General features: G+C 36.4%; 1 long non-coding RNA gene across 1 annotated transcript; it reads left to right on the top strand.

Moving 5' to 3' along the window:
* Nucleotides 1-32,818: 32,818 nt before the first annotated feature.
* Nucleotides 32,819-64,393, top strand: LOC145530203 (uncharacterized). The gene is made up of 4 exons (XR_014071545.1): nt 32,819-33,094; nt 49,568-49,683; nt 62,117-62,224; nt 63,761-64,393. It is a non-coding gene; the product is annotated as an uncharacterized LOC145530203 (long non-coding RNA).
* The last annotated feature ends 7,696 nt before the right edge of the window (nt 64,394-72,089 follow it).

Below are 72,089 nucleotides of genomic sequence, written 5' to 3'. Positions count from 1 at the left end.
TCCCAAAGGTAGTAAACATGTTCTTCATGTAAAAATAAAAACAAAACAAAGCAAACTCCATTCTAAGTCTTACATTATGTAACTAACCCACGTGGTTCAGTGATAAAGAATTTGTCTGCAATGCAGGAGACATGGGTTTGAACGCTGAGTCGGGATCTGTTGGGAAAGGAAATAGCAATCCACTCCAGTACTTTCGCCTGGGAAACCCCATGGACAGAGGAGCCTAGCGTGGCTACATTCCATGGGGTAACAAAAGAGTTGGACATGGCTTAGCAACTAAACAACAATAAACAACAATGTTTTCAAAGACATTTAACTCTCAGTTCTTTAACTTTCAACCTCTTCCCTCCCCTACTCCCATACCGACTCTACATGCAGTTTAGTAATCATAGAGTCCCAGTCTTTCATATATATATGCTCCTCTTTTTCCAACGGTTTGGCCTTCAAAAAATTATTTTAATGCCTATAGTCTTGATTTTCTCATTTATAAATTGTCAAAATAACACTTTCTTAAAATGGAATTCATTGTGCTAAGGCATAAACATATTTAGTTACAGTGTACAAGTTAGATATGGGTTAAGTGCTCAATCCAAGTAACTGTTTTACTATATAATAAGCAATAAAACATAATGATAAATCATAATGATAAAAATAATGATAAATAATAGCAATTAATATCAATGTTCCTATACATACTTTTAGGTAATATTCAATTAAATAAAATTCAAAGTGATTTGAAAACATGTTTTTTTGGTCCCTGTTTCTCCTAATTCTCCCAGGTTTCTCTAGACACTACCCTCAGACAAAAATATTTGCTTTGAAGTTCATTTCGATTGACTATACCCCCTGGATTTGTTAGTGTGGCCTATCAATGTTTTGATTATTCCCTTTCTATTTCTTAAGGCCTTTTCTATGACATTCTCTCTCTTCCCCAAATTCTTTCCAGAATTTCTAACATCTGCAGAATGCACCAGGCTAACCCATCCTTCCCTAGGGTTTTCGGGTAGTGCTGTTTTCAACAGTTCTCTTTCTCTGTAGTGGCATCAACTTTTTTTCCCCACTCAGTTTTTGTCATAAACATTTATTAATACTTAAATATCTTTCATCTTAAAAACTAAACAAATGACAAAACTATTGAGCGCTTCACTGAGAGTTAAATTCTAGGCCACAATGCATTTCTCTTCTAATTTTACAAGTAAAGTTTCTAGAAACAATATTTTATGCTCACCAACTTTACTTTCTCACTCTTTGTATCATCCATCTGGCTTTAACATTTATTTTATTCTGAAATGGCTCTTATATAGGCCAACAGGCCAGATGGTCCTGAAAACATATACTTTGAGCTGGTAATGCTGAGAAAAATCTGAGATCTTTTACATTTTTAAGAGAGGTGTGAAGACTATCAGAATCAGAAACACAATATAGGATCACTTTCTGTTGCACAGACAAGATTCTAGCAAAATCGAACTCTCCAGTGTGTGTCAGTCTCATATATCCAGTGGCCATTCCATTGTTTTTTGTTTGTTTTTGAACATCTGGCTACATGATTGGAAACTCCTTTCCTTTATATTATTTCAATGGAAGACAGGAAGAGACAAAACTGTCATAAAGCATCAGGTAATATCATCAACAACATTATAAATGACCATAAATTCCTGAATTGGATTCTACAGAAGTCATGCTTATATTGCTCCAAATTGCACATCTGTGTAGGTCTGATTTTGATACTGGGACATAGATGTATTTTTTTACTTAACTCTTTTTACATTTATGTTTGGAAATATTTTAAGGATAACTATACAAATATATAGAAATAGAACATTTATACATTTCTAAAGGCAAAATAACTTGGTACTGCATTTATTTAAAGAAATTCTGTCAATAGTTATCAACTGTTCTACAATTTAGCTTCAATTTTAATAGAGTAACATTAATTTGGGGAGGTATTTTCTATAATAGTGAAAATTGAAAACAATATACAAATCCATCAGTAGGTAGTGTGTTAAGTAAATGTACATACATACAATAGCATAATTGTAAGCCCCATTAAACATTCTAGAGCTTCCCAGGTGTCACAGTGGTAAAGAATATGCCTTGCCAATGCAGGAGACTCAAGAGAGGCAAATATGATCTTACTATTACATGGTAGAGGCAGAATACCACCTTAAACCAGACAGATACGAAAATACATTTCTTGTAGATTTTCAACTACAATTTATTTTTAGTTTTCTTCAGAAATTCCCTTCTGTTTTGCCTTTATATTATGCTTATAAAAGTTGCTTCCTTTAACATAGTTGCTTACTTATCCATTAGTATTCTATAATATTTATTGTTTTAATTTTGATGATGAAAACAAAGGAAAGAAGGCCTAATTTTAAGTGTGTAATTAACCTAAAATAATCAGTCTCTTAAAAGTCTATTAATTCATGATGTATATAAACAATTTCTTGCATATTTATCTCTAAGGCACCATATGAATTGACTCAGTGAGACTACTTGTGGTATCTATTGTTGCAATATAAATATCTCCCTAGTGTAGAATTAGGAAGATAAGCTTTAGATAGATTCAGAGTAAGGAAAATTCAATTAAGACACAACCAATTTTTAGTAAATTTTATAAGATAGACTTTTCTTAATATTTTCAAAATATGGCACTATATCCACTTGCTTTGTATTTAACCATTTTAACTCATTAGTTGTGTTGATACTTAACTTTGCCAATGCATTCATAATCATTCTCAACTTTCAGTTAATATTTTGATGCTGATATTTATGATCTAAGTAAAGTGTCAGGAATAAAAGCATATATAATTCTGATATTTCTAAAACTTTGCTGTAGCTAAGATTCTGATAGATACATTGTATCTGTTGTGTTTATTCTTTGTCATAGAAATTCCTCAGAATAGCACCCATAAAAACACTATTACCACAAATTTTAGCCAATCTAATTTTGTTCTAAAATGTCAGTTTTGCAGATTAAAATTGAAAGAATAAGTGAGGATTGAACTAAAGTCAGAGAAGGTTGGATAATATCCATTACTTCTTTTATGTCATGTTTTCTTTGGGATATGTATTATAAGAAGGTAAATTCAATTTCAGAGGTATTCCACACTTTTAAATGTTAAAGAAATCTTAACTTACTCAAATTTAATAATTTTTTTCTAATTTCAATTGCATACAACTGAATGGTACAGTCAATATTATCAATTTTATTTTGTCATTTTAATAATTTAAGAGTGTATCTAAAATATTGGCAGAAATCCAAATTCTAGGTATATGAATAAATTATCAATTTTAAGCAGAAAAATAATTTGAAGAATTGCTGTTGTTGTTCAGCTGCCATGTCTTGTCTGACTCTTCATGATCCCATGGACTGCAGCACACCAGGCTTCCCTGTCCCTCGCCATTTCCCAGAATGTGCCCAAGTTCTTGTCCATTGCACTGGTGATGCCATCCAACCATCTCATCCTCTATCACCTTCTTCTCCTTCTACCTTCAATCTTTCCCAGCATCAGGGTCTTTTCCAATGAGTTGGCTGTTTGCATCAGTTGACCACAGTACTGGAGCTTCAGCTTTAGCATCTCTCCTTTCAATGAGTATTCAGGTTTGATTTTCTTTAAGACCTACTGGTTTGATCTCATTGCTGTCCAAGGGACTCTTAAGAGTCTTCTTCCGCACCACAGTTCAAAACTGTCAATTCTTTGCTGCTCTGCCTTCTTTATGGTCCAGCTCTCACAGCCACACATGACTACCGGAAAGACCATAACTTTGACTATATGGACTTTGTTGGCAAAGTGATGTCTTTGCTTTTTAACATACAGTCTAAGTTTGTCATAGCTTTTCTGCCAAGAAGCAATCATCTTCTAATTTCATGGCTGCAGTTAAGAGAGATTAATCTTTTTTTTTTTTAGCTAAAATACTTAGCCTACTCAATATTCCAGTGACCAAACATGAAAGTGAAGTAATGCAATATTATCAAGTTGCCAAACAATTCCAGATCTTCATTATTTTTACATTTGACCTCCCAGTTTAAAGAGTAGGATAACACTCAATTTTGAGAGAGATGAGAGAACAGATAGATTCATGCAATAGAGCAAGGACTCATTCACATACTCTGCTAATTTAGAATTAAAAGACAAACAACTGTAATGATCCAATACTTTACAATAAAGTTCAGCATCTTCAGTGGGAAGACTTCAAGTCCTGTGTTAACAGCTTGTCTTATTTCTAAAATTAATTCTCTTCAGCTGTATTAACAATAGAGCATGATCAAGTAACATGAAAGCTATGGACAGATCAATAATAAAGGCATCCTAATTTATCTCTTGTTCACCACAAGATTAATAAATTTCGAAAGGGCCAAATGAATGAAGTCTTTAGTGTAAAATTGCTACTACAGAGCACAAAGCAGCTCCTCAGAGTTGCTAAATGAATCAGCAAACCTAACACAGAAATCAGCGCTAGGGGGAAGGGTCATTTGAAAATACTAACACATGTCTTATGCATCTGCTATAAAATGCTATAATACATATGAGGCAGAACTATCTTTTGCATATGAAAAAGAAAAGGGTAGAGAAAAGAGTGAAATGAATGACTCAATGGCCAAAAGGTCTTTTTGCACAAAGAGCCATACTGATTTACTTTCATTTTTCTTTTTCATGTAGTCTTCTGTAGTCTGAGCTATTAAGGGTCAATGCTATATAAAAGGTTTAATGGTGCAAATGATACATGGAAACAATTCAATTAAGTTACATATAGAGAGTATTCTACCAAGCTCTCTATATCCATTGCAGACAAATATATATATGTTTATGAAAGCTATGTAAATAAAACACTTCTGATACATTATGGGCGCGGCCGAGAGGAGCTACTCCAGGCCGGAGATCAGGGGTGGCGGCCGAGTGGGGCTTGGTGATGGACAGGCAGGCCTGGCGTGCTGCGATTCATGGGGTCGCAAAGAGTCGGACACGACTAAGTGACTGAACTGAACTGAACTGATGCATTATGGCTTAGATATGCCCCGAGCATACAAGCATGTTCAGTTGTGTCCAGTTGTTTGTTACCCTATGGACTGTAGCACACCAGGCTCCTCTGTCCATGGAATTTTCCAGGCGAGAATACTGGAGTGGGTTGCCATTTCCTCCTCCAGGGGATCTTCCCGACTCAGAAATCGAACCCAGGTCTCCTGCATTACAGGCGGATTCTTTATCACTGGGCCACCTGGGAAGGCCATGGCTTAGGCATATCTGCTTTAAAAGAAAAATCACTGCAGTTATTAGAGTCCAGGAGAGCTACTTCTGTAGTCCTACCTTTGCCTAAAAAGTTTTCTCATCTTAGGTAAAGAATTCGTGCTATATATTTTTATGGGTATAAATCCTTAATTTTATGTTTCTACCTATATAATCTGGCCAGAGAATAGGAAGGAAAGCAGAACAATGACAACTGGGTGATTGTTTCAGCGTATTCAAGAAAGGACCAAGATCAGATATACAGTTATTTCTCTCTGCAAATATTTGATAATTTAAATCTAATATACATTGTGTGTAATCATATATATGCACATATATACATATATATAAGGAGAGAAATTTATTTTTATTTTAACATGAACATATTTTATTCTGTACAATAAACACTTCTAAAATTATTCTATTTCTTCATTATAAAAGAAATCATACATATGAGCAGAATAGACATTGTTTTTGAGAATTTTAGAATATAGTATTAAATTTAGCCTTGTTTTGTTATTGGAATATTTTCAATGGTAATTCATTTTAATTATTCTAAAGATCAAATTTTCTTATATATAAAATGAGCTTTTATTGAATTTTAGTATTCCAATACTAAATTGGATTTAGAGTGCAAAGACTCTAAAAATGATATATGCTCAAAAATAATTAGATATAAAAAGTAGAATTAGAAACACTTCGTTTAAAAAATAACTACAGATTATCTTTTATTTCTAATTTTGCTTAGCTCCCTTGTAGTTACTAAAATTATTTTTATATAATTTTGGCTTGCCTGGTGGCTCAGATAGTAAAGAATCTGCTCACAATGAAGAATACCCAAGTTTAATCCCTGGGATAGGTAGATCCCCTGGAGAAGGAAATGGCTACACACTACGGTATTCTTGCCTGGAGAATTCCAAGGACAGAGAAGCCTGGCAGGCTACAGTCTTTGCTTATGTAATTGACTGCATTATCTCATCTAGGTAGAATCCCCATATATAATTACCAATATATTATTAGACAAGTGAACATAAAGTAAGTAATAAAAATTGAATTTGTAATTATTTTCTAGAAACACTGAAATATAAATATATTGATATATTGATTTCAACTTAAAAGACACACATGAGAAAAAAAACTTTCAGGAAGATTTACAGAAAACTGGTAATTATTAATATCAGGATATAAGAGGTATTGTTATAGCCACACGTTCCGGGAAACAAGCTCACTCAGAAGGAGGCTGCAGATAGTGAAGTGCAGTTTATTACACCGGAGGGCCCAAGGCAGAGTCTCCTCTTAGCCAAGGACCCCAACCAGCATTTGTGAAAATCTTTTATACCCCATGTGTATGTGTCTGAACCCACCACCCCAATTTTTTGTGACTTACATAAACAAAGGGAAGGTAAATACAATCACAATAACCCCATCATTCATGTGTTATGTGTTCAAACAGTCAATAATCAATAAGCCCGAGGTTACAGAAAAAAATTTATGACCTGTCTGGAGGTAGGGGGATCAGTGTATGTTTTCTCTTAGGTGATGAGTAACCTGGATACAATTTTCAAGATTCTCCTCTCCGGAGGGGGTCTTATCCTTCTATTGTCGTTTCCACAGGCACTAAGCACAGAGTTCAGAGTCCATTAGAGAGGTGGCCGAACATGATCAGCACGAACAGGCCCAAGATGGAGTCCAGGCCCTATGAATTCCTTCTTCAGTATTACTATAACATCTTCTTAAAAACATCACATAGAGGCAAATTCATATTAAAATATATAGAGGTTTGTCTATACTTCAATTGTTCACATAATACACTAGCCACTCTTATCACAGATATATCCAACAGCCATCATAGTGCTATTGAATTTTTAAAATTTTAAAAATTTTTAAAAATTTTTAAAAATGTCAGTGCTAGGCAAACGATCAAATGAGGAAAGACTGACTTTGATACCCTTCTGCTTCTCCTTCTTAACATCACATAATACTAGGAGAATGGGAACAGACATACAGGGGAGATTGCTGGTAAGCAAAGCCAAGTAAGTCTTTGTGACCGAATTGAAAGGACAATTCTGTCAAACAAAAATTCAGTTGAGTCATCTGAAGCAATTCTTTTTTTTTTCCCTCCCACATGGTTTAAACCCTACAATAAGTTCCATCATCCTAGGTCCAACCAAGGGGCCATTTTCTCCCTTCTGTGTATTGTTCTCTGCCCCTAATGCTTTTCTTTGAAACATTTACCAGGAATGCCATTCCCCTGATAGACCATGTTGATGCTGAGATTTTTAGTGCCCAGAAAGTAACAATACACATTTAACTTATTCAAATCATTTTTTGAAAGGCTTCTTCTACCTATTGTTCAAGGTCAGTTGCTCAGTTGTGTCTGACTCTGTGACTCCATGGACTGTAGCCCACCAGGCTGCTCTGCCCATGGAATTTTCCAGGCAGGAATACTGGAATGGGTTGCCATTTCCTACTCCAGGTGATCTTGCTGACTCAGTGTTCAAACTCGCGTCTCCTGTGTCTCCTGTTTTGCAGGCAGATTCTTTACCACTAAGGCCACCCAGGAAGCCCTCTACCTAAACATAGGCCCTGTGATGCATTAGTTTTATTACACAGTTCTTAATGTATGATTAATACCCAATAGAGAAGTCTCAGTATATATTGCTACTTATGTTAATTATATCTAAATTTCTCTTGGATGATGAAGTAAGGTGCCACAGCAGATACTGAAAGGCTGATTGATCTAAATCAGGCAGGTCTGAGGAACTATTCATAAAGAGTAGGATTGAATGTGGTATATCACAAAGCACATAGTCATTTGTTAAAGCCAGCTCTTTTTGAAAAGATAACTGCAGCTTTTCATCATGAAAAGTATTTTCTGAAAAAGTAACTTTTAACTATGGATAAGTAGAAGTGATTATGATGAAAATTAGAAAAAAAATCAGGGATAAAAAGGAAAATAAAATGAACAGAAGATATTCATTCTCCTTTAGTCTGCTGGACAATTTGACCAGCTTGATTAGTTCCTGTATCAAGTTACTGGTCCTTGTCTCATTTTGGGGCACTTTGACTATTTCAGTTTCTCTTCTGGGTTGTCAGGTTGTCCCTTACCCTGTCTCCCTCTCTGTAGCCATTATTTAGAGTCACAGTATATCATTTCAGCTTCAAATCACATTTCTATATAAATATAGATTTTATGTTTGTGACTATACTATGTATTCTCTCTCTATAATACCCTTGCCTTTTTTATTGTTTTTAATATTTAAGACTTGCACAACTCAGTGCTTTGACTCCTCCCCTCTCTACCATAAGAATGACCCATAAGTACTGACTTAACCAGCAAAGTCTTTATAAAAGAAATTCTGGTTTTTCAAAGAAATCTGAATATCAAATATTTCGCTCATAAAAAGTCTGTATAACCAGTTTCTCTTAAGTGCTGTTGTAATAGTAACTCTAGGTCAGCTTTCATGCAAGTTAGCAGCATCTGCTCTTTCTGGTTAGATGTGTGCTTGCCTGTTGCCTCAGTCTCCGCCACTCCCGTTACTTAACATCCTTGGAGGCTCTGGTCATTTTCTTTATTGACTGCTCCCTGGAGGCATTTGATATTATATTCTTGCTATAAGCACAAAAGAACTGTTAAACTGTAAATAGGTGAATGAGCTGATAGTGAATAAGCAAACTTTTGGGTAATTGCAATAGAAATTGGCCAGTTATTCACCAATATCTTTGTTTTGTTTTTTGGTTTTTTTTTATAAATTTATTTATTTTAGTTGGGGGCTAATTACTTTACAATATTGTAATAGTTTTTTGCCATACATTGACATGAATCAGCCATGGGTTTACATGTGTTCCCCTTCCTGGACCCCCCACCCACCTCCCTCCCCATCCCATCCCTCTGGGTCATCCCATTGCCCCGGCCCTGAGCCCTTGTCTCATGCATCGAACATGGAATGGTGTTCTGTTTCACATATGATAATATACATGTTTCAATGCTATTCTCCCAGAACGTCCCACCCTCACCTTCTCCCTCAGAGTCCATAAAATTGTTCTATGCATCTGTGTCTCTTATTCTGTCTTGCATATAGGGTTATCGTTACCATCTTTCTCACCAATATCTTTGATTTCTCTTCTTTGACACATTTCTAGCCTATGTTTCCAAGCCTCTTTGCAGTTAGGTGGGGCCATGTGATTGAGTCCTCACCAGTGATGTTCAAAAGGAAATGACTGAACCCTTTCCAGGCTGTAATTCCCTGGTAGCTCGGTTGGTAAAGAATCTGCCTGCAGTGCAGGCGACCTGGGTTTGATCCCTGGCTTGTGAATATCCCCTGGAGAAGGAAATGGCAACCCACACCAGTATTCTTGCCTGGAAAATTCCATGGACAGAACAGACTGGCAGGCTACAGTCTATGGGGTCGCAAGAGTCGGACATGACTTGGGGACTAACCACCACCACCACCACCTTCCAGGCTTGGCCCCCGATACCCACCTAAAATCTTTCAAGCTCTCCCTTCCCTTATCTGAATGTAAACAACTATGCAGGTAATTCTGAAACCCTAAACATGGCAGTGTTATGAGACAAAAGAGGCTACAGTCTTTGATTGACAGCATGGAACTACTTACTTGCATTTTAATATGACTTAAGAAAAGCTCAAATCTTTATTGTATTAACCCATGGAAATTTGTATAAGATATGGTTAGATTATCCTAATTAATATACTTGCACTTCATGGAAATTCTTATTTGTAACAACTGCTATAGTATTAGACATGAGTTTTTACTTACAATTACTATTTATCACAGATTAATGGCAAGAGCTTTTATTTTTATGGTTTCTTGGAAATCTTATTTTCCCAAATTTCTCTTGTTTCTGTATCTTCAAATCAAGGAGTGGTATTTTGATATGTTATAGTGAAAGTGAAAGTCACTCAGTCATGTCTGACTCTTTCCGACCCCATGGACTATTCAGTCCATGGAATTCTCCAGGCCAGAATACTGGAGTGGGTAGCCTTTCCCTTCTCCAAGGGATCTTCCCAACACAGGGATCGAACCCAGGTCTCCCTCTTTGCAGGTGGATTCTTTACCAGCTGAGCCACAAGGGAAGCCCTTGATATTTTATGACATTCATTAAATTAAACGTACATATATCTATACATATTATTAATAAGTTGACCTTGTAATTTATTATTCAAACAAGGACTCTTTTGAAAGTAAAAAGTTTTGCTAAAAATAACTGAAATTATGCAATGTTTGTAATATTTTGACTAACAAATTTTTTTATTAAACTAGTATTTTTAAATTTCTTCAAATAAATTAAATATTACAGCCCAATGAATAGCTACTGTCTTTTGCCTGTGAATTCTGGAGTGTCTTTCTTTGATTAGTATTTAAATAAGAAAAAGCCATCTTATTAGCTCTTCATTTCAAAAAAACATTAAGTAACTGTACTACTACAATAAAGTTTAAAAGAATTAGATTTTAGTGCTCCATTCAATGAAAATTTTAATTAAAACTTCTGATATTGAATGCACTTCAGCAAAATATGAAGTAGTGCTTTAAAAATACCAAATATCAGATTGTATCCTATAGGTTGATTTGTAAAATCGTTTTTTTAAGGGTCAGGCATTTCTAAAATACAACTGATCCTGGATATTAGAAGAAACAGAGATGACATCATGCAGTTTTATTTTTTTAGTCAGGAGATACAGAACTAAAAATTTGTAATCCAGTTACATTCAATCTTGCACTATTGCTTGTGCCAACACATATGTGTATGTATATATGTGTTTATTTATGTATATATATATGTAAACTTTGACAGGTAAAATTTCCATGTAAATTTCTGGAATATGAAAATTTATTCAAATGTAATTGTAAATTATATCCATGCCTTGAGACCAATTTCAAGTATACTTTTTTCTTATATGTTAAAATTGATTAAAGTTCTTTTTTATCATGATACTGTGCTCCACCAAACTTTGTCTTCAATATTGAGTTTGCAACAGCATTCAGAGTAATGTTTGATGTTTAATTTTTGTCAGAATGAACTTTTAATAGTTTCACTCAGATTTCAGAAACTGGATGAAAAGATGCAACCTACATAGGTACCTAACTAATCAGCTTCTTATTTGAAGTATCTGATGACATTGACATAAAAGTGGAACAATTTCATTATCTATGGTGGTCTCCTGATAATGTAGCACATTCACAATTACTTTATTTTCCATAGTGCATAAGAAAAGCTGACAATGAAAACACAACAAAAAAGGATTAAGAAAGCATTTTTGAGTAAATATTTGTTTTTCACAATGATATGTAAAACCAATTTCTACAGCTTCACTTACTAAATCCTAAACATACTAAGTATGTTTGTATATTTCTTCACACATCAACTAGCTTTATACTAATTCTTCCTCTACAGATTTGACCTCTTAGACCTCCTGTATTCAATCTTGTCACCATTTGTTGTAGTTGTTGTTGTTGTTCAGTTGCCCAGTCATGTCAGACTCTTTGCGACCCCACGGACTGCAACATGCCAGGCCTCCCTGCCCCTCACCGTCTCCTGGAGTTTGCCCAAGTTCATGTTCATTGCATCAGTGATGCTGTCCAGCCATCTCATTCTCTGATGCCCTTTTCTCCTTCTGCTCTCAATCTTTCCCAGCCTCAGGGAATTTTCCAATGAGTCAGCTGATTGCATCAGATGACCAAAATACTGACGCTTCAGCCTCAGCATCAGTCTTTCCAGTGAATATTCAGGGTTGATCTCCCTTAAGATTGATTGGTTTGATCTCCTTGCTGTCCAAGAGACTGTCAGGAGTCTTCTCCAGCACCACAGTTCGAAGACATCAATTTTTTGGTGGTCTGCCTTCTTTGTGGTCCAGCTCACACGACCATAGGTGACCACTGGGAAGACCATAGCCTTGACTATAGAGAGCTTTGTCAGCAGAGTAATGTCTCTGCTTTTCAACACACTGTCTAGGTTTGTCATCGCTTTCCTGCCGAGAAGCAATGGTCTTCTGATCTCACTGCAGTCACCATCCGTAGTGATTTTGGAGTCCAAGAAGAGGAAATCTGTCACTGCTTCCACCTTTTCCCCTTCAATTTCCCATGAAGTAATGTGGCTGGATGCCATGATCTTAGTTTTGTTGTTGTTTTTTTTTAATACTTAGTCTTAAACTAGCTCTTTCATTTTCCTCCTTCACCCTCATCAAGAGGCTCTTTAGTTCCGCTTCACTTTCTGCCATTAGAGTGGTGTCATCTGCATATCTGAAGTTGTTGATATTTCTCCCACTTATCTTAATTCCAGTTTGTAACTCACCCAGCCCAGCATTTCTCATGATGTGATCAGAGTATAGGTTAAACAAACAGGGTGACAGCAAACTGCCCTGTTGTACTCCTTTCTTGATCTTGAACCAGTCAGTTATTCCATACAGGGTTCTAATGGTTGCTTCTTGACCCACATACAGGTTTCTCAGAAGACAGGTAAGATGGTCTGGTATTCCCATCTCTCTAAGAGCTTTTCACAGTTTGTCAACATGGACAGTAAATGTGAACTAACATTTTGTGTACCTACATTATTAATGTCAACTTTCTTTAACAATAGAAATTCAGAACTTAATTTTGTATAATATATACTATATATAAATTAAGTATTAATTATATGTAATTTATTATATATATTTATATATATATATAATTTTATATTATATAGATATAGGCTTCCCAGGTGGCTCAGTGGTAAAGAATTTGTCTGCTAATGCAGGAGACGTGGGTTTGATTCCTGGGTCAGGAAGTTCCCCTGGAGAAAAAAATAGCAACCCACTCCAGTATTCTTGCCTGGGAAATCCCATAAACAGAGGAGGGCAGGCTACATTCCATGGGGTAGCAAGAATCAGACAGGATTTAGTGACTAAACAATAACATATACATATAATATACATATAACATACACACACACACACACACACACACACACACACACAGAGTTGTTTGTAACTCAATGGCTTTTTACAATACAAAAAAACGTAACAAAAGCATTAAAGAACAATGAATACAGGATTGCTGCTTTGAACTGTAATAACAAAAATAATCACAATGTTGAAAGTATTCAGCCAGTGTGTTTTACCGCAAAGCCCCTCAGTTGCTACATAATACATACATTTTAAATATAACTAACATATGACTTTCAGCATTTCTCATCCTTAGCTCTATGGCTTTTGGTATCTTCTAAGTGCTGTAGCACAACTAGCTGATTACCAAGTGGTCAGCAAGGAAAACCATGAAGAAGAAAATACTGATATTTCTTTTTTTCTTTTTTTTAGTTAGAATGCCAGGCCTTAGTTCCTTTGGTCCTGGGAAAGATCAGGAAACAAGAACTGGATTTTTAATTTTTTTTCAGATTTAAATATACTTCACTAGCCATAAGTCTCTCACATACTAATCTAGGACCATGACCAATGAAAGTGCAAAGTAGACATAAGCCAAACCCATCCTAGGTTAAAGCAACTATTGCTAACGATTTTTAACAATCACAATAAATGAGGATCAAATGCTAAATTAACCAGATGGGTTTCAGGAACAGTAAGTATAACCTGAGCATCTCCCCAGGGAACCACCTGGTCATGCATAATGTTGAAACTTGTTTACCAGAGAGCCAAATTAGAAATTGCCACCAAGTGAGAGTTCTGTTGCTTATCCCTATCATATTGGGCAAGTTTCATCATTATCCTTATAAACTTAGAGCTGACACCAACACTGTACTAACAATGAAGTATCAGAAAGAGATTCTCTTTCCATGTATATACACAATGAAGATGAATACACAGGGGAAGACAGTTGTGTACAAATCAGGAAGAGAGCTCTTGACAGATCCTGAATTGCCCAGCTCTCTGATCTTGGACTTTCCAGATCCAAGATCATGAAAAATAAATTTTTGTTGTTGAAGCCACCCAGTTGATGGTGTTTTGTTATGGCAGCCTGATCTAAGATATTGTCCATTTTAACTTTCACAGCTATTATCTTTTGCTGTGAATGCTCAAATTCAGTGTATTCAATGGAAATAATTTCCAGAAAATAGTCTCCCCCTTAACCTGCTTAGGTTTCAACGGGAAACAGAACACAACAGATATCTGTTGCACTTTTATATACTAATAATGAACTATCAAAAAGAGAAATTAAGGAAACAACTCCACTTACCACTGCTTCCAAAAGAATAAAATATCTAGGAATAAACCTACTTAACAAGGTAAAATCCTGTACTTGAAAACTACAAGACACTGATGAAAGAAACTGAATATGACACAAAGGAGATATACCATATACTTGGATTGGAAGAATAAATATTATTAAAATGATGATACTACCCAAGGCAATCTACAGATTCAACACAATTCCTATCAAAATATCAATGGTATTTTTAACTAGAACACATAATTTTGAAATTTGTATGGAAACACAAAAGATTTTAAATACCCAAAATAATCTTGATAAAGAAGATCAGAGTTGGAGGAATCATGCTCTTTGGCTTCAGACTACACCTTGAAGCTACAGTAAATAAAACAATATGGTACTGCCACAAAAACAGACATGTAGATCAATGGAACAGAATAGACAGTCCAGAAATAAACCCATGTACTTATGGTCATCTAATCCATGACAAAGGAGGCAAGAATATACAATGGGCTAAAGACAGTTTCTTAAATAGGTGGTGCTGGGAAAACTGGACAGCTAAATGTGAAAAGAATGAAATTAGAACATTTTCTCACATCATATAAAAAAATAAACTCAAATTGGATTAAAGTCCTTAATATAAGACTGACTATGATAAAACTCCTAGGGGAAAATGTAGGCAGAACACTCTTTAACCTAAATAGAATCAATATTTTGGGGGATCCATATCCTAAAGGAAATAAGAGCAAAAATAAACAAATGGGACCTAATTCAATTTAAAAGCTATTTTTACAAGCAAAGGAAACTATTGACAAAACCAAAAAAAAAAAAAAATGCTGAATGGGAGAAGATAGCTACAAATGATATCAGCTACATGGGATTAATATCCAACAGATATAAATGCTCATTCCACTCAACAGCAATAAAACAAACAACCCATTAAAAAATAGACAGGGTAACAGAATAAACATATTTTCAAAGAGAAAATGCAGATGGCCAACAAGCACATGAAAATATGTTCAATTCCACTAATCATCAGGAGAATGTAAGTCAAAATCACGAGATATTGCCTCACACTTGTCAGAATGGCTATCATCAAAAACATTGGTAACTATGTGGAGAAAAGGGAACATTTAGACACTATTATTTTGTAACTGTAAATAGAGTGTAACCTTTAAAAATTGTATATAAAAGCTGATATGAAGATTTAAGTTGTGTCTGATAGCTACAAATATTGAGTGTAAGCATCTAGATGGATTGCCATCACAGTAAAAAGTTACTGACTAGCACATGCCAACAGAACAAGGCTGGAATGATGACAGGTCAGTAGTAGAGAAACTGTTGGCGTCATACCTTAAAATTGCAGCTATGTTTATGAATGCTGAGTCTGTTTAATAAATTTAATCTGGACTTGCCGTCATAAATATTCTTATTATACACAATAAAAAAGTTTTTTAAAAAGCTGAAGATATTTTAAAGAAAGAAAACACATTGGAATAAAGAATACTTAGTATTCAGCTGCTTTTTTAGTGAGGGAGATGTGAAAATGAAAACTATAAATAGAAACACAAAGGTCTTGTTGCCATTAAGATCTGTTACAGGCATGGTTATTAATATTAAAACCATTTTTCACAGCAGAAATGGCTTCAACTTCCATTTTATATTACAGCGAATAATTTGGGAAATGATTAACGAGATTTTTAATTATACATTGAGTTTATCATAAAACAATCTGTGCCACTACAGCTGGAAAGGATCAGGCTTTAATTAGATCCAGGGAAAAATTCCACAGAGAAGCAAATCCATCCATTTCAGGTGCCCAGGACTTCTCCATTCCCGGTTCACCTTCACACTTGGCCGCTTAGCTTGTTTCTCAGCGCACAGCGCTAATGAGGCCACAGTCGTGTTTTCTCTCCCCGTATGTGCCAGTTAGCTTCACTTTGCTCCAGTGTTACAGATTGTTTTCTTAAATCTGGCCTGCCAACTCAAAGATTGCTCCACTCATTCACCAGGGAAATGTGGCAAAAAAGCAGGGAAGACTCATCATAAAATTAAAACTACTGCTGATCACATGGGGATGGGGGCAAGAAGGCTTCTTGGAAAAATCAGTCATCATATTTTTCAGGTTTTTCAGACTCCCTTCCAGCTTGATTGCTTTTAGTTTAACATTAAAAAATTCAATCATAAATGTGGTTCACTTTCTAAATCATCAGTGCCCCATTAGATTCCCAATCTCCAAAGCATTCTATCCTGGATTTGTTCACCATGGTTACTGACACGGGGAAAGCACTGAATAGCATATGCCAACAGAACAAGGCTGGAATGATGACAGATCAGTAGTAGAGAAACTATTTATTTGCATATTACTTTAAAACTGCAGGCAGAGCCACCCCCTTGAGCCTTCTCTAGGGCTTCATATTTCAAAACACAGTACATTTTTCAACAATTTTTACTGAGTATTAACTAACTACAGGGGCTTCCCTGGTGGCTCAGACAGTAAAGAATCTGCCTGCAACACAGGAGACCTGGGTTTGATCCCTGGGTCAAGAAGATCCCCTAGAGGAGGGCATGGCAACCCATTCTAGTATTCTTGCCTGGAGAATCCCCATGGACAGAGGAGCCTGGTGGGCTACAGTCCATGGAGTCGCACAGAGTTGGACACGACTGAGCGACCAAGCACATCATGAGAGCACAGGGACTATGCGGGATGCAAAGAAGTATGTGGCAAGTGTTCAAGAAACTTACAATGGATTCATTTTTTAAATAAAGCCTCATAATTTGACCAAGTGGAATAAGTTCCACTGGCATTGCCATAAAAAAAAGGAGCCAAAAGTCATTAGGCAACTCAGCCTGGTCAAAATTCTATGAAAGACTTGGATGATGTTATAAAGGCCATGCATATCAAGGTAAATATGACATGAGGATGTGAGGAATGATGAAACAGTACATTGAAGGAAGGGAGGGAGATCAAAAAAGAACTTCACAATTTACAATGTTGAACAGAATCTATCAAATATTGTATCAAGATTTATTCTGATCACTCTCTTGAAGTAGCTGTATGACCTTGAACTGCTACCTGATTAACTTGTGCTCATTATCCTTATCTGAAAAGTCTGAGTCTTGCCCCAGATAATTTGCCTACCAGGCAAGCCCTAAAAGGTTATAATTCTATGAATCAAGATGTTAGACATTGGAAGCTTTACTGGGCGTGAGTCTGGAAGCCAGGAAGGGGAACTGATTCGTCTTAAAAATTCAAACTGTGTCTCTGGCAGATGGTTGTCAGTTGTTAGTTGTCAGGCTCTCTCGTTGAGCAAAATTGTGCTCCCATTGACTTACAGGTGCTTCTGTTTTGTAGCACTGGTTTTACAGTTTGGTTGCTTGTAGGAATCGTGAAACATCAGGCATCAGACCAGGGGGAGAAATACATAATGCTAGTCTTGATGAATTTGCTCACTAACTATCTTCTGTTTATCTCAGCAGACTTCTGCCCCAGGCTTGGAATGAACACATTCTTCCCGTCAAGTCCTAGGAATCATTTTTCGCCATAAGCACAGAGCCCTCTTCAGCTTTGTGTCACTGAGTAACTGTCAGAAGACAAGTGCCATGACAAGAAACGTCCCTCCTTAAAATGGTTATTTATTTTTACCCAGAGACATCTTGTTGAGAGGAGGTTCGTGAAGTCTTTATGCTTCATATGCTTCATATAAAAACATCATACAAAAACAACAACCACACACAAAGAACAAGAAATGTTCTTGTTTACTGATCTAAAGAAAAATAAAACTGTCTTACACATAAGCATCTATCGTAAGCTTCCCCAGTGCCTCAGTGGTAAAGAATCTACCTCCAATGCAGGAGCCACAGGAGATGTGGGTTTGATCCCTGAATTCGGAAGATCCCCGGGAGGAGGGCATAACAACCCACTCCAGTATTCTTGCCTGGAGAATCCCATGGGCAAAGGAGCCTGGTGGGCTACAGTCCACAGGATCGCGAAGAGTCGGATACCACTGAAGTGACTTAGCACACACGTGCTAAGTCACATAGTGACATGTCTATGATAAGGGTTTAGTTTTAAAAACTATGGTTTGAATAAAAATTGTAACTAAGGCAACTCATGTGAGGAATATACATTATTATACTTAATAAGAAACAGTATCCACTTTTATTTTATGTACAGTAACTATTATTGGCAGGGGATAGATTGGTGATGTTTTTATTTATGAATGAATGAGTTTTCAAAGGCTTGGTGTCTGTGGGACATAACTTTGAATACTGTTCCAAAGATACATAATATCAATACAAATACATTTGCTTTCATTCACATATACATACACACTCATGGAATATTAGTGGTCATTTGCTTCATTCTTTTATTTCATTCCAGCTATTCTTGCTCCTGGTGTACATATGAGAGAGGACAACAGCAGGCTTCATACCACGGTCCTTCTAATTCTAAAACCTCTGCTATTCTCTGTATTTCAATATGGTTCTCTATGTGCAAGGGGAATAATTATGGTCTGTCACCAGAACTTTTATAAGGATCTAGCATACTTGTTTTATGTAACGTTAGGCAGAATGTGGTAAAATGCTTAAAGGAGAAAAAAAACACCCTTTGATGAAAAAAAGTGTTCATGTCCAACTGGGGGAAAAATGCAGACCAGACCACTTCAGTACATTTCTTGCCATTGCCATTGAAATTAACTATGTACAATGTTGTGCTAAGAAGCTAATTTTGTATTTACAGGAAACAGAAAACTGTGTTACTTTTAATTGAAGATAATTTTTTACATTTTTTTGTTGATATGGGAATTAGAGGTCATTAAATTACTGTTTGTCTTGTTTACATAGAATTTAACTGAGTAGGAGAAAAAATAACTAAACCTTTCTGTAGTAGTAGCTACTGAAAGTAAATTAGAAATATAAATACACTCAGATTTTGAAAGAAAATAGGTTTTGGAGAAAGTACAAATTCTCAGCAGGAAATCACTTAAAAAGGAATGTTGAGATTTCCCCACCCTCTCATCACAATTTCACCTCAGTTTCCACTTCATGGTGTTGCAAATTGATAAAGACAATATTTCTGAGAACTATCTCAAGTCAGAATCAAAGTTAATACTAAAACAATGAAAGGACTCTATTTAGGGTTGGGAGACAGACAAGAATGCTTAAAATCACCCTATTATTGCCATTTTTCTGGAACTAAGGGAAAATTACCTTAGAGGCAAGAAATAAGGAATAGATGTAAATACGAAAAAAGGCAGAGCTGAGTTTATTATTCTCAGTTGAATTGATTATGTATATGGAAATTAAAGAAACACTTAGATCAATATCCAAATTAAATAAGGTAGACTATAAATTAATAATCAGGACCTTTTAATATACAAATGATTATAAGTAATACTTTGGAAGAAAATATCCTATTTCCATAGCAAATAAAAATGCTATAAAAATAGCAGTTTTTCCTTAATATATCTGTTCAAAATAATAACAAATCACTGAAAGCATGCTTTTTGGAAACTGGCAAAATATGCTAACTTTCCTGTGAAAACTGAATTAGCTTGCTATGATAATCTGAAAAATAAGAACGATAAAGCAACTAAACTATCACATAACAAAATATATTTTGAAGAAATAATGTATAGAATATATTTTCATTGATTTATGGACTTTCATTTTTGTATTTATTTTTTAAATAACAATCTGACAATAGAACACGTTTAGATTATGAGATATTTTCATGTTTTGGGTATTAACATCTGAATATTAAACAAAAAAATTGTTATTTTAAAATCTTTATTTTACCAGGTTAGGAAAATCATACCATGTGAAGTAACCACTTGCTTGAGATCACATTTAGGGACTTTTAGGGACATACACATTGTATGTCTTTTCTTTGGCCTGTAGCCAGTCATATCATGAAATTAAGAAATGGATTTAAATAATTACAAAAGACTATTCTAAAATTATATCATTGCGGTATACCTTGGAAATTCAGCACATATTTTGTTGCACAGTTAGTGGAGATTTAGTTTATTTGCCACATTTCTTGAAGCAGATGGTTGCTAACAGTTTTGCATTGTGTTTTCTTTTTTTTGTTAAATAGTAATTTAGTGCAGATGAATTAGAACATACTTGTAAAGGTTCTATGCTGACATGAGTCACTCCTCTTCTGCCACCTATGCCTCCCGAGTCATTGTAAGGCAGGTGGCACCAATGGCAGAAGATAAATGGATATTAAGGATGAACCATCTTTACTAATACCCAACAGTTCACCTTGTCCTTGATATTTGGAAAAATAAACACAGTCCTAAATATCAGTATAAACAATCATATGTGCTTCCCAAAAAGTGTGTTAGAAGTAATGTACTTTAAAATTAATTCAGTTAATGAGCAAGTTGATGGGTTTAAAACCAAAATTAGAGAAATGGAAGGAAGAGTAAAACTATTGGAAAAACACAGTAGGGAATGTAAATAGAGTGTGAAAACTGCTGTGGAACAGATTGCTGTTATAATTAGAGACAGCATTTCACTCTCCTTTAAATATGAGTCCCTGGAAATTGCGGAGTGGAAGAGGGGCAGACACAGCTGTTTCCGCGTACAGCTGGTGGGAATCACAAGAACCATAGTTAGACATAAACTAGCTAGCTAAATAAACTAGCTAACTAAGTAACTAAGACACCTGGCTTGAACCTTAGATACAAATATATAATGTTATCAAAAAATAAAGTATACTTAGCTCATCAGAGAGTATTGAGGGAAAATAAGAAAGTGCTCACTTGGTACAAAATATATTGTATGCATACTATGATTTCTTCAAGTCTTCAGTATATAAGGGCTCCATGGTGGCTCAGATGGTAAAGAATCTGTCTGCAATGTGGGAGACCTGGGTTTGATCCCTGGATGGGGAAAATCCCGTGGAGTAGGAAATGTCAACCTACTCCAGGATTCTTGCCTGGAAAGTTAGTATATAAAGAAAAGACAGAATCTCAAAAGAAAGAGATATTTGAACATTGATTAATATGGTTAATTGTAGCTTTCACATTAAATCATGTCCTTTGTTTTATATAAATCTAGAGAAGTAACTGAATACTTGGTAATTAATCAAGATTCTCCCTCTCCCACCCCCTCTCCCCTACACAGTCAAAAGAACATTGAGTGAATGTCCAGGAAGGACATGTCACACACCTGATTACCATCTCACTAGATCTCTGGGTGCTCTCTGGAGAATCATATAGTCTCAACTCCTCTCTTACTTTGTCTTAGTAAAAAACAAATTTAAAAAAGTTCCAGACAGATAAAAAATAAAGAATACATACTCTTCTGACTTAGAGTTGACCCAAAGCTCAGAAATAGCAGGCCTGAGCATTTTGTTCTCTCATCTTTTAGTGTTATAAAATACTGACATATATATTATTTTCTTTCCTTTTTTTAGCAGCATACAGAGACCTGTTCTTACTAGTACATTAGCTGCACAGTTGGACAAGAAGAGCTATCCTCTAGATTTTCTTAGAAAGGCTGCTATGATATTTTTTTAAAAAATAAATTATCCCATGAGTGAGAGGATTATTGGAAGAACATCAGTGACTCTGTGAACTGGACTATAAGAATTCTCAGGTTGTATGCGTTTGCCCTTCTCCCCATCATATTCAGTGCAACCCAGGAAGCCTGGCGGTACTTATCTCTACAATACAGACAGTTTTCACTATTCTAACCTTTGCTTCATTCCTCCAGGAAAGAAAGAGTGGCAAAAAGGGACAAACTCTCTGGTGGCCGTCCAAGCACTACGTCATCGTCTCTTGTGTGTACTCCAAACTCTTTGATTCTGTTCCATAGAATATTTACACTTCAGCATCATGAAGGAGCAAAACCGTTTTTGTATTTTAGAGAAATTTTTGGTCATAATTTACACTATGTTTTACTGAATTTGATTTCCCCAGCAGTTGTGCATAAAGTTACTGTAGAGAAGTAATAGAGGTACTGGGCTTATGCAGGTTCAATCCCTGGGTCGAGAAAATCTCCTGGAGAAGGAAACGGCAACCTGCTCTAGCATTCTTGTCTGGGAAACCTCATGGACAGAGGAGCCTGGGGGGCTACATTCCATGGGGTCACAAACAGTCAGACATGACTCAGCACACACACACAACACAAGACATGCTCAGAGAATAGAAGTTATCTTTGGTGAAATATTATCAAGAATCCACACGTGTTTTTACTTTATCTTCCCCTCCTAAGTATTTGTATTTTTAGGATGGCTTTATAGATTACCCATGAATTATTTTCACAGTTATGATGATGGGGATCCAAATACTGTCTTTTGACACCACACATCTGTCTCCCAAAGGACACAGTCATTGTTTCCATCTCAAACAACCATGGAGAAAATAGGGCTGAGGCATAATAGAGCTTAAAATCAACTTTATTAAATTGAATTTCTCCAGAATTGAGAAGATATCTCACTTTTTCTATAGCCTTCAGGAAAACACTTCCAAAGAGGTATTTTAATAACCATTTAAGCACACAAGGACAGCTGTTCAGGTGGCCTCAGAGAGGATGAAAAATTGCGTATGTCATCTGCCAGAGCACATACTAAATTACCTTGCCTACAGAAACTTTTTATTTGCCTAGAAGGTATTTATTGCCCTACTTGAGTTGTTAGAAAAACAATGTCCTAAACTTCCTATGGCAGAAAATATATCAATGAAAATTCAGCATCACTTTAATCTTTTAATATGTACTCCGTTATTAGTGGCCTAAATTTCTTTGACAGAAGATCAATGAAAACTGTTTCACTTTCATCTTTTACTATACTCTCTGTTACCATATTTCTGTGCTTATTAACAGCATTTGTAAAGGATTCGACCATTTTCTTAATATGCATTATTTAACATTTCATACGGTATATTCAAACAAAAGAACACATAGTTCACACAGATTCAAATTATTTTCAGAGATTTAAGTTGTACATTGCAAGCTACCTTTCTAAGTACTTACTGTTTCAGGACATTTCAATATAATCAATCTATGGATCTTTGTTACTGTACTTAAAAATAGTTAATCAAAGTATTATTTCATTATTACATCTAATACTGAATATTCATATGCTTTTACCTAGAGAAATTTGTGGTAATTTATATAACATGGTAAAAAGAATGAATTCACCAATATAGATATTTTGCTAATTATTAAAATCCTTTTCAGTGCTAATTCTTATGTATTATTTCATGTGTACATCAAATTTCCATTTTACACAAAAATGTTAATTCATATAGTGAATTTTGAATAAAGAATTAAAAAAACACCTCATAATCATAAGAATGGCAACTGTCAAAACAAAGTTTTGATAAGGATATGGAGAAACTAGAACACTTGTGCACACTTGGTGGGAATGTAAAATTGCACAACCACTGTGGAGAACAGTATGACAGTTCCCCCAAAATTAAAAATAGAATTACTATAATAGCCAACAATTTCCCTTCCAGGTATATAAAATAAATTGAAAGCAGGGTCTCAAACAGGAACTTGTAAACCCACATTCATAACAGCATTATTCACAACAGTCAAAATTAGTACTTGTAAACAGAATTATGCATAATAATAGAAGCAACCCTACTGGCCATCACTGAATGAATGATAAGCAAAAGGTATATTTTATTTATACATATTAATATACATATATACACTCTATGGGATATTATTCAAATTTTAAAAGGAAGGAAATTCTGACCAGTTGCCACAATATGGATAAAACTTAAAGACATTATGTTAAGTGAATGAAGACAGTTACAAAACTGTCTGAAAAATTTGGCTTGATTACACTTACATGAGGTACACAGTGTAATCAAAATCACAGAGACAAAAGATAGAATAATGGTTGTAAGGACCAAGCGGAAAGGGAGAATGGAGAGTTATTGTCTAACATATATACAGTTTCAGTTTTACAGAATGAAAGGAATTCTAAAGATATCTGGTGGCGATGATAGCACAACAGGAATGCATTTAATACCTCTAAAGTGTACACTAAAAATGGCTAAGATGGTAAATTTTATGTAAATTTTACCACAATAAAAATAATTGGAAAGAATGAATCTGTACAAAAGATCTCATATGCTTCTAAGAGATAAATTTGATGGAATTGTAAATGCATTGAGCAAGGTTTACCATATCAGTGTTGGGAGATGACAAGAGAAAGATTTTTCTGTCCTCACATATCTTTATCACATAGATGAGTTCAGAAACACATGAGAATGTCTGTAGTGTGAATATGTGTTTTTGTGTATTTAACTTTTACCAAACTTCACTGTGAAATCATAATTTATGATTAAATTTGATAAATAATCTGATAAAAAATTGTAGTCATAAACACCTGGACATTTAAATATCAGACTGTTTTACTTGTTAAAAAAGAGGTGTTATTTAAAATGCATGTACCTAAGTTATGTTTAGTAAACCAAAATCCATTTGAGAGAAAAAGCAGGTGTGGCTAAAGTATTGTACTATAGTTTGTCCAGAGAATTTTTCTTGTGATGAATTCTACTTACTGAGCACGATTAAACTGTTTTAAAATAGGTTGTCATCTTTTTACACCTATGTTCCAAAACCCAAGAACTGACAAACTCTAATTTGACCATACAAATCCCATTGAATCTCCTTATTCAGCAGAAAGTATGTGACGACTTTGTGTGTCTCTCTGCCTGTACAGACTGCCTTTCAAGAATTAGGGTAGCTTTGAGCAGATCTGATTCAAACACCACACAGATTCACTTCTCCCATACTTGCACATAAATTTCAAAATTTTCAGAGACAAGTGATATTTATACAAATAATACAATCAAAAAGTCCATATATTTGTAATACTAAATATGTTGAATTATTTTTTTCCCAAAAGGAATAAATAAATTGAATCAAGGCAAATAATCCAGGTGAGCTGCTTTATTTTGAATATACACTAAATGAACATGGAAATGTTATTTACCATATTCTGGATTCATTAAATGAAAGAATTTGCTAAATTTATGTGTCCATAGAATTAGTGTAATTTAAAAATCAGTTGCTTTTTGCACACATGCCTAAACTGTATTATTAATATTAAATAAAAACATTATTTTTCTAACATATCTAACATTGAATATCTACAAATTTTTAACTTGGGAAATTCATAGTAATTTGTGGCAACACAGGAAGAAGAATAAGTATAAACTACTACCTTATTTCACATATCTGTTTTTTCATCTCAATTTTTAACATCTGAATAAGTTATAAACACTTGCAGTTGCTATATCAGAATCATGTTAGGCTACATGAAAAAGTTATTCGATTTCATCAAACAGGGGTTTTTTTCTGTTACATAAATAATGCAAAGAAGGGCTGTTCAGACAAGGAATAGCAGCTCCATCATGTTGCTGGCGATTCTCTTTTCAACCTTCAATTCCACCTTCCTAGTATCCTTACAAAGTGGTTTTCACATCTCTAGCCATCCTGTGTCCCAAAGGGGAAGATGGGGAAAAAGGCGATAGTCAGAAGGTGCAAATGTATTCCATAGGTCTACCAGCTCTAACAAGCTGAAAGAGATGAAGCAGATTTTAATATGTGAAGACATACACATACATAATAAATTTTTAAAAATTGTCTTTAAGCATAGGAGATTGGAATTAGGAATCAGATGGTTCATGGACAGCAACCTGGAAAAATTCAGTTCAGTTCAGTTTAGTCGCTCAGTCATTTCCAACTCTTTGTGACCCCATGAATCGCAGCACGCCAGGCTTCCCTGTCCATCACCAACTCCCGGAGTTTACCCAAACCCATAGCCATCGAGTCAGGGATGCCATCCAACCATCTCATCCTCTGTCGTCCCCTTCTCCTCCTGCCCTCAATCTTTCCCAGCATCAGGGTCTTTTCCAATGAGTCAGCTCCTCGCATCAGGTGGCCAAAGTATTGGAGTTTCAGCTTCAACATCAGTCCTTCCAATGAACACCCAGGTAGGATGGACTGGTTGGACCTCTTTGCAGTCCAAGGGACTCTCAAGAGTCTTCTCCAACACCACAGTTCAAAAGCATCAATTCTTCGGCGCTCAGCTTTCTTTATAGTCCAACTCTCACATCCATACATGACCACTGGAAAAACCATACATTTGACTAGACGGACCTTTGTTGACAAAGTAATGTCTCTGTTTTTCAATATGCTGTCTAGGTTGGTCATAACTTTCCTTCCAAGGAGTAAGCGTCTTTTAATTTCATGGCTGCTGACACCATCTGCAGTGATTTTGGAGCCCAGAAAATAAAGTCTGACACTGTTTCCACTGTTTCCCCATCTATCTGCCATGAAGTGATGGGACCGGATGCCATGATTTTAGTTTTCTGAATGTTGAGCTTTAAGCCAACTTTTTCACTCTCCTCTTTCACTTTCATCAAGAGGCTTTTTAGTTCCTCTTCACTTTCTGCCATAAGGGTGGTGTCATCTGCATATCTGAGGTTATTGATATTTCTCCCGGCAATCTTGATTCCAGCTTATGCTTCCTCCAGCCCAGCGTTTCTCATAATGTACTCTGCATATAAGTTATATAAGCAGGGTGATTTTAAAAGTCTTTTAATTTTTACTCTGTATAAACAGAGTAAAATACAAAAGATTAAAAAAAAAAAGCTGGGTGGGTGTTTATTATCCAGAATCAGAAACAAATGAATCAAAGAATTAGAAGCAAAGATTAAACCAAAAAGAACTGAGATTGGAAGGTTAAATGCACCGGAATATAGATCTTGAGAAATCTAATGTTACCAAGATCTCAGGTGGTTACTGTGATGCAACTAAAGAAAACATGACACAGGAAGACATCCTTTATAATCTATATAACTAACTTTTAACTTCCTTTCTGGTTAGAAAGCAGAGACTAAGTATGAGTGATTCGCAGCTGTTAAGAGGAAGTGACAGCAATTCATTGCCAATAAGAGGATTACTGTAAAATTTTATTTTCATCTTGGCTGGAGTAAACGTGGGTGTTTTAAAATTACAATATCTATACCAGATACTGCATAGCATTCAAGAGCACTTTTTAGAAAGTGCAGACTTGCTGACAGGGTCCAATGATAAAGGAATTTCACACATGTAAATTCAGTAGGGGGATATTATGTTGGTCTCACTAATCTACTGAGCTTCCTGCAGTTTCAACCCAACTGTTGCAAGGCTTTTATGGATTAGTTTAGACCAAAATGTTTGTGAATGGAAATTGTCAAAAGCAAAGCACGTAAAAAAGTTCTAAACATGAAACTGCATTGTGAAAGGTATATACATATGTACATATTTAATCTTTAGAAAGAATTAAGCTCTTGTTTAAATTAAGGTTATAGAGAGTATGATCAAAATATGTCTCATAGTAAGCATTTGATAAAAAGCATCACATGGAAAAAAAAAAATAGAAGTCTTTTTCCTGAAACAACAAAATTTATGCATTTATACTAAGAATTTTTTCTTAAGAGCTTGGTTAAAAGTCATCATTTTATACATCACTGATTTTCAAAATTTGAAGCATCAAAACCTGTTTGTAAAAATAATTTAATGGAGACCTACAATGTCAAAAACGTAGAAGAATTGCTCTAATTAAAACAGAAGTCATTTAATTTCTACCTCACGCTATTAATTGTTTAAGTGCTCCAAATTTTCAATCTAAACAGCATATATTTTGAAATAGTTTTGAAAAGTGATGCTTTTGAAGTGTATTCCCATAAAATTTAAAATTTGAAACGTGTATTTTGGGCACAAAGTTCACTATAAAATAGAGTTCAGTGTGCAAAGTGTTACACTATACCACCTGTCCCCACACACTCACCAGAATAGTACATTTGTTATAATTGATACACCAGCACTGACACATCTTTGCCATCCCAAGTCCACAGTTTCCATTAGGATTTACTCTTCATGTTGCATGTTCTATGGTTTTTGACAAATGTATGTGACAGGTATCCACTGTTACAGTTTCCTGCAGGGTAGTTTCACCACTCTAAAAATACCCTATTCCACTATTCATTCCTCCCTGCAAACCATCTGTGGTAACCACTGATATTTTCTCGGTCTCCATAGTTTTACCTTTTCCAGAATGTCATATAGTTGGAATCAGATAAGATAGTATTCAGGCTTTTGTGATTGCCTTCTTTCATTTAGTCATATGCACTTAAATTTGCCCCACATCTTTTCATGGCTTGATAGCTCATCACTTTTTACCAATGAATAATAGTCCACTGCACAGATATCTCATTGTGGCTCAGCAGTAAAGAATCTGCCTGCAATGCAGGAGACCTGGGTTTGATCCCTGAGTCGGGAAGATTCCCTGGAGTAGGGCATGGCAACCCACACTAGTTTTCTTGGCTACAGAATCCCATGGACAGAGGAGCCTGGAGGGCTGCAGTCCATAGGGTCGCACAGAGTTGGACACAATGGAAGCGACTAAGCAGCAGGAGCACTGCAGATAGAGCCACCAGTGGCAGCTGGGGAAGACTGAGGGCAGGAGAAGCGGGCATCAGAGGATGAGATGGCTGGACGGCATCACAGATGCAATGAACATGAAGCTGGGCAAACTCTAGGAGATGGGGAGGGACAGGGAGGCCTGGCTGCTGCAGCCCATGGGGTCACAAAGAGTTGGACACGACTGGGCAACTGAACAACAACAGCAGATATAGCACAACTGATTTATCCATTCACTTACTGAAGACAGTCTTAGTTTCCTTCAAGTTTTGGCAATTATGAATAAAACTGCTATATACATGCATGTGCTGGTGTTTACATAGACTGAAGTTTTCGTCTCATTTGGGTAATACAAGGAGTCTGACGGCTGGATTGCTGGTAAGACCGGGAGGTGCTGCTCTACATCTTCACCAGCATCTGGCGTTGTCAGTGTTTGGGATTCTAGCCACTGTAATATCGTTTGTCTACTTTAAATTATGAAATATGTTTTTCAGATGTCTTGCTATCATGTTCCTGTTATTTTAGTTCCCTCTTCATAAAAATGATGTCCTATAAATAATACATAATCATAAAAGTATGATAAAAACCTCATTTTTAATGAACATAGAAAAATTAAACAGGGATTTGCCCAAGAAATTCCCCAGGGATTATTCCCTTTGGATGGTCTTAATATTCTTATTGTTTTTTTCTCTGAAGAGAGCAATAACTGTGGTTTCCTCCTAATCAAATTTACCCAGAGAAAAAGTACTTTTATTTTCCTTCATCCTATTGAATAACGATTGAATTTATCTTGTAACATTATAAAATTTTTTTAAGTTTAGGTATCCTATACTTCAGCATTATATTCTTAATAAGTATTTGTATAATACTGCATGACTTTTTCCCATTCATTTCTCTTTAATAGCCATTAAGTTAAAAACCAAAATCAGTGTGTTGGTTTCCATTTTTCTGAAAGCTTGTAAGACATATACAAACATAATATATATCCTTTATTTTTCACTTTTAAAATCTTTAATTCAGTAGAATTTTGTCTGAGATTATTTTATCATCTAATCCTTAAAAAGAGAAATCACTGTTCTTCTTTACAGGTCTTTTCCTTCTTTCATTTTGTTAAAGCTGCATTTATATTCTCTAGTGATCCGTTGGTCTGTGTGTGTGTGTGTGTGTGTGCATGTGCTCAGTCATTCAATTGTGTCCAACTCTTTCCGACGCTATGGACTGTAGTCTGCCAGGTTCCTCCATTCATGGATTTTCCTGGCAAGAATAATGAAGTGTGTTGCCATTTCCTATACCAGGTGATCTTCTTCTCCAGCCATGCAGGAGACGAAGGGATCGAACCCACAGCCCCTGCTTCTCTTGCATTGGTAGTATGATTCTTTACCACCGAGTCACCTGGGAATCCCCACTGGTCTATGTACTCAAATCTGTATTGCCTTCTTTCTCAAACTTTTTCAAGTTTGTCATCCAATTTTCTTAGGTCAATCTAATCATGTTGACCATTTACCATCTGCCAAATCTACCCAAGCTGTTTAACAAAACTGAGAAAAGACAATGACTCTTACTAGGGATCCCAAACTTCTGATCTCAGCTACCCATTCAGGCTGTACTAGACATTCTGAATGGCGTATTCTAGAAGCACTTTCTTTCACTGGCCTCAAGTTTGCTTCCAATTTCAAGCCAATGATCTTTCTCCATAAACCTTGATCCTTCACCCTTATATTTATCATTTCTGTTTAAATTTGGATAGCTTAAATAACCCATAGATTGTATTATCTAACTTCACTAAATGCTAGGTCAAATGAGGAAAAACTACAGATGCTTACTGATTTAATCTGGGGGGAATATTAAATAAAGTAATCAGATAATGTCCTTAACACTATGCTTGATAAATTGAGAGTGCTCAGTAAATGTTAGCAATTAATATTTAATTATTATGACCATCAAACCTTCCTGAAATGATTTTATTCTTATTAAATGGCTATAATAGTATTGGAAAATCCTTATCAAATATTATTAAAACATTAATAGAAATTATAAGGACATGTATTATAAAGTACATTCGCAAGTTCAGTTCAGTCGCTCAGTCGTGTCCAACTCTTTGTGACCCCATGGAATGCAGCATACCAGGCTTTCCTGTCCATCACCAACTCCTGGAGCTACTTTCTAGTCACTTAAAATTAGATGACAGATGGAAATTATTTAGTATTTTCCTCATTTTAAGATCCTAATTTGTTGGTGAAGCTAGAAAGGGTATGATTTGTCCAAACACCTTCCACCCAAGCCTCATGGCAATAAAGTTAAAGGAAAATAGATTAGATACATGTTACAATAAATGTCCATGTTTAATCATTGATCATAAGATTATCAGAAATTACAGAATATCAAACAGTTCCTTATTTCAATGACCCTTTCTGATATTATTTAAGTGTACATTTTAAAACTGATTTCAACTCAAGATTCATCATTGACTTATTACTTTTATTTATATTAAAAAACAGAGTTCCTAATATAAGCTATCATTATACCAAGCATTTTATAAATAACACTAAACTTAAGCCTTATATAATCCTAGCAAATAGGGACTCCTATAATTTCCGTTTTGTAGGAGTGAGTTAAGAAGATGAATTCACTCTTTCAAACAGTCCCATATTCTTACACGTTGAATTTGCTCACAGTTTCCTAATCAGACTATGTTTATCTGGTTGATCAAAGTCAGTGCTTCCACATTCAGTTCAGTTCAGTTCAGTCACTCAGTTGTGTTCGACTCTTTGCGACCCCATGAATTGCAGCACGCCAGGCCTCCCTGTCCATCACCAACTCCCGGAGTCCACCCAAACCCATGTCCATCGAGTCAGTGATGCTATCAAATCATCTCATCCTCTGTCGTCCCCTTCTCCTCCCGCCCCCAATCCCACCCAGCATCAGGATCTTTTCCAATGAGTCAACCCTCCGCATGAGGTGGCCAAAGTGTTGGAGTTTCAGCTTCAACATCAGACCTTCCAATGAACACCCAAGATTGATCTCTTTTAGGATGGATTGATTGGATCTCCTTGCAGTCCAAGGGACTCTCAAGAGTCTTCTCCAACACCACAGTTCAAAAGCATCAATTCTTCGGCGCTCAGCTTTCTTCACCGTTCAACTCTCACATCCATACATGACCACCGGAAAAACCATAGCATTGACTAGACCGACTTTTGTTGGCAAAGTAATGTCTCTGCTTTTAAATATGCTATCTAGGTTGGCCATAACCTTCCTTCCAAGGAGTAAGTGTCTTTTAATTTCATGGCTGCAGTCACCATCAGCAGTGATTCTGGAGCCCAAAAAAATAAAGTCTGACACTGTTTCCACTGTTTCCCCATCTATTTCCCATGAAGTGATGGGACCAGATGCCATGATCTTAGTTTTCTGAACGTTGAGCTTTAAGCCAACTTTTTCACTCTCCTCTTTCACCTTCATCAAGAGGCTCTTTAGTTCTTCTTCACTTTCTGCCATAAGGGTGGTGTGATCTGCATATCGGAGGTTATTGATATTTCTCCCAGCAATCTTGATTCCAGCTTTTTTCTTCCAGCCCAGCGTTTCTCATGATGTACTCTGCATATAAGTTAAATAAGCAGGGTGACAATATACAGCCTTGACGTACTCCTTTTCCTATTTGGAACCAGTCTGTTGTTCCATGTCCAGTTCTAACTGTTGCTTCCTGACCTGCATACAGGTTTCTCAAGAGACAGGTCAGATGGTCTGGTATTCCCATCTCTTTCAGAATTTTCCACCGTTTATTGTGATCCACACAGTCAAAAGCTTTGGCATAGTCAATAAAGCAGAAATAGATGTTTTTCTGGAATTCTCTTGCTTTTTCGAGCGGATATTGGCAATTTGATCTCTGTTCCTCTGCCTTTTCTAAAACCAGCTTGAACATCTGGAAGTTCACGGTTTGATCCCTGGTTGGGGAGGCGGCTGCGACGGCTCGGCGCGGAAGCGACGCGGCTGCGACGGCTCGTCGCGGAAGCGTGGCAGCGAGGCGCTAGGCCGGGCCGGGGGCCGGGAGCCGGGGACGGCGGCCGAGAGGCGCTAGGCCGGGCCGAGTGCCGGGGACGGCGCCCGACAGGGGATAGGCCGGGCCGGGGACCGGAGGCGGCGGCCGACAAGGGCTAGGCAGGCCGGAGGTCGGGGGCCGGGGGCGGCGGCCGACAGGGGCTAGGCCGGGCCGGGAGCTGGGGGCCGGCGGCGGCGGCGAGAGGAATTACCCAAGGCCCAAGGTAAGAGAAACCAAAGTAAGACGGTAAGTGTTGCGAGAGGGCATCAGAGGGCAGACACACTGAAACTAAAATTACAGAAAACTAGCTAATCTGATCACACGGACCACAGTCTTGTCTATCTCAGTGAAACTAAGCTTCCACATTACTATGAGATAAATCAGGTACATGGGTTAAAACCAGTTTCTTATCATTTACCTTATAGGTATTCCAAAATGACTAAGTAAATGTATGTAGTACTCAAGGTGTTGGTCAAATAATTCTTTGCCAACTTCCATACCCCTTTTATTAGTAGGCAATATATTAAAATAAACCCCATATACATTTAATAATTACTCAAATAGGTTCAATGGTTATTGGGCTACAGTATGTTAGAGTAGGGGTTTCTCAGGTGGCACGGTAGTAAAGAATTCGCCTGCCAATGCAGGGGATGCAGGAGATGCAGGAGACCCTCGTTCCATCTCTGGGTGGGGAAGTTCCCCTGGAGTAGGAAATGGCAGCCCACTCCAGTAGTCTTGCTTGGGAAATTCCATGGATAGAGGAGCCTGGCAGGCTACAGTCCATGACATCACAAAGAGTTGGATACAACTGAGCGACTGAGCACACACACGTTTAAAGAGCAATTTGGTGATACTCTGATTTCTTGATATAACACCAGGCATATTAGTTTCTGTAAACATATTGTAGTCCTTTAATTCAACTGGCTGATAAACTTCAAAGTATTTTAACCTAAAAGCAAAGTTGTGGTGAGACTCACATATGTTCCTCAAACTTAGATTTCTATTTCTTAAATTCTTTAGTATGCTTTTCTATTGATTTCCTTTACCAGAAAGTGTTTGCTCAGCTTTTGAAATATGCAAGAGATTAAGGTTGCTGATTCACTGATTACCATTTTATTGCAGGATTTATGAAACATGTATTTTGTTGTTATATACACTCTAAATCAGTTTATGTGAAATATTTAAGCTTTATATTTGCTATTCAAAAAGAGAATTGCAAGCTTTCTGTAAGAGTAAAGCTACCTATATGATGCTTTCATGGAAAATAGTGTTCAAATTCTGTTTAATTTGCAAAGTCAATTCTAGACCCAACATTTTATTATAGAAAGGATTCAGAATGTTTGTGTCTGAAGGCTGTTATTTAGCTATTGACTTTATGTTTATATATCTTCGTATATCTTCCCTGGTGGCTCAGACAGTAAAGCATCTGCCTACAATGCAGGAGACCTGGGTTCAAACCTTGGGTCGGGAAGATCTCTTGGAGAACCCACTCCAGTACTCTTGCCTGGAAAATCCCATGGATGGAGGAGCCTGGTAGGCTACAGTCCATGGGGTTGCAAAGAGTTGGACATGACGGAGCGACTTCACTGTCTTTCTTTTATGTTTATTTACTTCTATCTTATCTACACTAATAATGTAGAAGTTAAAGGAGTAGGTATAAAAAGAGTATTCAGTAAAATTTTTGGAAATAGGTATAATGGAAAAGCACTGTTATCATCTAGATACATGAGTCACAGAGTAAATGCAGAACTAAGACACTTAGGCAGGGATGAAGGCAGTCAGAGACCATTTTTTTTCTTTCTAGAAAACCATTCTATCACAAATAAAGACACTGTATTTCTCTCTTTCCATTCTAGATGCCTTTTATATCTCTATTTTTTTAACTTGTTAATTTGGTGAATTGTAATGTTGCTCTTGCTGTTCAGTCATTAAATCTAGTCTAGCTCTTTGCAACCCCATGGACTGCAGCAGACCAGTCTCTGTCCTCCACTATCTCCTGGAGTTTGCTCAAATTCATGTCCATTGAGTTGGTAATGCTATCTAAGGATCTCATCCTCTGTCGCCCCCTTCTCCTTTTGCCCTCAATCTTTCCCAGCATCAGGGTCTTTTCCAATGAGATGGCTGTTCTCATCAGGTGGCCAAAGTATCAGAGCTTCAGCTTCAGCATCAGTCCTTTCCAATGAATATGCAGGTTTGATTTCCTTTAGGATTGACTGGTATGATATCCTTGCTGTCCAAGGGACTCTCAAGAGTCTTCTCCAGCACCACAGTTCAATAGCATCAGTTATTCTGTGCTTAACCTTCTTTATGGTCCAACTCTCACATCCTTACATGACTACTGGAAAAATCACAGTTTTGACTATATAGAACATTTTCAGCAAAGTGATGTCTCTGGTTTTTAATAAGCTATCTATTTTGGTCATAGCTTTCCTCCCAAGGAGCGAGTGCTTTTTGTTTTTTGTTTTTTTAATTTCAGGTAATGACTCCTGCTCAACTATTGAGCTAAATTTACATTGGTAGGATAAACCACACTAGATCGTGGAATATTTAAATAGATAGGTAGGTAGATAAACTGATAGATAGATAGATATAGATTCAATTTGCTAAAAATTGTTTAGAATTTTTGCATCTGGGTTCATGAAAGATATTTGTCTGTAACTGTTCCTTTTTGTCTATTTTTATTAGGGTAATCCTAAGAAAATGAGGTGAGAGCTATTCACTCTGTTCCAATTTTTCAAGTTTCTTTTACAGAACTGGTATCATTTTTTTTTTTTAAATATTGTGTTCAACCTACTGATAAAGACATCTAGATAAGGAATATTCCTTAGGGTAAGTGTTTGAAAAAGGCACTTAACTTCTTTAGTAACCTCTTTCATTACTGATACATGTATCTTTTATCTCTCTTTTTCCTCTCTGATTTATCTGGCTATATGTTTGTCAATTTCATTAATTTTTCTCAAAGAACTGGCTTTTTGTTTCATTGATTTCTCTATTTTTTGGTTTACTGATTTCTACTCAGATCTTTATTCTTTTCCTTCTCCTATGAATTTCCTATATCCTCCTTTTCTAGTTTCTTACATGACTGCTGAGGTAAATGACTTGACAAGATGTTTTTGCTTTACTAATATAGGCCTTTAGAATTATACATTATTTATTTCTTAAGTATTTCTTCAGCAGATCCTATGTATTTTGAAATATTGTGTTTTCATTTTTCATTTAAAGTATTTTATAACTTATTTTCAGTGTAGTTTTATCAGTTGCCACTTCATGTGTTTTGGAATTTGGTTCACAGATATGTAATGATTTAGGACTGTCATGTCCTCTTGATAAACTGACCACTTCATCATTATGATAATACACATTTTTATTCTGAAATATACTTTGTGTGATACTAATATGCCAAACCTAGGTTTCCTTTGATTAGTGATAGCAGGATATAATTTTTAACTCATTTACTTTTAACTAAATTAGTTACTTTTAACTAAATTCAAAGTACATTTTTAGGTAGAAATAGTTTGGTCTTGATATTTTTGGCCTTTTCATTGGGTTTTTGCATACTGGAAAACAATGTGGCAGAGTTAGTTAACATAAGTTTGAAAGCATGGCTTAGAAATCCCAGAGGAATTGGGAATGAGATTTTTATTGTAACACTGTCTGATAGTAGGAGTCGGTGCAACCTAGGGGCCCACTATTGAGGACAGGATGAGCAAAGGAGAGCACAAACTATGAAATATTCTGAAGTGTTCAGAAGCCAAGAAACCACTTGTATGATAAGTAGTGTGGCTAGATGTTTAAGAAATGTTGAGTAAAAAGTATGACATAGAAAAATGTTGATATCAAAACTCCACTTATGTATAGTCACAACCATACCAAGCTACACACTTTTAAAGAATTCATAAAAACAGAAGGACACATATTAAACACTTAGGATAGTCAGGAATATGCATGAGAGAAAATAAACAGATGCATAAATAATATGCTACTAAAGTAAAATTAAATAATTCTTTACTCCTAGGATCCAAAATTTTTTAAAATTGAATTAAGATTAAGACTGAAAACTAAAGTTCTGTGGGTTCAAGTATGCCTAATATTTTAATACAACTTACTGCATACCATTTAGGAAATAAACCTGTTTTGAAGCAGGTATTTATGAGACAGGAGGTATACTTGTGAAGTTATTGATTGTTTATTGCCCTCTAGAGTATGCTCACATTAATTAGCATGAAAATCAGCTCAGTAACAATTAATAAAGAAATGTATTTCAGTGCCATATGTTTCTGTTAATTCATGCATGCGACCGCAATTACCAAGAAATGTTAAGCAGAGATCAGACAATTTTACTGATCCTAATCAAAATTACAAAAGTCAGACTTTATAATAAACTGGAGTTAGATTATGAGTTTGGATTTTAGTCATGTCTAGACAGTTTCCAAAACAGCCTTTCTTAATTATCCATACCCTATTCCTCTGATAAGAAATAAAAGGATGGTGGTAGAGCTAAGCTTCAAATACAACACGTTTCCTTAATTTGAATCGGTCTTCACTAGCCATGTGTTTGATGGATCTGAACTTGAAAAACCAACGATTTACACAATGTTTTATGTCAAATATATTTCAATTAACACAACAACAACAACCAAGGCCTTGTCTGAGGAGTAGAACAGCCAGGGCTGCTGCTGACATGGTACAGCTTGCACAATGCAGTTTGTAGGGGGCACCATTCACCTCTCTGTATCATAGATGTGTATTCATATTACGACAATTTTTGGCAAATGGCAGTAAATTCTCTAGAGAATTGGGTGATTTATTCTAATACTCACATAAATGAAATTCAGCTGAGCTCATGAAAGCAGCATCTCCAGTTTAAATGAGGTATTGAGATGCTATTCCCCTATACTTACTACCTTCCTCAACTCACTTTTCTTTCCTCTCTTGCTTTATTCTAAAAAGCAGACAGACTTTTTCCCGTCTCTCCTGGATAATCTGGTACTTATGTGAGCAGGTAACTGTTTCTACTCTTTAAAGCACAGGTTCCACTCCATCATTCTTGGTCATAATAGCAGAATGTCAAATGTAAGACTCTCACATAAAACTAAATATAAATAAATTATAAATTTCACCCATAACCTAAATCAAATGAACAAACAGGTAAGTAAATAAACTACCTAAATATTAGTACATTTGGGATGTCGTTTACATTTAATTTTATGAACTTAATAAATGCTTGCCCAAGACTGGTAGCACAGTGCCCTGGTGTGAATGTTTGGGGGTGTGTATCAGAGTGTGTGTGATATGGTTGTATCTAAGTTGCTCTGAGTTCTTCCTCTGCTTTTGCTGAAACACTCGTTAGTCATTTTTACTTCACTCCAGAGAAGCATTTAGGCTTTATTTTGAAATAAGTGTGTTGGGGACCTCAAAGTCCACTGTCAAGTTGCATGCTTCTCTAGAAGAACTCACAGAATTCAGGAAAGCTGTTACATTTATGGTTATGGATTATTACAGTGAAAGAATACAGATTAAAATCAGAAAAGGAAAAAGATGCTTATGGTAGGTCCACCAGATATGAGGCTCAGGCTTCCAGTCATTCCCTCTCAATGAGGTCTCAGAGATAGCATTCAGTCCTCCTAGCAATGATGTGCCACAACACACATGATATGCTGCCACTCAGGTAAGATCACTCGAGCTTTGACTTCCAAGATTTTTATAGGAGGTCAGCTACTTATGTATGTGGCTTTAAGATGACTGACTTCAGCTACTCAGAAGTCAACGTGACACAGCATGATCCGTAGCCCCAAAAATACAAAAAAATAAAAAAAATAAAAAGGCATTCACCATAAATTACAGTGTTAGTATAAACCATCATGCATGCTCCAAGATCTCAAATACACAGACTCTCTTATCAGTTGGATATGCCAGGGGCTCAGATCATCTCCTAGGAACTGTTCAGTGGCCAGTCCTGAAAATCCTTTGGAATGTCAAGCGTTATAGTTTCCAGCAGGAAACTTCCAGAAGAACAGGCACTTGAAAGTGTGATTTTTGTTTTCTCATTGACACAGATAGTCTTAAATCTTCCACTACCCAACGATCTACACTGAATGCCTACTCTTGGAACCAACCATAACTGTGCTTTCTGGATCTTCTCTCACTCTCTGGCATGCCTCCACTAGCGATTTGGATGTAGTGGTGGAGTGTGCTTGGCTCAATCTGATGGCAAACTTTCAAGTGAGGCTGCTGATTATTACACCATAGTTCAACAACTCTGGGTGATAGTGCCTACAAACATAGCCTTTCCATTATGCCCGTGGCATTTGGCAGGCCACACAGGTGCAGGTAGGCTGTTAACAGAAAGAAGCCATTATCATTCATAGTCAATCTTGAGCACTGAGAGGCCAGGATGAGGTGCAAAACGTCGCCGCCTTCCTCTTTGCCTTCTTTTGATCTATATATATTTTCTACTAACAGGAATACTGGAAGCCCTTGATTTCTTAGATGCCTCCTCTTTTCTTTGACCTCTCTGGCTTCTGCATGGAATCCAAGCTTCACCCTGATCATGGCTAGTTTAGTTGATGGCACTGAACTAGGATGTCCCCTTATTCTGAAATCAGTATATCAAATGATCCCTCATGGCCTCACAGAGAGACGCATTTACTTTTATTTTTCCTGTGATCACTATAAAGGACTTTAACATTCAAGAAATAACCAGGAAAGAAAATTCACTCCAGCTAATGTTGAATTCTACTGTGCACCTGTGTCATATCTTTTATGTATTTTATGCTACAAACAATTCCAGAGACTATAAGAAGGGACAAGTGAAGGAGAAAGGAAGCATTGTTTTGTTCTATGTATATTTTATTGTCATGTTTCTGTCAGATTTTAAAGCACACGTCATGCCTGTGTTTACAAGCATACTTGTGTATGGTATATATGATACATCCAAATGCACATAAATGGAAAGAGAAAATATATCATATGAATTGCACATTTTCTCCTACACAGTTCAGAAACTTTCTCCTGCAGTTTATAACCTAGAGGCTTAAACATATTGCTCTTCTTGAGGATAGGGGATATAACCATCTTCTTTATAAGTTGTCATCACAATATGTGTTGGATATCCTCAACAGTCTATTTGTCTTTATTTGTGGAACCATTGGTATTAACTGGAAATTTACTAGAAACACAGACTCTAAGATCTGCATACAGACATACTGAATTGAAAACCCTGGAGAGAGTCCTCAGCAGTTTTGGTTTTATCGAGTCCTTAAGGTGCTTCTGAAGCACACTCAAATTTTAGAGGCACTGTCTTAGAGAATGAGGAAAAGAAAAGCGAGCATAATTTTGGAATTTGAAATTGTAGATTCATGTTATGATCTTATTTTATGCTCGAGAAAACTAAACACACATCATAGAGATAATTTATGGTTCTGATAGCAAATACAACTAGAAAACACAATGGATGATAGATACAGATAATATGGGCCCTGTCAGAGAAGTGTTTGCTGCTTTCACTAAAATGTGTTCCTTGTATTAAATAAAGCAGCTGACCTATATATAGTAATTTGGGATTTGGGAGAGTAACATCTGGTGGGTGGGTAACATGATTTGGAAGGGATCTGATCATTGAGCAACTCCTTCTGGTCATTTTCCTGAATGCCAGTTATGTTTAAACATGCCAATGAAAATGCAGCTCTACTTCATATGTAACAGATTAGATGGCTTAGAGAGGGTGGGAACTAGCCAAAACCAAGCTTGTTTCTGTCATACAGGGGTTGTGTAAACATGCCGAGGGAGGATAAATTGCACATATAATACAATTTTGTCCTAGAGGACCATTTAGATTGCTTATGATATCTCCCATAAAAGGAAATAAAGCAAATGGTGTGGATAAGCAGCAGCCAAGTTTTCCTTGGTGGCTCAGATGGTAAAGAATATGCCTGCAGTGCAGGAGACCCAAGTTTGATTCTTGGATTGGGAAGATCCCCTGGAGAAGGAAATGGCTCCCCACTCCAGTACTCTTGCCTGGAGAATCCCATGGATAGAGGAGCTTGGCAGGCTACAGTCCATGGGATCATAAAGAGTCAGACACAACTGAGTGACTTTCATTTTCAGACCTTCTTTTAACAATCCAGAGGACATGGACCTGCATCGTAAAATTGCTGAGCTTTAGCCCAGGAGAGTAACATTATGTAGAAGGTTATATAAGTATGGCTTCCACTTTTTGTTTAGTTCCCAAGTCCAAGAGAAGTTTATTTGTTTGAAACTCACAAGGATGAGGAAAAATTGAAAAAGATCCAACTCAGTTTTATAATATATTACATTATGCCAATGTAATATATATGTATACTGATTCTCTCTGTTCTAATTAGAAAAAACAACTCTGGACTCAAAATCCAGAAAATATGTAGAAGCAGGGCAGAATATTTTTCAATAAGCATGTTCCTAATCTTAAAAAAATATCTGAAAATAAGCCAAAATTGCTGTTGGACATATTATACAAAATCTACACATGCCCAGCATGGTAACTTGGCTATCTCATTGTCCTTTTATGAGGCTGTCAAAAAATATCCCTCCCAAAGATATGGTCTTTATCCCTGGAGTTTGTGAATGTATTACCTTATGTGGAAAATAGGGTATTGCAAATGTGATCAAGGCTTTGGACCTTGAGGTATAGAGATTAATAATGGGTTATCTGCATGAGCCCAATCTAATACATGAGTCCTTATAAGCAGAAAAACTTTCCTGCGTGTAGTCAGACAGAAATGTGACTTATGGAAGAAGTTCAGAGAGTTGTGACGTAAGAACCAGCCAGACTACGTGTTGTTGGTTCTGAGATGCACAGACTACATCCAAGGACTGGAGAGAGTCCTTTAGGAGCTAAGAGTGGACTCTAACTAATGGCCAACCATGAAATGGGGACCTCAGACCTTCCCCTACAAGAAATTTAGTTCTGCTAACAGGTGAATGAGCACAGAAACAGATTCTCCCTAGAGCTTGCAGAAAGAAACACAGTCTGGCTGACCACTGATTTTAGTACAGTGAGACCCATACCAGACTCTGACCTACAACAACTGTAAGACAATAAAGTTGCATTAATTCCAGTTTATGGCAGATTGCTATGGCAGCAATAGAAAATTCATATACTTCATATGCAATATTTCAAAAATTTAACTCTAATATTCCTCTTAATCCAGATCTTCCCCCAAGTTTTCTGATCTCTATAAATGGAGTCACCATGTGCATACCCTTCCATCTGTTGTAGGCATACCCATCAGAGGACAAATAAATGGTTCTGCCAGAGTTTTCTTTCTAAGCATAACTAGAGAAAATGGGCAGATCACTGACAATTCTGCAGCAGGAAGAACCCACAAACCAGCCCCATGCTGAGAGTTGTGCAGCCCTGAGCACAGGTACAGATGTAGGCCCATATATCACGTCTGCATATTTAACTGTCATAAGTGAGTGGAACAAAATCTTAACAGCTTTACCTTCCAATGTTTCAAATTTAGCTTCTTTAAGTCCAGGTATACCAGATATCCATTTAGAAATCTCAGGTTCCTTCCTGGTGTTTCTGTGCTTGTCTGTAGCAGTGGAAGGAGTGCCGGCACCCACCCAAATCCTAAAGTGTGCAGCTTAGGGAGGAGCTCTTCTAGCCTGGGTCAAGGACGGGTATAGGAAGTTTAAAAAAAAAAAAAAAAGGAGGAAAAACGCTTAGTCTTCATGATTCTTACAGTCTATTGGGCAGACAGAATATAAACAAGAAACATAAGTAAAATATATAGTGGTTTGAAAAGTATGTCTATACCCAATTTCATTAGACATGGTCAAGGCTTTATCAAAGTGTTTCTGTTAGTTTTTTACTGCATGAGTGCTAAGTTGCTTTAGTTGTGTAGAACTCTTTGCGACCCTATGGACGGTAGCCCATCAGGTTACTTTGTCCACCTGATTCTCCAGGCAAGAATACTGGTGTGGGTTGCCATGCCCTCCTCCCAGGAATCTTCCTGATCCAGGGATCGAACACGTGTCTCTTAATGTCTCCTGCATTGGCTGGTGGGTTTTTTACCACTAGTGCCAGTGAAACAAATCACCACAAGCTTAGTGATTTAAGATCCACGTTAATTACCTTCCAGCTTCTGTATGTCAGAAATCTAGGCATGGCTTAATGGACCTTCTAGTCAGGGTTTCTCAAGACTGCAATCAAGGAGTTGGCTGGGCTGAATCCTCCTCTGAAGGGTCAACTGAAGAAGAATCTGATTTCAAGCTTCTTATTGGCAGAATTCATTTTCTTGTACCTGTATGGTAGGGAATATGGATTGGATTTTGTTTGTCTTTCTGGCAGTAGGTTGGATGTTCTGTTGTTCTAGAGATCACCTATATGTCCTAGAGGCTGTCAACAGTTTCTTATTATGAGGGCTTCTCCAACAAGGCTGGCTATTACAATAAGATTGCACAGTCTCTCCTACCTCCAATCTCTGACCTTGGAAACATCCAGGCTGTCTTTTAGGGACATTCAAATTATTTAAGTCAGGTAAATTCAGGATATTCTCCTTTTGCATTAACTCAAAATAAACATATTAAAAACCTTAGTTACATCTGCAATATTTATTTACTTCTCCACATTCTATAGGTTGTATAAGGCAATTACAGGTCTTGATTGCATTCAAAGGATTATACACAGAAGGAATATCATGGTACAGGGATCATAGGGCCAACCTACTATCTACCACATGGCATATACGATGCATTTACATTGTTCAGTATTCTTGACAACACTTGGCACTATCAGTTTTTATTCATCTGTGGGATAAGAATTGCTCAGTTTTAGTGGTTTCAGTTGTCATTAATTATTAGTCAAATTGCCTTTTTAGTTTCTCAATTTTATATTCTTCATTTAGATTCCCTTTTCATTGTATTGCTTTCTTATGTTTTTATTCTTTCAGATTTTTTTTATAGCTGTTTGCCTTTTTAGATGGAGAAAATAGACAATTGCATGACATTAAAATGCATTTTTCTGACAATTTTTGCTGTGACTTTTTGTTTCTTTAACATTAATATAATTATAAGTAATCAATCCTTTTGTTTGTGTTGTGTGATTTTTGTATCACTTTGAAGAAATTTCTCATATACAAATTCATAAAGGGACTTCTTTTAAGTTTCAAATTTTATGTTACCGTTTAGTTTTTTAACCCACCTGGAATGGTTTGCTTGTGAGTACAGGAATTTCTAACTATTTTTCCCATATATATGCCAATTATCAGATCTATTAATATTTATTAAATAATCATCCTTTCTCAATTTTTATTTCTCTATTCCATCAGATATCAAGATCCCAATTGTGCCTAGAATTTTCTTTTTGTCAATGGACAAATTTCACCAATAACACAATATATCATTTTTACAATATAATAAGTCAATTTTTAATAGGTGTAATTTCCATTTTTCCTTCAATTTGACATTTTTGTTCTTATAATTTCTATTTAATACTGTTGTAATATTAACTTGTTTGCTTACATCAAAGCAGTTAAAATAAGACAGAATTTTTAAAATACATTGCCTTTATAGACTGATGTAAGTATAATTGACTTTTTCATATTGCATTTTCCTATACATGGACATGACTGAAACGACTTAGCAGCAGCAGCAGCAGTAGCAGCATACACAAACAGGGGCTTCCCTGGTGGCATGATGGTAAAGAATCTGCCTGCGATGCAGGAGACCCAGGTTTGATCCCTGGGTTGGGAAGATCCTCTGGAGAAGGGAATGGCAACCCACTCCAGTATTTTTGCCTGTAGAATCCCATGGACAGAGAAGCCCAGCAGGCTACAAGTTTGTGGGGTTGCAAAGAGTCGGACATTACTGAGCCACTAAACAACAACAACAGTTGAAGGAATTGTGGGGAAAAGAGGTGACCTGCCCCAGGTCAAAGCAAATAGGGGGCAGAGCTGAATCATACCCTGGTTATTTGAATTCAGCATCTGCACTTTCAGAGGAGCAACTACCCATGCTCCTCTCCGTGACTGAACATTATCAAACATTTTTTGTAATGTTTAAAAATCCATTTTTATATTAACCCCATGCAATTTTTATGACTTCACTTTTTATCTGCACTACCTTTTCAGTGTCTGACTTATCGGTGCATGCAATCATTTAGAATATATATTAAAGTATACTTACATATTTGGTTGTAAAATGACTTAAATAGCATAAATGGACAAATATACAGACAGAGCTCATAAATGATGTTTAAGAAACATGAGACTTCTTCATTTAATAAGTGTCAAAGATACATAGTTCCCTATCACAAGAACAATTAGTCAATCCATATTACCCGATAGGTAGTAACAGTGGCAAATGTGTGTGTTTATTTGGGGACCATTAAAGAGATATTAGGCAAATAATTTGCATATCTAATGGTAAATGTTCATTTCAAGTGTAAGAAAAACTTCCAAAATGCTCTGGAGAATTGTTTTACTATAGTAAATAAGCTGATTGGAATTGATTGAAATGGAAAATTACTGACTGAAAATATGTCAAGAAAAACCAGCTGTTGAAGTCAGCTGTTCTGATATAAATAAAACAAGTTAAACCACAATAGAAAAATCTTGGAAATTTGGAAATTAATCATACCTTCTGGAAATAGACTAATAAGAGAATGCAAATTTAGAGAAAATAAAATTATAAATGACTTGGAAAACAATAACAAAATTATATTGTCTTTACCCTAAACCAAATTTGCTTACAACTTAAAGGATTGCTGTATCTCTTTTTGCAGGTGGCACTAGTGGTAAAGAACCCACCTGTCAATACAGGGGACATAAGGGACATGGGTTCGAGCTCTAGGTTGGGAAGATCCCCTAGAGGAGGGCATGGCAACCCACTCCAGTATTCTTGCCTGGGAAACCCCATGGACAGAGGAATCTGGTGGGCTACAGTCCACCAGGGTTGCAAAGAGTCTTATATAACTGAGAAGACTTTGCATACACACACACTCTTCTTTGTTGTTCTGTAGCAACTATAACTTTATTAGAACTAATACTTTAAAAAAAATAACAAATAGTCTGCTGGTAATTTTCTAAGCATATACTAAGTTACCTTTCATTATGTGACCAAGGTTCATTGTCTATAAATCAGCCCCCAGAAATTAAAGATACTTAGAAACTTTTAACATGGAGATTAGAATGCAGTGTACTGTGTGTGTGTGTGTGTGTGTGTTTGTGTGTGTGTGTAGTATGGAGAGAGACAGACAGATATTAACAGAAAGATTGAGACAGAGACTAAGATATTGAGACAGAGTAAGACAGAAGGAGCACAAGCTACATTCCTCAGATGGATATCTATAAATCTCTTCAAACTTTAAGAGAGTCATATTTCTGTATGTAATTTCAGTATAACCTGTTCAGAACTAACTTCCCTGGTCGCCTTACTTACAGCAGCTAATGCTGTACTGTCGTAACTCCTCAACCCTTTTATACTCTATCCCTGGAGCAGCATTACATAATGTAAAATAAATCACCACATATTAGAAGTTCTATAATTGCTTGTTTTATAAACATTTTTTTTACACCATTCAATGTTAAGTAACCTATTCTTTTCCACTACATGATCAGAAGAACATTCCACTGGCAAAAACACAGGAAACACATGAATTAATCTTCTAAAATTCCCATGTAAGCTCCATTTCTTTTCATCAATCATCCACATTTTTCTTTACTAATAATTAAAAGTTAAACACAATATGATAGATGATATATGGGGATAGTAAACATGATTTCAATAAATCTAAGAAAATTAAGAATCATCCCTTTTGGACACTCATATCATTATTTACTATACATAGATATGACTGGAAATATACATGATGTTTTGATCAGATAAAAATTAAAATTTTAAATTATATTCTGTTTATATGAGGTGGAGTTTACTATTCACAAGATAGAGACAGACCAGGAAACAAGAAAGAAAGAAGAGAGATAGTTTGGTTCAAATCTCTGTTATATAATGTTTCCTTTTTATTATGCAATTCAGAAAAGGCATAAGGTAATATCAAAAAGAGCAAAATAATGGTATAACAATATAGGTACACAAGTTACTCTAAATGTAAATGCTGAGAAAATAAAAGAAGCCAGGCATATAAAGGGGTTTGTTTAATTATCAGTGAAAATGGATAGGATTTTGTTTATAAAAGTGAACTACACAGAAAATTTAAATTCCAGCTAATTATTACTTAAACATTTACTAGGTATCATGCAGTGCCAAGGGATTTATGTAAGCACTTGAGTTTCATCCTCACAATGACCCTCAGAGTGTGAGTGGAACATCACAGAAAGAAGAACCTGAGGCTTGACAGGAGGTAGCCTGATAAAAGTCCTGGGTTAGACTTTGGCTAAATGGCAATCCACTCCAGTATTCTTGCCTGGAAAATTCCATGGACGGAGGAACCTGGTAGGCTACAGTCCATGGGGTCGCAAAGAGTCGGACACAACTGAGCGACTTCACTTTTCAGGTGTCCCAAACCCAAGATATTAACCACAACCTAGAATTTATGCTAGGAAAGTAGCATTGTATCACTCTGAAGAGTTGATTTTTTTTCTTTTTTTGGTCTTCTTTTTAACAAAATAGACTTCAGTTTTAGGAGAGTAGTTGGTCCTTTATATCAACAACAAACACTAGTGGAATAACTATCAATTACTTCTTGAGAGGCACTGGAGAATTTACCTTTAGAACAGTGGTGTTAGATCAAAGAAGTGCCTCAGGCCACAACAATTATTTCCCCCTAGGAGGTCACAGTAAGCTTTTCTTCCCTGTAGGAGGCCTTTGAGGAGGAAAGATCCTCATGCTGGTACTTTCCCTACAGTGGCTACTTGAGATTTTACTTCTGGTTCTGTAGAACTTCTTATGAAATACTTATCCACAGACAGATGCTTCTGGATAAACAGAGCCTGTATCTATCACTTCAAAGATTGTAAGAAAAACTGTTTTGAAGAAAATGACCACAAATGATTATACAGTCTTGTTTCTTAGACTAACACCAATAAAATGCTTTAACTTAAAAGTGATTTAGAACATTCAGTTCAGAAGTCTGAACTATTTGTTGGTCAGAAGGTGAGATTTAAAATCAGGATTTAAGTTTTTTGTTATTTTATACTAAACATTCAAGGACCTGAAGTGGCCAGGAAAAAGTATTCCAGGAGGCAATTTTCTAATAAACTCGAACATAATGATGACTTGTATACTTTTGTAAAATGTGTTGCATGTAAGCCCCATATAGCTGAAGCTACACATTGAAAGGAACATTTTTTTTGGAATGCATGCTTTCTTCAAAGAACTTCCAAAATAATGTATTAAAAAAGCATGAAATTAAAGTTGCTTCTGAATAAGCATGCACAGTTTGCATCTGTTTCAGATCCTTTTCGCATTTTAATTTTGAAACTATACATATACAATAGCTAATTAGAAATGGAAAACTCCAATCTATCAGCCAGCTGTTTTGATTGTACTGTGCCAGGTAGCTGTTTTCACTGATTTGTTTGTGAGTGCTGGTGTGTGTGGTTAACTGGCAGGTGATTAACAGTATCATCACAGTCTGATACTAAACAATTTGTTTCAAAAATTAAACGCTGACATATTTCTTAGATTGTGTGTTTAAAAATAACCACTCTGATTTTTCTTATCACTCCTTTAGTATTATTATTAGCTGACATAATTATTATTTGGTTATATTGTTAAACACAGTTCAGGTTACTATCCTAGGAGTTATCTTGCTTATATAATTTCAAAAATTTATTTATCTATATTCCCACCTCATTTCAAAAAATGTAAAAAAATACTACACATTAAACATGCAGTAATTAAAGCAGCAAAATATCATAATTATATATACAAACTATACGTATTTATAGGTTATTGTCACCGGCAGAATGACAATTTTCTTTGTGCTTGTCCTCTCGAAGGAAAGAATTCAGTTGAGTGTCATAGAGCAGTTTTAAGTAGCAAGAGTTTTATTAAACAAAGGGAAAGTACATTCCTGAGAAAGCATGAGAGTGGGCTGTCTGGAAACAAGAAACAGCCCCTCAGTGTGGTAGAGTTGGGTTTTGTTTTAAAGTGGAGGTCCCTCCCTATATCATATGTCATTTACCAAATTGATTGACAACTTTAAGATATATAACTTTTCTCCTATGAGCAAGTGTTTATACATAAACACCCAAGCAAAACCCATGGATGGGGGTGAAAACTACAATGCTAATTTATTATAACTACAGCATATGTACCCTGGTTCACTTTGAGTCACTGTTTAGATCTTGGTGTACTTATGCCAACCTCTGCTGGCAGTTTTATCTTGCAAGGTCCTGACATGGCTGGAAAACTAGCAGTGGTCCATGACCACACAAGGGAGGATCTCTGGGTGTGTTTTGATCACCAATGTCCAAGTGGGGAGGAAAGGACAACACCGATGGGCAAGAGGAGCTGTCATTATAAAACAAAGAACTCAAATACTTAATCGATGGAGACCAATGGATAAAACTAAGTAGATTAAGATATGAAGGATCATCTAATACTTAATAATGTTTGAAACTCAGTATTATATGTGAATATTGTAGATGGATTTCACACTAGCCATATGCTTCTTTCACTTGAAGTTATTACTTCAGTCACATGCTTGACTTGTACTTCCATTCACTTATGTGTCCTGTTTTTCACACAGAGATATTAATAATCCAGAAGTCTGCTCTCCCAGATGATACACAAGTCACTTTCGTTATAGGACAGAACTTCTTTAGAGAAGGCTCTCTACCTTCTGGAAGGAAGGGCAGTCGGCAGGTAAGAAGGAATGCTGGTGCTCAAGCTGTGCTCTCAGTCAGCTGCCTTCCTCTTTCTTCCTTCCAGATTGTTTAGTGGGATAGACTAGGTTCACAATGATTTATTAATGCAATGGAAATTATTTTTCCCTAGCATGGATTATAAAGGATCCCGTCAGTTCAGTTCAGTTGCTCAGTCATGTCAGACTTTTTGTGACCCCATGAACCGCAGCACACCAGGCCTCCCTGTCTATCACCAACACCCGGAGTCCACCCAAACTCATGTCCATTGAGTCGGTGATACCATCCAACCATCTCATCCTCTGTTGTCCCCTTCTCCTCCTGCCCTCAATGTTTCCCAGCATCAGGGTCTTTTCAAATGAGTCAGCTCTTCGCATCAGGTGGCCAAAGTACTGGAGTTTCAGCTTCAACATCAGTCCTTCCAATGAACACCCAGGACTGATCTCCTTTAGGATGGACTGATTGGATCTCCTTGCAGTCCAAGGGACTCTCAAGAGTCTTCTCCAACACCATAGTTCAAAAGCATCAATTCCTTGGCGCTCAGCTTTCTTCACAGTCCAACTCTCACATCCATACATGACTATTGGAAAAACCATAGCCTTGACTAGACGGACCTTTGCTGACAAAGTAATGGATCCCATACATCTATGCAAAAGATCATGTGAAGTAACCAGTGGAGGGGACGGGGTGTGTGTGTGGAGGAAACAAAAAATAAAAAAGGAACTTGCAGTGATATATCTGCATTGACAGCAATAATGTAATACCATGATATTATATGATTGCTCTCATGTAAAATATATTCCAAAATGCATTTGGGTGGAGTTACATTTTTTTCTTTTAGTTTGCTTTTGATATCTAAATGTTTTCTTTTAGGATTGCCTAATTAAATATACACAAGGACCAAAAATATTTTTTAAAAATCTAGAGTAAACTATTCACCTGACCTGGAACCACCCCTGTGATTATTCTGCTGCTTAAAATTTCATTAGCCATCTGTGTCCAGCTAATTCAAACAGCTCTTTAAAGTTCAAAGACCTTTCAAATCACCTAAAGTCAACTAAATGCATCCCTGGCTTAATAGGTAAATGAAGAATACTTGATTGTTGCCCTTGAATATATTTCCTCTTCATTCATATAGGAATGGTCTGTGGAAATAATACAAATATGAATTTATATTCAGTATTTATTTTAACCTAATTTCATTCTGATATGTTACCTTGTAACATGGAATAATTTGTTGCCTTCATAATTTGTTTAGTCACTCAGTTGTGTCTGATTCTGTGACCTCATGGACTACAGCACGCCACGCTTTCCTGTCCTTAATCATTTCCCTGAGCTTGTTCAAACTCATGTCCATTGAGTAGGTGATGCCATCTAACCATCTCGTCCTCTGTCATCTCCCTCTCCTGCTTTCAGTCTTTCCCAGCATTAGGGTCTTTTCTAATGAGTCAGCTCTTCCCATCAGGTGGCCAAAGTATTGAATCTTCAACTTCAGCTTCAGCATGAGTCCTTCCAAAGAATATCCAGGGTGGATTTCCTTTATGATTTACTAGTTTGATCCCCTCACCATCCAGGGGACTCTCAACAGTCTTCTCTAGCACCACAGTTTGAAAGCATCAATTCTTTGGTGCTTAGCCTTCCCTATGGTCCAACTCTCACATCTGTACTTGACTAGTGGAAAATCATAGCTTTGAATAGACAGACCATTGTTGGCAAAGTGATGTCTCTGCTTTTTAATAAGCTGTCCAAGTTTGTCATAGCTTTTCTTCCAATGAGCAAGTATCTTTTAATTTCATGACTGCAGTCAGCATCCACAGTAATTTTGGAGCACAAGAAAATAAAATCTGTCACTGTTTCCACTTTTCCCATCTTTTGCCATGAACTGATGAGACCAAATACCACGATCTTAGTTTTTTGAATGTTGAGTTTTAAGCCAGCTTTTTCATTCTCCTCTTTCACCTCTTTGATCAAGAGGCTCTTTAGAGCCTCTTTACTTTCTGTCATAACAGTGGTATTATCTGCATATCTGAGATTGTTGATACCTCTCCCAGCAGTCTTGATCCCAGCTTGAGCTTCATCCAGCCCACAATTTTCCATGATCTATTCTGCATATAAGTTAAATAGGCAGGGTGACAGTACATAGCCTTGATGTACTCCTTTTCCAATTTTGAGTCAGTCCCTTGTTCCACATCCTGTTCTAACTGTTACATCCTGACCTGGGTACAGGTTTCTAAGGTAAGGTGGTCTGATAATCCCATCTGTTTCAGAATTTTCTACAATTTTTGTGATCCACACAGTCAAAGACTTTAGTGTAATTAATGAAGCAGAAGTAGATATTTTTTTGGAATTCCCTTGCTTTTTCTATGATCCAACATATGTTGGCAATTTCATGTCTGTTTCCTGTGCCTTTTCTAAATCCAGCTTGTACATTTGGAAGTTCTAAGTTCACATATTGTTGAAACCTTAGCTTAAAGGATTTTGAGCATTACCTTACTAGCATGTGGAATGAGCACAACTGTATTGTAGTTTGAACATTCTTTAGCATTCCCTTTATTTGGGATTGGAATGAAAACTGACCTTTTCCATTCTGGGGGCCACTGCTGAATTTTCCAAATTTGTCAACATATTGAGTGCAGCACTTAAACAGCATCATCTTTTACGATTTTAAATAGCTCAGCTGGAATTCCATCACCTCCACTAGCTTTGTTCATGGAAATGCTTCTTAAGATTGGTGACCATAGTTGCAATCTTTTCACAATCTGACTGTGTAAGGACCTACTTCCAATGTTGTGTGAACCCTGAGAAGTCTCAGTCCCTTGTCATGAACATCTGTCCATAAGCTCACACAGTATCTTCATAATATGGCCACTAGCTTCCCCCACAGTAAATAATTTACAAGAGAGAGAGAAAGAGGGAGGGAGGGGACATGGGAGGGAAGGAGAGAAAAAGAGGGAGGGAAAGAAATGATTCAAAATGAGGAGCTTCAGTTACTTCAGAATGTAATTCAGAAGTGACATTACATAGTTTCTGTCATATTTCATTGTCCAGAAATGAGTCATTAAAAGCAACCTACACTCAAGTAAAGGGGAATTAAGGTCCACCTCTTGAGGGGAGAGGTATTTAAGAGTTTCTGGATATAGCTTTGAAATTACAACAGTATATTTATCTTTAAAATATCTTCATATGCTAGTTGTGAAAAACAAAAATTATGTAGCCATTGTTATTAAAACCTACAAAATTTTAAAAGTACATTGCTTTCACTTACAGTACTTCAAGGAATTAAACTAACTTGAATTCAATGATGTCTTGATTATGAAGCAGTCTTTGTGGTGATCCATTTATTTGTCCTGTATATCCAGATAGCTAAGTTAGGCAATTTGATAAATATGAATACTTTGAGTGTTATGTTTGCCATCTTCACCTATGCAGTGTGTCCAAAGTGTCTGAACCACAAATTCTCCCTTCTCACCTCAGTTTTTGAGACCATTGTTTTTAGAAAGCAATAAATCATTTCCCCTGGTTTTGTGGTACCAAAATTTCCATAAATTGTTTGTATAACTGGACAATCGTTTAATAGCCAATCTTGCCTTCCATACTGATGAAATGCAAAGAGTGGAAGAGAGACCACTTATCTTTTACTTCCCATTTTGGAAAAAATATTCAGGACTAATAGAAATACAGACACTCCTAGTAGTCAAATGCAGGCCGAGGCCCTTCTGCCTTTTGTTACAATGTTTTTTCAGTCTTCATGAAGCATTTTTTTGTGCTATATTCTGATGTTTATGAAAAAGAAAAAAGTTTAATATCCTTGGATCTGTTCTGTTTGCAACTTCTAAGACTTTCTTTCTGTGAGTCGCTGTACTCTGACACAAAAGCCAAGCTAATGTTCTTTTTAATGGTTGAGTAAGGCTGAAAGTATTCACATCAATTTCCTATTGCCACAAAATGATCTGGGTCATGACAATCTACAAGCCAAGTTACCAGACCATTACTAAACTAGCATCACATAAGGATAAGTTAGCAAGTTTGACCTTTTAAACCAAACTGCAAAATGTTCTTTTGATTAAAGTCTACAGCAGTCCCCTGAGAACTCCAATGCTGAATGTTAGGGATTTAACACAATACTGAGATCTTGGCAGATAAATGTACCTTTACTCATAAGCTTTTCAACTCACACACAGCTTTAAATTCCTTGCTCTATAGAATTACCATTCTGTGCTTAGTTTTATTTTGAAGGAAGTTACATTCATTTCCAAGGTGAGGACTCATGACCAGGAAGCCAATTTAACCCAAGGAAGTAAAAGCTTTATTCTTTCTGAGAAAATTAGCTATTTAAGGATAAATACTCTAATTTGTCCTTTCAACCTATGTTTTTGGGTAATTTTTGGCCACTGTTGAATACTTTTCTGATTTCTTCCTTGAATATTTTTCCTGCCTTTTCGATATTCTTCCTTTCATTCTTAACTCCTAATTCACCTATACAGAATAAAAGCTCATTAAACCTTTTGTCATTCTAACTTTTACACACTACCATACTCAGTAGTTGTTTCTAATCTAGCCATATATTTTTGTATATATTATTTATACTGTTGCCTTTTTCATAAATCTAAACTATACATTGTAAAGAGTAGTTTTACTGTTCACACATGTGAATATTTTTGTTTTCACAATTTGATGCTTCTTGGTCTAGAAAATATGTTAGTGAGATAGAAAGTATACATGGATAGCCTTTTAATTAATTAGTCTTCCACAAAAACAACATCAAAGTGTGAATAAATGTTGTTTCCTCTTTTTAACTTGGGAAAGCCAGTTGTGTAAAATCTTATTCAGACTTGAATAACATTAGTTCTTCAGAGTTAATGAAAAATCTTTCAGTAATTTTGGTTGATATGTAGGTAGAACTACTTTATAGTCTATTCACCTATGTTGTGTTCCTTTCCCATGCTATATTTGCTTAATTATATGTATTTATATCAAAGAATGCTTTCATGTAAGACAACTATAGTAACAACCCTCTCCATTATATTCTTGCCTGGAGAATCCCACGGACAGAGGAGTCTGGTGGGCTACAGTCCATGGGGTCATGAAGAGTCCAACATGACTGAGTGACTAATACTTTCACTTTCACTAAACATTAATTAGGAGATACTTGTAGAATTTGTATTTCATTTTTACTGATGTAGATCTTCCTCCACCTAAAATGGGGCTACATCATAATAAATCCATCATAAGTTGAAAACACCTTGAATCATAAGGTTTTTAATATTTTACCTAACATCACAGTCTAGCACACCTTAAACATGCTCAGAACACTTATATTAGCCTGTGTTTGTGTGCTAAGTTGTTTCAGTCATGTCTGACTCTTTGAGACCCTATGGACTGTAGTTTTCCAGGCTCCTCTGTCCATGGGATTCTCCAGGCAAGAATACTGGAGTGGGTTGTCATGCCCTCCTCCAGGAGATCTTCCTGACCCAGGGACTGAACTCACATCTCTTCTGTCTCCTGTACTGGCAGGCGACTTCTTTACCACTGGCACTACCTGGCAGTTAGGTAAAATCACCTAACATAAAGTTTATTTTATTATAAAGTACTGAATATTTCATGTAATTTATTAAATACTGTACTAAAAGTGAAGAGCAGAATGGCCATACTGGTCCAGAATGGTTGTACGTGTATCTGTCATTGACCCTCATGATCTCAAGGCGGAATGGGAGCTGTGGCTTTCTGGCTCTGCCTAGGATCACAAGAGAGGATGAGACTGAGGTCCCCAAACCAGGAAAAGATTTAAATTCAAAATTCAAAGTGTATTTCTACAGAATATTTAGGTATTACTTTTGAACAATCATAAAGTTGAAAAATGATAAGTCAAACTATTCTAAGTTGGGGACTGTCTGCAATATTTTTTCTTTCAAAGTCTAGTAGTCCTTTGTGATTTATGCTTCTGCCAAAATTGCCTCTATCATATTTTATTACTTAGTTCATTTTATCTCAGGAGTCTTCCTGCTTCACGGAACTTTACAAATTTTTCAAACTCTGCTATTTGGTATATTAGGAGATCCTCAGAATTTTCTCAAAAGCTACTTCCATGAATAAGGGACAGAAGAGGGCAGAAGAATAATCAAATTGCAGGTTCATATTTAGCATCAATCTTAGTATTTCTTCTTTAATCTGTTTTGGATATGGGGGTATCAGAAGAGGTTTTAATTTGCTTTGGAGGTGATGCCTAAATTTATTTGGTAACCATTGCTCTGTGGGTGATTATACATATTTTGAGCTACTGAATGTTCCAACTCTAAATGGCCCCTATATTTGGACTATTGACTAAGAAAGTCAATGATTATCCTCATAGGTATCATAGTGAACCTGACTTTTTCACTACTTGCATTTATCAATATAAAATATATCATATGCTACAGAGAATGGAAAGTATGAACCATGCTAGAGAGAAAGTAAAGGTCTTACTGGCCCATGCATAAGAAATTAATTTTAAGGGGGCTTAGGCAATGTATGTGGCATTCAAAAAGTATAGGTTAGTATCAGTTAAAAATCCTCCAGTAGGTAAGATCAGCAAGGACCAGCAGAAATGATAGAATTTACATATTCTGACTGACTACTATTTGACTGTTTCCATTTGTACTTAATGTTCTTTGACCTAGGTAGAGGCAGAGATAGAAGGCGCATGTAACATTTTTTCCATCTTTTTACAAATGGGCAGAATTTTTCTCTTTCAAGGGGGTGAAGCATAGATCAGTCATTAAAGCTGAGACTTGATTGACCTTCATATATCACATTATCAATGGAAATAATTCCATATTTGAGAAACTGCTTGACTCTCAGACTTAGTTCTCAAATGTGTTGTTTTTCTATTTCTGTTTTCCATAAACGAGGATGGATCTAGGACTTAATCAGTTGTCGCTTTGTCTAGATGCTCTAGTACTTTTTTCCTTAAATAGAGGTAAGCCAAACCCAACTTTATGTTGCAACACAAGAGCTGAGGGAGAAGGAGAAGCTGGAAATGTTGAAAAGAAAGATAATCAAAGAAGTGAGATCAAAAGAGGAAAGTTAAGCCTTGAAAAGTAATAGGGATACTTTAGGTGAGACTCAAATAATATTGGAGTTGAGTGGGAAGAGATAGATTTAAAGATAGAGAAGATGGCAGATTGGATAGTAGTGTTTGGCTGATGGTATTACTCTCAGTAAAGTGGAAATCAAGGCACTCTATCAAAAGGAAGGTGGAAAGCTGAGTTTGGAAAAAGAAAAGTTAAAACTTAGTTCCATTCAAAGAAAACTATGAAATCAACAGAACAAAAACTCAGACACACAAAAGATGAGTGAAAGGACAAATCAAGTCAGTCAGGAACAACCTGCCTCAGGTCAGGTAAAAAATATGGTCATTAATTTTCTCTAATAAGTTAAAATATAGAGTGGATATGTTGGGTCATCTGATCTGTGTATAGATAGAATAGGAGGGAGAGAGAAGGTGATTTTCTTTGAAAAAAATAATTCTTTGGTTACTGCCTGGATAAATCATTGATTCTATTTTTATACTGCTTATTTTAATACTGGAGAGACAGGAATTTGTCTTTGGAGAATGTTAAAATGACACAAACAATAGGGGATTTGAATAGATCTCACAGTTAAGGGAATGATGGTAAAAGAAAAATAAGCTTCTATACTTGTCACTTTTCATCATCTGCAACTACTAATGTCCTTTCATTTTGTGATTATGATGATCATTTTAAGGGCATTTCTGGTTTCATTTTTTAGCTCCTCATGGATCACAATCGTTAACAACATTGGCCATTTTTCATCACACTTTGAAAACATAAAATTTTCAGTAGTTTAGTTTTCTATATTTTCTAAGTGGAAACAGCAACACTATATATTTATGTATATATATATATATATATAATTATCACACACATATGACTTAATATAATAAAGTAAACAATACTTTTATGAATTTTAAGATTTTAATTAGCCTGGAATTTCCAGAGGGATCTTTATCTATAAAATTCTCAAAAGAGCTACCAAAAGCAAAACCCTATAGTTACAGTTTCAATTAAAGGAAGTAAGTGATTTTTATAATTCTGAATCTGTTTGAGGGAAGAACGTTGAATGTTTGCTTCAACAGCAACAATTCCTTTGGTTTGTTGTTGTTTAGTTGCTAAGTCATGTCTGACTCTTTTGTGACCCCATGGACTGTAGCCCTCCAGACTCATCCATTCATTGGATTCTCCAGGCAAGAATACTGGAGTGCGTTGCCATCTCCTTCTCCAAGGGATCTTCCTGACCCAAGGATCGAACCTGTGTCTCCTGCATTGGCAGGTGGATTCTTTACCAATGACGTAACAGATGAGCCCAATAATTCCTTACATTTATATATATATATATAATATATATATACACATACACTTATATTTATATATACCTTACATTTAAATATACATTATATATACCTTACATTATATGTGTGTGTGTGTATATATATATATATACATACATATATATATATATATATACACACTATTTTTAAATGTTTTAACTTTCATGATCTTATATGAATGTCACTACAGTCTTTGAAGTTAAGAAAACCAGGTAGTATGAATCTAACTAGGTCATTATTTTATCCTGGTACATGTTGAACAAAAAAGACGGGATCAGTGTATTCCAGATCAGTGTATTTCCTTGCATTCATTTAGTAACAACACTCCTGCCTCAATTCAGTCCCTTTTCTTCTGTGGTGATTTCCACAGGATGAATCACAATGAGTTCAGGATATATTACTCTATCATAACATACTGACATTCCTGTTTAATTTTTTAAAGAGTTATGCTTCTTGAATAGTTATTTGCAAGCTCTAAAAACTGATGAGAAACAAACTGCATTCAATTTTTTACCTTACATAATTCTAATGTGCTTCTCTTTCATCTCTTTAAGGAGAGAGCTATGCCGGAATAAAGCAAGAAACATTCATCACAGCATCATGGTTAAGGCATAGACTTTTTCTCAGAGAACTTATGTGGATCATCCCAACCAATCTCTTTTTATCATTAGAGATAGTGATTTCACTTGTGATAAGAAATGGAATGTTTCTCCTGCACTGCATTGTAAGCACTGCCCCATTGTAAGCACTGCACTATTCTTGGCAATTCACCTTTCTAAAAGGCACAGTGCCAGCCTGAATGCAAATATCCATGTTGATAAACTAGACCTGCAACATCATTTGTCTTATTGTGTCCCTAAAATATTTAGATCAGTAATGTTTCACCATGATGAGTTTATTTTCCTTCAATCTAAATACAGCTAGAATGTTTTCTTCCAAAATGCACAAAGATATTAAAATACAAGAACAGAAGACAAAGCAATCCAAACACCTTTATGCCAGATTTTCCTTAATTGTGTAATTAATCCTAGGTGCAGATGTACTAGCATTATGTCAAGGATACCAATCGTCAAATGAATATCACCGAAGGGAGTGGGCAAGAAACAGGCTTTATAATCAGACAGACCTGGGTCCTAACCGTGCATCATCTGCTATTTCCAGAGTTGTATCCAAGCTCAGAGATTGTCTGTTTTCACAAACAAAAGCAAACAGCAAAATTATTAATATACTTTCAGGGTTATTTTAAGGATTAAATGTATTGAATGTATTAAGGAGGATCTTAGAATATTTGTGGAGTGAAATATTAGCATGACTCTTAAAATGTTACTTCAAAGATATGTATATCTTCATTGTAATTTTCTGCTCTATGCAACAAATCAACCAACTTACTGGTTTGAAACGAAGCTCATTTATTATCTTGTACTTTCTGTAAGGTAGAAGTCTGGGCTGGCTAAGCTGAGCTCTCTGCTCAGGATGTCAGGAGGCGGAAATCAAGGAGTCACCTGGGCTGCAGTCTTGCCTGGAGGCCTGTCCAGGGAAGGGCCTGCCTCTAAGTTCCCTTAGGTTTCGACAGAATTCATTTCTTTGTGGTTACAAAAATCACAGCAGCTGGTTTCCCTAAGGATAATGATGAAGACTGAATGTTTCAGTTATTTTGATTCTCTAACTAGAGGTAAGGCCTGGGCCCTCTTAATTTTTTTGATATTATTTATTTTAATTGGAGGCTAATTACTTTACAATATTGTAGTGGTTTTTTACATACAATGACATGAATAAGCCATGGGTGTACATGTGTTCCCCATCCTGAACCCCCCTCCCACCTTCCTCCCCATCCCATCCTAGAGGCAAGGCCTGGGCCCTCTTTAAAAATTGTCTATTAGGCCAGTTCTCCGGCTAAGGGCAATCTCTCTTTTAATTAACTAAAAAAGAAAAAAACCAGCAACAACAGTGATTAGAGGCTTTGCTTTCCCAGTGGCTCAGTGGTAAAGAATCCACCTGCAATGCAAGAGATGCAAGAGACGTGGGTTCGATCACTGGGTGGGGAAGATCCCCAGGAGGAGGGCATGGCAACCCACTCCAGTATTCCTTCCTGGAAAATCCCATGGACAAAGGAGCCTGACAGGCTATGGTCCATGGGGTCTCAAAGAGTTGGACATGACTGAAGCAGCTTAGCACACACACAAGCAAGAGACTTTAATTATAGCTACAAATCCCTTAATTTTTGCCATATTCCATAGATTGGAAGCAATTCATAGTTTCTTCAAAGGGACTTAAACAAATGTGTAACTTCTTGGGAATAACCTTAGGGTTTGTTCACGACAATCTGTTTCAGAAAAAAAATGTGTATATTGTAAGTGAAGCAAAGAGAAAGACAAATAAATACATAAAAAGTAAGAATGGAAGGAACGAGAGGACTAAATGGGAAGCTTGGAATTCCTTTCCCTCCCCTAAACTTTAATATCATCCTTTCTTACACATCACTGAAAGTAAAAGTACTCTGCTTGTGCCTTAAAATGCAGAAGGAGTGAAGTTAAAGCTTAAAATACTCTCTCAAATTATTTTTGATACATAGGTTTTAAGAGTTTCATAGAAGCTCTTATGCTATTTCAGGCAAGTGATTTCAGGTCATTTTAGAGTCATACTATGTGATGCTGTGAAAGTGCTGCACTCGATATGTCAGCAAATTTGGAAAACTCAGCAGTGGCCACAGGACTGGAAAAGGTCAGTTTTCGTTCCAATCCCAAAGAAAGGCAATGCCAAAGAATGCTCAAACTACCGCACAATTGCACTCATCTCACATGCTAGTAAAGTAATGCTCAAAATTCTCCAAGCCAGGCTTCAGCAATACGTGAACCGTGAACTTCCAGATGTTCAAGCTGGTTTTAGAAAAGGCAGAGGAACCAGAGATCAAATTGCCAATATCCGCTGGATCATCGAAAAAGCAAGAGAGTTCCAGAAAAACATCTATTTCTGCTTTATTGACTATGCCAAAGCCTTTGACTGTGTGGATCACAATAAACTGTGGAAAATTCTGAAAGAGATGGGACTACCAGACCATCTGACCTGTCTCTTGAGAAACCTGTATGCAGGTCAGGAAGCCACAGTTAGAACTGGACATGGAACAACAGACTGGTTCCAAATAGGAAAAGGAGTACGTCAAGGCTGTTTATTGTCACCCTGCTTATTTAACTTATATGCAGAGTACATCATGAGAAACGCTGGGCTGGAAGAAACACAAGCTGGAATCAAGATTGCTGGGAGAAATATCAATAACCTCAGATATGCAGATCACACCACCCTTATGGCAGAAAGTGAAGAAGAACTAAAGAGCCTCTTGATGAAGGTGAAAGAGGAGAGTGAAAAAGTTGGCTTAAAGCTGAACGTTCAGAAAACTAAGATCATGGCATCTGGTCCCATCACTTCATGGGAAATAGATGGGGAAACAGTGGAAACAGTGTCAGACTTTATTTTTTTGGGCTCCAGAATCACTGCTGATGGTGACTGCAGCCATGAAATTAAAAGACGCTTACTCCTTGGAAGGAAGGTTATAGCCAACCTAGATAGCATATTTAAAAGCCATTACTTTGCCAACAAAAGTCCATCTAGTCAAGGCTATGGTTTTTCCAGTGGTCATGTATGGATGTGAGAGTTGGATGGTGAAGAAGGCTGAGCACCGCAGAATTGATGCTTTTGAACTGTGGTGTTGGAGAAGACTCTTGAGAGTCCCTTGGACTGCAAGGAGATCCAATCAATCCATCCTAAAAGAGATCAATCCTGGGTGTTCATTTGAAGGTCTGATGTTGAAGCTGAAACTCCAATACTTTGGCCACCTCATGCGAAGAGTTGACTCATTGGAAAAGACCCTAATGCTGGGTAGGATTGGGGGCGGGAGGAGAAGGGGACGACAGAGGATGAGATGGTTGGATGGCATCACCAACTCGATGGACATGGGTTTGGGTAGACTCCGGGAGAAAAAGTACAGAAACACAAAGAATAGCATAGTTGTGAATTTCTGAAAACTATTTTTTTTGGTGATTTTTCATTGCAGTATTTCACCATCCCACCAAGATACCAAAGATCTTATGCAGTGCAAAACTTTTCTGATAATACAGGAAAGAGACTAGGAGAGCCTGAATTAAGCATGTGGCAATGACAGGTAAGGGAATGGACATATTTAAGAGGTATTTAAGACACAGAATCAATGGGGGAAAAATCTGCTGTATACTAATATAGGGGGAAAAGTGCAAACATCAAGAACAATGTAATCATTACCATTTGTTCCAGTTTTAACAGTTGCAGTTTATAAGCAAACAAGAAAAGACATCCAAGAGGCCAGCTGGAAAACAGCAGCGGCTATTTCAAGCATGGAGAGTAGATAAGACCCTTCTGAGTGACAGAAGGATAGTCTAGAATTGTGGTGTCCCATACAGTACACTACCTGTGTAGTTACAGGATAAAACTTAAAACAGATCCTCAGTTGCACTAGTTGTAATTCAAGTGTTAAGTAGCTGCACATGGCTGGTGGCTACCATATTCATCACCGAGTTCTATTGACAGCACTATTGTAGAAAAGTATAGGTTATCAATATAGAAGAGCAGCCTGGAGTGGTCAGAGAGCTGGCAGGAGAAAAGCATCAGAGTCTGGCACTATAAAGTAAAAGAGAAGAAATATATCTTTTAAGTGGTAATCATCCATCTACCTCAAAGATGTAGAATGAAAATTGTTCAACAGATTTGAAGAGACCCAGCTACCTTGTGGGCACAATTAGAAAGGTCTGACACTTGTGAATTGTTTGGATTTGTTAGCATATTTTGGAAGTATAACTATGGTAAGAAGTATTTTGAGGAACCAATTCTAAGATGGCAGAAATGATCAATAAACTAAGGTTAAGACTGTAATTTGAAAAAGTTTAGTTTTATCTCATAGATGAGAATTATGCAAGCACTGGTTTTTCAACAGAGGGGAGCACAGATTCAAAGCAAAGTATGACCTTACCTGGTAGCTCCATCCCACCTAAGATGGAGTATGTGAAATAAAAGTGTGTGTGAAGAAACAAAAAATGTGTGTGAAGGTTTTAGAAGATATTATAGACAGTTTACTGAATATCATGCTTGGACTATCATGCCTCCCCCAAGTTTGACTCCTCAGAACTGTGGCATATTTAGAGAGATTAGAGAGATTTCAGTCCAGTGCTATTTCATAATAACGTTATAAATAAACTGGAATAATACCTGAGAAGTCTTGTACATCCTCACTAGTGAAAAGGCTTCCTCTTATTTCTCAAGTTAGAATCTGCTAAGCATCTTCATATACTTTGTTTAATGGAAGAGGCTCTGTTGTCCGCTTACTCTGTGAAAGGGACTGCTCTAATTACTTTCATGAATTACCCACTAAGCCTCAAAGAGACATTAGAATAAATGCCCAAGCCTCAAAACTGTTAAAGGTTAAGATCAGTATTGAACATGAGCATCTAGACTCTTGAACTCTTGCTTTTATCTATTCTGCTCTTTCTTTGCCATTGCACGTGGGTGACAGAGCACCTTTTGTACATGTTGGCATATTCTTTTTTAGGCTCATAGAGTTTCCACTAATTTTGTAAGAAAGTTTTGATTTACTGGCTCATTTTTCTGAGTCATTCCAAACAAGAAAAAGTTTCTGAGTCTATTACTGGGACTATGTTTCCACTGACAGGGATGAAAATAAAGCCTAAGACTCTGCTGTATCATCTGCCAAGGAAATCAATGATTCAAGATGTTCTAATGAATTTTATCACCGACTCAATGGACATGAGTTTGAGCAAGTTCCGGGAGATGGTGAAGGACAGGAAAGCCTGGCATGCTGAAGTCCATGGGGTTGCAAAGAATCTGATGCGACTGAGCGACTGTACAACAACAACAAATTTATTAAAGACACTATTATCTCAGTCTACCAATAAAGAGAAAATGAAGGCTATGTATTGATTTCTACTCCACGTAAACCATGGTGCTACAGACATGAGCTGTAGAACAGCTTCATGAGAGAGATTTACATGCAAATTCTGCCAACCAGTGTATCAAATCTCCCTAGCCACAGTGACTGTTTCACGAAAGGCACATGGCTCAAGTTTGTATGATCAGAATGAATCCTAGGAGTTTTGCAGAAAATATGGAGGAGAAACGTTCTTCACTGTACTCGAATTTGGGAGGACGTAGAGGCAAAGATGTTGAAATGTCAGGCACATGTGGTTCAAAATGAAGCAAATGTCATAATTAAAAGACTTCCCATTTGGGTGAAATATCTGAATCTTTAAATAAAGCTAGGCCTTAACCCAGCTTTATTCCTGGACTTTTCAGTTGTGAGTGAATATATTTTGTCTGTCTTAGACTTATTTTAATTGAATTCCTTTTCACTAATAAGCAAAGTCTATAACCAATGCCCATGGTCTCCAAATTCCTTAAATCTTTGCTAGGATTACTGTTGTTGATCTTGCTTTTCTTGTTACACTCAAGGTACTTTGTACCTTTAAATGTTACAAGTCTGGGAAGAGGGTGGCTTTGTTCTTGACCCGAATTCTATAAAACAAAGGCTCTGAGATTGTTGTAGAACTGCAATATGGATCCTTATGCTTTGTGGATGAAACGTTAGTTAGAATGTGCACTTGAATCTTGAGGTATAGACCGAACTGTTTGTGAGCTTGAATGCTTAGATATAAAGTCTGTTATTCATGCAGCATTGGACATAGTCTCAGAGGATCAGAGCTGCATAACTCCTCATTCCCCAGACTCTATCCTTATCACACATTGATGAAAGTATATCAAATCCATGTGATTCTAAACATTACCATTTTTATATGATGAAGTGGTGGCAGATTGAAAACTTGGGATGTGAATTCACTAGTATTAATAACAAGAGACAGAGGTAGAAAAATATATTAAAACTTTTATAGTCTAGAAGTTGCAAATTTTGTGTTATGCTTTGAGCCACTGCTTTAAATCAGAAGTCCTCAATCACTCTTTATACCAAGAGGCAGCATCAGAAAAATATTCCTTTTACTTCCTGCTGAGTCATATAAATAGCTACTGTTGGATACCACAGTAGGCTAACTCAGGGCTGTTGATATTGATTTGCTTACCATCATAAGACCTAAAAGAAACATCCAAGGAGAAAAATGGGTGATCAGAGAAGAGAAACAAGGAGATTTTCAGGCTCTGAATTTATCACTGGCTCTGGATATAGTGTTCCCTGTTCAAAATAATTAAAGAGAAAAAGAGGAAGTAATTATTAATGGATCTTGTAGTAGGATTGCTTCCCAGTTCTATAACACGCAGAGGTTTGGAATTTGATGCTTTGGAAGAAAGGACGTAGAAATGTTATTTTAAGGCATTTACTATTTGTCGTCAACAAAAAATTACAAAAATGTGAAACAGGAAATAAATAGCTGCTGATGAAAATGGAACTGGATGAGACAAAATACAATGGTGTTAGGAAGTGGAAATCTGATAGAGATTTTAAAACATATTTTATATAGAAAAAAATAGAAGTGACAATGAAGAAAATGTAATCAGCAACATGAAAGATAATCTTACAAGTTTCTTCTAGAAAGCATAAGAAAAAAGGATTAAAAAATTAGATTTAAGATGATTGATGTGTAATAGGAAAACCTGGAAAAGCCATAACCAAGAGATTCTTAAAAAGTACCTGAAACATAAAATAGAATGTGCTTTTCTCAGCAAATTAGGCTGGGGTGGTCAACATAATTTTTTTTTAGATAAAAAAATAAAAGAAAAAATTCTGAATGCCAAGACTTCTATAAAATATTAAGTAGAATTGAAGAAAATTTTTGTGATCTAATAGTTTCCTACCAACTTATTCATTTCCTAAGACAATTGGAAAAAACAATCAGATATTTAGGACTCAGAAATTATAACCAAACTTCTGTTTTCTGAAAAACTTCACTTTCAAACATTCTATATAAGCATCAAATAAAATCCAAGAACTCTAGTAGTGACTTAATAGCATGTCATTCTATGTAAAATAAAATAAGCATAAAGTTTATATTTTAAAAATTAAATATGGTGTTATGCTTTAATGAAATCTTAAAATATCACTCCAATGAAATATATGTATCATTTATATTTTAATTACTCCCTGGCCTTTCAGAACAGTGAGCTTTAATATCCCAATTTCACTTCCACATGATGCTTTCCTTTATGACATATGATAAACCTTCTGATTTCTCTAGGAATTTTAATGTAAATTTTCTAAATTTATGGGTATGTAATTATAATAATACCAGAATCATGTAAGGAAAGTACTTATTATTGAAATACAAATCAGTTGTTAATTTGACTGGAAATTGCTTAATGAAATTGAAATTTAACACAAAGGTCATTAGTAACTGGATACATGGTTGCAAAAATTACATTGTTAAAATTTGTCAAAGATCTAATGAATATAAGTAACTGATTTAAAGGTTCTGTTCTCATTGGCAGAACTGAGTAACTTTTAGGTTACTTAATTAAACCATTAATCTATTTTAATTCTCTTTGTTCATTTTACTAAGATGTTTACCTGCTGACCTGATTGTTATGATTTATTTTCATTAACTGCAACAAAACACTGCTAATTGCATTATATTCATTATCTTTTACCTTCATATTATATGCATAACTAGTTTATGATTATTTTTCTTGCATAATTAAATGAACTAAGAGTTCAGATTAATTTGAAGAGGCACCATGAATCCATGTAAAAAGAATGTTGCAGGAAAAGCCCTCATAATTATAAGACTTATAACCCTGGGCCAATCACTTAACCTCTTTGAAATTAATTTCCTTTCCACCTGTAAAATAGGTTTATGGAGATATAATGAATGGATATTTTCAGTGTTATAATATGTATGAAGTTCTTTTATGAACATAATATACTGTTATTGTTATTATTATTGCACTGATATAAAATTTCAAAATGAGATTGTTCTGTAATTGTAAAAAAATTAGATGGCAAAGCTCTCTTGTTATTATTTAAGAAAGAAGAGATTGAATTTAGTTATGTAGATATATTTAAATACTAGGTTAATAATATATAGAGTATATATATAGCAGAAATATGGGCAGCATTTATCTATAACTAGCAAGAAAATTATATTTAAGTCTTTCTAGGCCAAGAGGTGGAGAAGGCAATGGCACCCCACTCCAGTACTCTTGCCTGGAAAATCCCATGGATGAAGGAGCCTGATAGGCTGCAGTCCATGGGATCGCTAAGAGTCGGACACGACTGAGCGACTTCACTTTCACTTTTCACTTTCATGCATTGGAGAAGGAAATGGCAACCCACTCCAGTGTTCTTGCCTGGAGAATCCCAGGGACGGGGGAGCCTGATGGGCTGTCGTCTATGGGGTCGCACAGAGTCGGACACGACTGAAGCGACTTAGCAGCAGCAGCAGCAGCAGCAGGCCAAGAGGCAAATTTGAGATACAATGTGCTTATTAACCATAAAAACAAATTTTTAGCCCAAATTTGGACCAACCAAACCAACAGTATTGGAAGTGGGTGGAAGCAGATTTGATCCACAGACCATAGTTTGCCAACCCCTGGCTTAAAAGCAAAATTTTCTCCAATTTTAAAAGTTAGCTCTCCAAAACTTCTTTTGAAAATCATGCTATTGGATCTTGCATTTCCCTAAAAGTGATTATACCGCATTTACTTGATTGGCATGTGAGCAAAATAGTAGCTTTCCATAATGAATACAAGTGGAAATAAGGGAGATTGTAATTTTATTCATTTTGTAATCCAAAATTTTAGCAAAGGAAAAAGGTGTATCATGGAACCTGAATTTCCCTTTATGAAGACTTTCCAATATAGAAGAGTCTAACTGAATAGTTGTATAAGAGAAAGATTTTCACCTGGATAACTCTTTCCAAAAGTTATTATCTAAAAGAGATAATGAGCATTTAATTCAACCAGAAAATAAATCTCAAACTGCTAAAAATATATAGGCTTATAAATAGTAATATTTTACCTTTCTGCATGTGAAATACAATTCTGCCATTATACTTTTAATAACCAAGCATTTTTGTCACCTCTACATTCAGTGTGGTATGACCCATGCTTCCAGAGTAATTAAGTCCATCAGTTACAATACTGCTGCTGACAGTCTCAAAAGGAAACTTAGATTGTAGTTCTCTGATGAATGAAATGAAATGAAGAGTTTTGAGAGATTTTGATCTTGTCTTAAAATTTGTTTTATCTTGACAGGTGCTTGCAAGATTGACCAAAATTATTTTATTTGGTATGAAGTTTATCTCTCATGCAAGCATGTGAGGAGTTAAATATTTCTTATATTTTACCATTATCTGGGCAATATCACTATTGGATTTTTCCATGCTCAGTTTCCCCCTTAGCAGAAATCTCCTAACTCAGAGCACCATACATACTGCCCTATAAGGATGGTACAATTAGGGATGAGGAAACTAACTCAAAGAATAATCCTGTTGCTTAGAGTGGCCTGAATTGAAAACCTCTGATACATTAGGGCATAATAGCCATATGAATCAATATGACCTGTTTTTAAGTCTTTTAGACTATGAAATATCAAAGATATTGATCTTCTGTGGTCTAAGTACCATGTGAGACATTGTATCAGTCGTGTCCAACTCTTTGTAACCCCATGGACTTCCATGGAATTCTCCAGGCCAGAATGCTGGAGTGGGAAGCCTTTCCCTTCTCCAGGGGATCTTCCCAACCCAGGGATCGAACCCAGGTCTCCCACATTTCAGGCAGATTGTTTACCAGCTGAGCCACAAAGGAAGCTCTGTAAACTGCACAGATTTGTTATAATGCCTAATTAACTAATTGATTAAATAAAGGTTTATCACATCCCAGCTAGGTTTCAAACACTATACTGGATGTTTAGGGTATTTCTGTGAATCAAGCAGAAACATATTCCTGAGGAGAAGCTGACAGTCCAAATGTGGCTCAGCATGGATAGACTCATCACATGGAGAAAGATTGAGAACTTGGCATGCTTATCCTTGTCTTTGACTATTCAAACCTCTGTTTTCTAAATGATGTATGACTATGATTCTCCTTCTCATCTTTAGTCTTTTCTTAGGTTTTCCAGGACTGCTAATGCCTCCACTATATACAAAGATCCTAAAGTGTTTCCCGCTTCCTTTCTAATTTTACTAGTACCATAGGTTCCTAATATTGGGTAAAGAGATATTAATTCCATAGTAAAAATGGAATTTTCTAAACCGTGTTGCTATTATGATCTTCCTTTTAGAACTGAGCAAGGGAAAACAGATGAAAAATTCATATTTGAATGGAAGATATTATATAACACAAACATAACAAATAGAATAACTTATTAATGGGATGTGAACACACAGAAAATTTATATTTTTCATTACTAACAGTATCATCTCAAGAAAGAAATAGAAGTTGAACAAAAACAATCAGCTTCCTCATTACTCATGAACTGGATTGAGGAGGAAATGAATCAGAATATCTCTTTCTATTAAGAACACTGATCCTGATGAAACAATGAGAAGGAGACATTTCTGGTGAGAAGAACAAGCACAGAGGATTAATTCCAGTATGAAGAGATTTTGTTGATGTATATCTTGCCTATTTGGATAAAGTGTGAAGAAAAAATTTCTCCATGCAATATTAAATATGTGGTTCAGAAACATTCATATTATGGCCCAAGATGGTTCATCTTTTCATAATTTTGCCAGGCACAAATACAGCAATGGAGAAAACTTAGATTGTAAATACTTTCCCATATGAGAGTAGGTACAGAATGGTTGTAAAAGTTAAAAAAAAAAAAAATTAAAATAGGAAACACCAGTGTTTTCCCTGGAGATTATGGGGGGAAAGATGTAGTTTGACAGATGACTGGAAGTAGGATATACCATTTAGAAAAACGTGAACTGTGATGCTGCTTTTTCAGTCTTGGTGAAACAGGAAAACCTAATTTGGTTTAAAGATAAGTATAAGCAATATTAATAAAAAATCTTACACAGTAAGCTCATATGTTTTAGTGTAAACTAATCCAGAATTAGGGCTTCCATGGTGGCTCAGTGATAAAGAATCTGCCTGCAATGCCTGAGACTCAGGAGACATGGGTTAATTGCCTGGGTTGGGAAGATCTCCTGGAGGAGGGCATGGCAACCCACTCCAGCATTCTTTCCTGGAGAATCCCACTGACAGAGGAGCCTGGCAGGCTGCAGTCCATGGGGTCGCAGAGAGTTAGATACACTGAAGTGACTGAGCAGGTATACACACACACAATCCAGAATTAAGATGAAAACATTAAATATTGATGTGAATAGTTTGTGTCATAACAGTAAGTTTTTTAAAACTTTTTTTCTTTCATCTGTTCTGATTTAGAAAGTTCCTAACTTTGCAGTCAGATTCACCGTCGGTGAATTAAAGTTTATCCAAATACTTTGTCATTCCTCCTATTCAAAGATGACATCTATTTCCTCTCTACTTGAAGCTGCCCTGAGATTTGTTGGACAAGGAAATGTGGCAGAATTCACACTTTTTAACTTTAGAGACTGAGTTTTAAGAGATTTACAGCTTAAGTTTTCACTGCATGAGTAACTTATTCTTGAAACTTGGCCACCATGGTATGATGAAGCTCAAGCACCCATATGGAGAGGACTGCACTGAGCAGAGCTGAGACACCCTCCCAATAGTCCCAGTTGCACTCCACACTTCCATCTTTCTTCTTCTTTTCTTAATCTTTAAACTTTTTATTTTGTATTGGGATATGAGCGATTAACCGAAGAAGGCAATGGCAACCCACTCCAGTACTTTTGCCTGGAAAATCCCATGGACGCAGGAGCCTGGTAGGAGGCGATCCATGGGGTCGCGAAGAGTTGGGCGCGACTGAGCGACTTTACTTTCATTTTTCACTTTTCAAGCATTGGAGAAGGAAATGGCAACCCACTCCAGTGTTCTTGCCTGGAGAATCCCAGGGACGGGGGAGCCTGGTGGGCTGCCGTCTATGGGGTCGCACAGAGTCGGACATGACTGGAGCGACTTGGCAGCAGCATGACCTATTAACATTGTTGTAATATTTTCAGATAAACAGTGAAGGGACTCAGCCATGCATATACATGTATCCATTTTCCACCCCTTCAAAAAAAAAAAAATCCCCTCCCATCCGGGCTGCCATATAATTTTGAGCAGAGTTCCATGTGCTGTACAGTAGGTCTTCCTTGGTTATCCATTTTAAATCTAGCAGCTTGTACATGACCATCCCAAACTCCCCAACTATCTCTTCCCCCAGCCTTCAACCTGGGGCAACCATAATTTCGTTCTCCAAGTCTGTGAGTCTCTTTTTGTTTTATAAGTAAGTTTATTTGTATCATTTCTTTTTAGATTCCACATATAAGAGATGTCATATGACATTTCTCTTTCTCAGTCTGACTTATTTCACTCAATGTGACAATCTCTAGGTCCATCCATGTTGCTGCAAATGGCATTATTTCATTATTTTTAATGACTGAGTAATATTCCATTGTATACATGTACCTCAGCTGCTTTATCTGTTCCTCTGTCGATGGACATCTAGGTTGCTTCCATGTCTTGGGGGCTCTAAACAGTGCTGCAGTGAGCACTAGGTATGATGTATCCTTTTGGATCATGTTTTTCTATGCATATATGCCCAGGAGTGGGTTGCAGGGTCATATGGTAGCTCTATTTTTAGTTTTTTAATGAATATCATACTTTTCTCCACAGTGGATGTACCAATTTATATTCCCACAACAGTGTAGGAGGGTTCACTTCTCCTTCCTAACTTCCGTCCTTCTTAGAGAGGCCGGTTTGGATCTCCCATCCATCCTTGCAACCCAGTCAACATCAAGAGAAGCAGCAAAACACATGTGTTTACTACAGATTTACGAAGAAATAATAAAGTTTTGTTTCTTTAAGAAGATAAGTGGGCAAGAAGGAGTATTGTGACTGATAGGGCAGAAATTGGCAGCTGGGCATGAGATGACAGCAGAACAAATATACTGACTTTGTGTTTG

Source organism: Giraffa tippelskirchi, chromosome 12 (assembly GCF_054371585.1).
Source record: "Giraffa tippelskirchi isolate mGirTip1 chromosome 12, T2T-mGirTip1v1.2.pri, whole genome shotgun sequence".
Lineage (NCBI taxonomy): Eukaryota > Metazoa > Chordata > Mammalia > Artiodactyla > Giraffidae > Giraffa > Giraffa tippelskirchi.
This window is presented reverse-complemented; position numbering and strand designations above follow the sequence as displayed.